General features: G+C 39.3%; 2 protein-coding genes and 1 long non-coding RNA gene across 3 annotated transcripts; all 3 read right to left on the bottom strand.

The window, feature by feature from the left end:
* Positions 1 to 11,794: 11,794 nt before the first annotated feature.
* On the bottom strand, positions 11,795 to 13,426 carry LOC117694455 (signal peptidase complex subunit 3). Its single transcript, XM_034485370.2, has one exon. The coding sequence runs from the start codon at positions 13,409 to 13,411 to the stop codon at positions 12,716 to 12,718; it is 696 nt and encodes a 231-aa protein (XP_034341261.1). The 5' UTR covers positions 13,412 to 13,426; the 3' UTR covers positions 11,795 to 12,715.
* Positions 13,427 to 39,123: 25,697 nt separating this feature from the next.
* LOC117694491 (signal peptidase complex subunit 3-like) lies at positions 39,124 to 40,708 on the bottom strand. The gene has a single exon (XM_034485422.2). The coding sequence runs from the start codon at positions 40,681 to 40,683 to the stop codon at positions 39,988 to 39,990; it is 696 nt and encodes a 231-aa protein (XP_034341313.1). The 5' UTR covers positions 40,684 to 40,708; the 3' UTR covers positions 39,124 to 39,987.
* Positions 40,709 to 50,436: 9,728 nt separating this feature from the next.
* On the bottom strand, positions 50,437 to 67,129 carry LOC143435473 (uncharacterized). The gene is made up of 4 exons (XR_013105810.1): positions 66,793 to 67,129; positions 62,577 to 62,668; positions 53,501 to 53,644; positions 50,437 to 51,680 (listed from the first exon to the last, which is right to left on the bottom strand). It is a non-coding gene; the product is annotated as an uncharacterized LOC143435473 (long non-coding RNA).
* Positions 67,130 to 72,089: the final 4,960 nt, after the last annotated feature.

Here is a 72,089-nt window from a genome sequence, read left to right as displayed (position 1 = left end):
AAATTAATCTGAGGTTTTAACAGAACAGTGATGATGTACAGAGATAGGTTGCAATAGTAAATTCTATTGGCAACATTGCATGTCTGTAAGGAGGGTATGGTTAAATTGTGGCATCCGTGAATTAAAATTTTATATTTTGGGTCAGGTGGAAGCTTCCTTGTGCTAACAATGCACCTTTTTTGTTCACATAGAACAAAAAAAGAAGAGTTTAGGTAAAATTCATCCATTCTCTTGCATTTGAGTCTGAAGTATAAAAGCAGTAGTTGCTCATTTCACGCCAGAAGCTATAGGCATGACTGTCCATGCCTCATGGCAGCTTTCAGACAGTCCCAGCTCAGCTCCTGCGTTTGTTTCTCTTCCCCATGCTCAGCACTATAAACAAACAGACAGCAAAAGCATGGGATTCCTGGTACTCCGCTAAGTTTGACAAAAATCAAATTATAGAATGTCACCCGATTCAGAAGCATAGTGTCTGAGACTGTCACAGGCTGAACTGTGGCCATCTGTGGATCCAAGTGGCCCCCACACAACACCAGATTATCAGAATCACAAAGAACACCAGCCTGCATTATTTTCTGGTTCGTGGGACAGGACAAGAATCCCCTGTGGAAAACTGTTCTTCCCTATTTGATCCTTATCTGTCTTTCCTCAGGTAAAATGGCACATTCTTCTTGATTATTATCTGGCAGTTGCCAGTGCCAGCATTTTCAGTCGTTCCTATGTTCTATTCCTGTCCAGAATGTCTTTCCAGTATATTGTTTTGAAGCACGAAATGTAAAGACTTCAGGGATAGAATGTTAAATATCGGTAGGTAAGAAATCAATCTTCTCGGGACTTTAGTGGGTGTAAGAGTCTTCTTTGTAGTTTTATTTTGGTTTTGCATGTTTGTACACTACATAGCAATTAAGTGTTGAGGAGTGTTGAAAAACAGGTACTGTAGTGTAGTGTAGCAATGGCTCATGGGAGTCTTCAATTCTTCAACTTTGCTGGAGTGAACATCACTTCTATGCAGTTTGGTGGGTGTGATGTCAATAGTTTCTGAAATTTCTTTATCAACACAAAATTCCCAGTGTTCCTCAACACAAGCAGCACTAGAATTTTGAAAACTCAACTCTTTACTGTGACATAAGAATGTATTAATTTCTGAGTCTTTAAAAAAAGTCACTTGATCCCCATCATCTTTTAGTACAATGAACACATTGGAATATGTACTTGTTAAAATAAATAAGAAGCTTCTATATGTGTATTATCTTTCTGCAAGTCTGAGAGAGGGACATATAATCTTCTGCATTGCGATTAAGATTTAGGATGACTATTATAATCACAGTTTTGTCTGATTCTTTTAGAAGAAAAATACTTTCTGATATATCAATGTCAAAGTGTTTCATAGGGGTAGGAAAAATGTTTAAGAGAATCACACTGACTTTTGAATTGGAAAAGTCACATCAAAGTAAAAAGTCCACATCAAGTATTACATATTTTAAAGCAGTGATAATTTTCACTGTTTTAGGACTTGTGTTGCCCTGTGGGAAATGTTTCAAATGGATATAATGACACAAAAATATAATGGCTATGAAAATAGCAATAAAAAAGTTTCAACATTAACAACATTCCTATCTGTTGATAGTAATTAGGTTCCTGAACAATAGTTGCTTATACAAAGAATATTTTGCCCTCATTTAAAGTGAGAATAAAAGCCATTTAAACCATGTGTTTTATGAAAACAAGTAAGATTTCACAATATGTGTGCTTGTCATTCACACACAAAATAAATTATTCTATTTTCCTTTCTATAATAAACAATGTTTATATTTGAAATTTTATTAATTAACAATTTTAATAATTAATAGATAAAATACAGAAAAAGTGTGTGCAGTAACCTGAGAAAAATATCTATTAACACATCAGCAAGTGATAATTTTAGACCTATCCTAAGTTAGCTTCTCTGAGTTAATTAATTTTTAGTGAGATAGGGTGTCACTATTTTTCTCAAGCTGATGTGAAATTTCTAGACTCAAATAATCCTCTTGCCTCAACCTCCTGAGTAGCTGAGACTGCAGACATATTCCACTGCCCTTGGCTAAATTGTGTTGTTTCCTTTCTACCTTTCTCTATGCTGGGTGTCGGACCCACAATCTCAGCTTTATTAAGCACATGTTCTACCTACTACTGGATTACATATTCTTTAACTGATTCTAACATTAACTGAAATGACTTAAGAATTCCAGCTTTGGATCTGGGTCTGTCCTTAAAGCTGTTGTTCCCCTAACTGGGCCAGCTTGTCTGACCTCTGTGGGAGAAGATGCTCCTAGTTCTGCAGTGACCTGATGTGCCAGGATGGGGTAATACCCAGGGGGCCTCTCCCTTCTCAGAGGAGAAAGAGAGGGGGATGAGGGAAGGGCTGTGTGAGGGGAGACCAGGAGGCGGCGGCAATTAGATGGTAACATGAATAATTAATAATAAATTAATGAAAAATTGTGTTCATCCTTCGATGATAATTTACAGGCAGCTAATGGCTGATAGATCCTTTCTTTAGTTGTGTATCAACTGATGAACTGCCCATGTTCATGTAAGCAAAATAAGACCCATGGTGCTGTACATAACCCCAATAAAATGTTCATAAAATAAAAAGCAAAGAGGTAACTAGTTTGGGAGAGGAAGGAGACACGAGAGAGTTACAGAGGGCAAATATGATCAAAGCATATATGTATGAAAATGTTATGAAACATGACTATGATTAATTTAAGTATGCTTTAAAAATAAGAATTCTGGTTAGGGACTGGAGAGCTTGCTTAGTGTGTGTGAATCGGGCTCTGGCTCCAAACGTCACCATTTTCAAAAAACTAAAAATAAAAACAATGCTGGTTTCTATGCTGTGCTCCAAACTTACTATATTAGTAAATCTAGAATAAAACCCAGTTTTCATCCAGTCGTTTAGATCAGATTACTAATGCTCCACTACTACTAATACCTCTGAGAGCCCCACTGAATCTCTCAGAGTACAAAGTCATGTTTTTCATTTTCAAGGCTGGTGTTAATACCACTTACCCACTGTTCAGGCCTCTGATCATGAGAGCCAATTCAGTACTTTGAGGGTAGACTAGCAATCAGATACACCAAATGCCACAGTTATGAAAAGCAGAGAAATGTAATAATTTCTCCAGGATATATATAAAATGACCTTGGGGACTGGAAAAGAGCGCCACCTTGTGGCAATAAAGCAAGGCTAGTTACATATGTATACCCATGGATCTTCACAGCTCCAGAGTCATAAGAAAACTGTTTGTTTGGATTGGTACTGTCGTGAAGAAAACTGTTTGTTTGTATTAGTATTTGGTTAGTTGTTTGTCTGGATAGTGTGTGAGTGTGTGCACGCGCACGTGCATGCACGCGTGTGCTTGTGTTCTCTTTCCAACATGAGATATAAAAGTTTGTAACTATTTTTGATGAAAACTCTGCTGTCATTAATCAATTAATATAATAAGATGTGTTACTTTTTCATTGCAGTAGCATACAGTAGAGTACCAATTTAAAGGAGGGTTACTTTGGCCTCACAGTTTGAAAGTGTCAGTCTATGTTGGTAGTTTTTGTGTAGTGGAATAACACAGGTCATAGGAAGGTGTCCAGGAGAAGGGTAGAGAAAGAATGTATGCCCATGCTAGCATTCCTCTTCTTTTTCTCTTTTCTTCTGTTTGATCCCAACCATATAAGAATATATATACTGCCTATATTCAGGGCAGGTTTTTCCTCTTAGTTAATCCTCTCAGGGAACACCCTCATGGACACACTTGAAATTATGCCTAGCTAAAATTTAGGTGCTTCTCCAAATAACCAGGATGGCTGAAGGGAAGATGCTTGAAATTTTCTTAGAAGGAGAAACAAAATAGACATTAGAGGTGGATGAAGGGAGGAAACTGGGTGGGAGAGGGGGTGGGAGGAAAATAGAATAGGAGGATGAGGTGTAGGGAGAGAAGGGGAGAGAGAATGGAAATCTGCAGCAGGCATTGGAATCATCTCTGGGATGTGACAGAGACCTGGGACAGGGGTGGCAGTGGCAGGGAGTCTATGGGGTGACTAGCAGTGGAGGATATGGAGCCTGAAGTAGCCACCTCCTGTAGCCAGGCAGCATTTCCAGTGGAGGCATAAGGACACCAACCCACCCACAAAAACTTTGACTCAAAATGTGTCCTGCCTACAAGATGTGCTGGGACAAACATGGAGCAAAGATGGAGGGACTGGCCAACCAATAACTGGCCCAACTTAAGACCCATCCCATGGGCAAGCACCAATCCCTGACACTATTAATTATACTCTGTTATGCTTACAGATAGGATCCTACCATAAATATCCTCTGAGAGGCTCCACCCAGCAGCCAATGGAAACTGATGCAGAGACCTACAGTCAAACATTAGGTGGAGCTAGGGGAGTCTTATGGAAGAGTTGGAGGAAGGATTGAGGCAATCCGCAGGGGATAGAGACTCCACAAGAGTCAACTAACCTAGACCCTTAGGGGCTTCCAGAGGCTGAACCACCAACCAAAGAGTATACATGGGCTGGATCTAGCACCAACTCCCCTCATATGTAGGAGATGTGCAGCTTAGTCTTTATGTGGTTCTCCTAACAGCTGGAGCAGGGGCTGTCCCTGACTCTGTGGCCTCCCTGTGGATCCTGTTCCCCTAACTGAGCCACCTTGTCTGGACTCAGTAGGAGAGGATGTGCCTAGTCCTGCAGTGACTTGATGTACCAGAGTTGGGTGATACTCAGGCCTTCCGCTTCTCAGAGGAAAAGGGGAGAGGGTGGTGGAGGGGCTGGAATGCAAAGTGAATAAATAAATTAACAAAACTTATAGGCTCTTCTCAATCCATTCAAGTTGACAGTCAAGATAACTAATTAATAAAAGAAATTATTTGAGACCACATAGGTAGCCTTGAATGTATAATGCATGGAAGCATAACACATAACTTTTTAGACATCATTCAGATAGTAGTTTTAGGTTGAGTAGTGTAGTAGTTTGAATAAGAATGGTTCCCATCAGCTCATAGTTTTGAATAATTGGTCATCAGGGAGTGACATGATTTGAAAGGCTTGGGAAGTGTGGCCTTGTTAGAGAAAGTGTGTCACTAAGGATGGGCTTTGAGGTTTCAAGGGCTCAACCCAGGCTCAGAGTTTTTCTCTTTTCCTGCTGCCTGGGAATCTGGATGTAGAACTCTCAGCTACTTTTCCAGCAACATGTCTGCCTGTGTGACATACTTCCTGCCATGATAAGAATAGACTAAACTTGTAAAACTGTATGTCCAAATTAAATAATTTCTTTTCCTCTTTTCTTTAATTCTTTTTCCTCTCTCTCTCTCTCTCTCTCTCTCTCTCTCTCTCTCTCTCTCTCTCTCATTAAGGCATGCAGCACCACTAAATGCTTTCTTTTTTATGATTTTTTATGAGCTATGGTAGTCCTGGTGTATCTTCACAGCTATAGAACACTGACTAAGATAAGTAGTGATTGGATTATTAATTGAAAACTTAATTGTTTCTATAATTATAGGAAAACAAGTAGCAGTAAAGTCTAACATCAAGGATAACTGTTATCTCTTCCTAGCATCCACACTGCAACTCAAAACCCTATGTAACTCTAGTCCTGGGAGACCGGAAACACTCTTTTGGCTTTTGTAGATACAAAGAAAACTCATGATGCACATATAAATATGCAGAAACTCATATATATATATATATATATATATATATATTCTTTTAAAGTCAAAATTAATACATTTGATCAAGACAACACAGTAGATTCAATTAACTAAGCGCCAATTTCTGGTTTAAAATGTCATTTGTGTTTTAATATTTCCAAGGAGCAAGAATACTAGGAATACTGGTAATGTAATTTTCTAGTAACATTCATTCAACTGCATTATAACTGGTCTCTACAATCATCACTGCAGATTTTTCCACAAAATATACATGCTTTCAGGGCTGGAGAGGTGGTTCAGCAGTTAAGAGCTCAGACTATTCTTCCAGAGGACCCGAGTTCAGTTCTTAGCACCCATGTCAAGCAGTTTACAACTGTCTACAACTCTAGCTCTGGGGAATCTGATGTCTATTTGATCTGCTGCTGACCATTGCTGATCAATTGAATTTGAATTTGATATTCAACAGAACCAGTGGACTCAAGGCTAGTGCTGTTTCAGAGTAGCAGTATGTGAAGACTTTATTCCAGATAGCTCAAAATTCAAAACAAAGCAGGGACAGAGAAACATTGAAAAACATACAGGAAATATTTCATCACTATCACCAGATGTGCTCAGGATATAAAAGGTCTTATTGATGAATGAAGAATGTTTTCACAATGCCCTTTAGCATGCTAAGTTGCATTACTGAAGGAGCATTTTGCCTATAGCATCCCATGAGAAGGAGAATTCATTCTCCCCAGTGGAATAAGCAAAGTTCTGTGGGAACAGAATTCACACAGCAGGCTAGTGTAAGAAAGTCTATCTTATCCAGGCTGCAAGTGGCCTTTCCTGGTCTTTGTGGATACTGCAATTAAAAATGCAACACATAATTAAAAAAAATAATTGCAAAAAAATTTTCTAATAATCTGTTGGAATTATCTTTCCTACATAAGAATACATCTACACAAGCATAAAACACACATCCTATTGTTAGGACATACTGATGCTTCATTGATGGTGTCAATTGAGGGAAGTCTATTTGTAAATATCCAAATGGTTCATCATATAGTAGATATACATCACCCATCTTCTATGAGCTTTATAATCACTGGTTATAAGTTATTCAACAATATGAGACATTTACCCTATCAATACTTTTGTAATAATTGGACTTATTTTTATCTGCTTCATCAATTGTGGAGTACAGAACTTTTAGACATGGGAGCCTAAAAAAAATGAGTAAGATAGATAATCCATCTTGGCTCTCTGTGAGTAGTTACCTAATGTTGTATTCATATACTTTCAGACCTGTTTTACTCACATCATTTCATATATCAATTTTGTTTTTCCAGTTAAGGTGTATTGTACTGTTTATTAAATAAGTCATTGTAGAAGAGTTCATTTGGATCATCTTTATAGAGTTCATTAGCACAAAATTACTTAGCACAAAAATATGCCAGGACACTTGCTGGATATTCAGTTTAAATAACATTTTCAGTATTAATAATACCAATTTTTGATGGTAACATCATAGAAAAAGGAATTCAACATGGAGCCAGATTTTGATAATAATCCTATTAAAAGAGAGACACCTTCATTTTGTCCTATAGTATGCCAAAATCATGGGCTACACCAAAAAACATGTGACCTTTATATTCTGTGAGGAACCTAAAGCAAGAAAAACATAAAACAGAGCTTACAAGATGTTGTCTTTTCAATTAAAGCAATTACAAAAAAAAAGGACAAGGAGATACAAAGAAACGAATGTTAAGAGAATCAGGTTATCTTGTGTAATTATTGTGGCCTTCAGAGCCACCATGAACCATAAATTCTACTTTAATTCTCTAACAAGTCCCTCCATACTTTTTTCCTATATGATAATTCTTCTGTAAACATGTTAAAAGTACTTTTCAGAGCATTTAAGATTCTCTTAGGAGGGAACTGAGACAGGTGGCTCAGTGGTTACAAGTATTTACTGCAGAGGACCTGAGTTTGGTTCCCTGCATCCATGCTAAGTGGCTCATAACTGCCTGTAACTCCAGCTCCAGAGGACTTGATGTTCCTAAACTCTGAGCGCTCGCTCTCTCTCTCTCTCTCTCTCTCTCTCTCTCTCTCTCTCTCTCTCTCTCTCTCTGTGTGTGTGCATTTAGTGTCACATTCTGTTTTAGATTCTACTGGTTTGTAGTATATTTTTGAAATCAGGTTGTTCTAGTTTTGTTCTTTTTGCAGGTTACTGTGGTGGTTAGCCTTGGTTGCCAAGTTGGCTGCATGTAGGAACAACTAAAACGTAACAAGTTAGGCACATCTCTGAAGGATTTTCTTAACTGGATCATTTGAGGTGGGAAGACCCACACAAATCTGGGCTACACCTTCTGATGGCCACCCACATAAAAGAACATGCAAGTATCAGTTGGGTCTGGGCCCCATAACAATTCATTTTGCTTGGTTCTAGTTTTCTGTGGTGCTCTCCTTCTGTTGCAAAGGCAAGTTTCTTTGAAGAGGGGTGAGGACTATACTTATCTGTATAAAGACAAATTTTTATATATTGTTTTTATGGATTGTGTTTGCTTAGCATAGTATATCTATGTGTGTGTATGTGTGTGTATATGTGTGTATATGTATGTGTATATACGCCTCCATCATTCTCCAATGGTTGTATCTCCAGAACAATCCTGCACCTAAGAGTCAGGGAACATTTCAGGAGAGGCTGAGGAAAGAGTATGAGAGACAGAGAAAAGGAGAATTTGCTGTGAGATTGTGTCTCTTAGTACCATCAATATGACTGCCCTAACATAAGCTAAACAAGGATGACACTGATGGACATGCCAAAGTGGATGGGAAAAGCCCATGAGGCCTCATACAAACCAATTCGTTTATCAACCAATTATTTTTTATTTTTATAAAAAATGCTGGGTATTTATTGTAATTATGAAAATTCTCAAATGTATATTCACTATATTAATATAAATATATATTTATCAAATGATATCTAAATTTGTGTTAAAACTTGTAACAACTATTTTAAACTGTGTGTGAGACTTCTGCATGCACATAAGTACACATGTGTGCACATATATGGGACTGGAGCATCATGTGGAGAACAGAGGTTGGTATTCTGTGTCTTCATTTATTGCTTTTCCACCAAGCATCTCCCAGTGACCACAGATTGGTCACAGATTGGGCCAAACTGGCCCCAGGGAATCTCCTGTTGCCTTTGTCTACACTGTAAGAGTACTTCCTTTCCTCACTAATCTCTAAAAACTTGGAGCAGCCAAATAAAGTATAACTAAAGTAAATTTCAACGTTCATTTCTACCTAACTAACAGATCCACTTATTGCTGCAGTACAATGAGCCATGAAACTGGTACCAGGGTCTGGTTAAGATTACAGATTTCTTGTACATGTTTTTCTCAAGGGAAAAACCCAAAGTTTAAGATTAGGTAAGTGCAGATTTTAACATTTGCATGTCTAGTACCTGTACAGAGGTATTGGGGTTAAACATTCCTATTGGTACACATACTACAAATAAATTCAAGTTTTTATGAATTATGTGTTGTCCTTGCAGGTCTTCCTATTTGCACATTACGAAGGTGCACTTCTGTTTCAACTTCTGTAAATATGCTAAACAAAAGAACCACCATTTTTGTTAACTTGTCCAACATAATTTAAATTATTTAGCATATTTAATTGTGTATTTAATAAAAATATACAATTTAAATATATTGTATATGTTCATACAAATATAAACAAGTGAAGGCCCTGAAATGTATAATGTATAATGAGAAAACCAGAAGCCAAAGCCAGCTTGGTATATATGATGCTACACATTTGACCTTTATAAGCCAGTTGGAAAATTCAATGCCACATGCTTCTCCATGAACTGTACAGCTGTATCCATATTTGTTGGAACAAATGTAATTAAATAGTGATATATTCATGTGAGATAATGTAAAATTATTGTTTTATTTTTAATGTCTTACAAAAATGTTGTGTTTATTAAAAAAAAAAGAAAGATCCAGGATATGTTTGGTAGAGTGTGGTATGGTGAAGGGGAAGGGGGCCTCCCCTCTGCGGACCCATGCTGAGGCATCCCTTCCCGCTGAGGTACCAGCCATACGACAGATATAGTATGGAATGGAGTTTATTTAGGGCATGGGGAGAGGAGTTGAGGATGGAGTAGAGACAGAGAAAGTCAGAGAGAGAGAGAGAGAGAGAGAGAGAGAGAGACAGAGAGAGACAGAGAGAGACAGAGAGAGAGGGGAAGAAGAAGGAGGAGGGGGGGAGGGGGAGGAGAGGAAGGAGAGGGAGGAGGAAAGGGAGAGTAGAGGAGAAGCTGGGTGGCCAGGAACATGTGGAAAGAGAAGGGGAGGGAAATGGTGAGAGAAGTGACAGAGAAGGTAAGAGAGTGAGAGAGAGAGAGAGAGAGAGAGAGAGAGAGAGAGAGAGAGAGAGAGAGAGAAGCAAGCAGGACCTTTTATAGTGACTCAGGCATACCTGGCTACTGCCAAGTAACTGTGGGGTGGAGCTTAGAAGGAATGCTAACAGAAAAGTTTTCCTTATGCCATTTTTATGCATAGTTTGGGTTGACTATCCTCCCCACTTTCATCTCTCCTATTTCCGTGTCCCCTTACCTCTGTCTAACCCTTACCCACTTCATTATTCCTCATTCTACTTTCACATCATATGTGTTTTGTTATCACATCTATAGTTCTCCTTTAAAGCCTCTGTTTACTCCTCTCCTGGGTCCCATTCTGTTCACTTGGCATCCACATACACATCCTACACTCATCCCTCCCCCACCCTCAAGTACACACATGTGAAACTTAGAAGCCAGGAGCTCCTTTGGGCATATAGACATTGTATATACCCACATATGCAATCTAGCTTATTCAGCCATAAAGATAAAATATGTGTAGTATTTGTTTTGTTTTGCCTATGATGGTCCACTTAATGTATTTCAGTTCCATCCATTTCCTGGCAAATCTCCTTTTTCGTTTCCTTTATGGCTGAATGGACTGTGTCTATATACCACATTTTCATATCTACTGATGGACATCTAGGTTGATCCCAGTTCCTGCTATTGTGGTAGGATATAAAGTTCTTTAGGGGTATACTCAGGAATAGCATAGCTAGGTCACAGAACAGTTAGATTCCCGTGTTTTGAGAAGCCTCCACACTCATTTCCATAGTGGTTGCAACAGTGTGCACTATTCTTTTCTTTTTAAAAATTTTTTATTTAATCTTTTTTGAAATTAGTCTTTATTGGATATTTTATTTACATTTCAGATGTGATCCCCTTTCCCCATTTCACACCCCCACCCAGAAACCTCCTATCTCATCCCCCTCCTCCTACTTCTATGAAGATGTAGCCCTACTCACAAACCGCTCCCACCTCTCTGCCCTCGAATTCCCCCACACTCGGTGTCCAGCCTTCACAGCACCAAGGACTTTCTCTCCAACCTTTGCCCCACAAGGCCATCCTCCCCTACATATACAGCTGGAGTCATGGGTCCATCCCTATGTGCTCCCAGGCTGGTGTTTTAGACCCTGGGAGCTCTGGTCCCCCTCCAGGTCCACCATCTGACCGTTCCACATCCCATACCTCTTCTCCGCTGCCCCTGGTCTCTACAAGGATATCCTCACCCCCACCCTCACCCCACCAGCCCTCTAAACTCCCTAAGGCCCGAAATCTCTTGAGGCTTAGGTGCATCATCTCTGACAGAACCCAGACCTGGCAGGGGACTGCCGTATATGTGTTGGGGCCCTCATATCAGCTGGTGTATGCTGCCTGGTTGGTGGCTCAGTGTCTGAGAGATCTCTGGGTTCCAGGTTAGTTGAGACTGCTGGTTCTCCTACAGGGCCGCCCTCCTCCTCAGCTTCTTCCAGCTCTTCTCTAATTCAACCACAAGGGTCAGCAGCTTCTGTCCATTGGTTGGGTCTAAATATCTGCATCTGACTCTTTCAGCTGCTTGTTAGTCCTTTCAGAGGGCAGTCGTGCTACGCTCCTGTCTGTAAGCACACTATAGCCTCAGTACTAGTGTCAGGCCTTGGGACCTCCCCTTAAGCTGGATCTTACTTTGGGCCTGTCACTATAATTCCACTATAAAGGAAGCAAACACACAGAGCGTGAAAGGAGATATATTTCTATAGAAGGTTTTTTTTTTTTTTAACAAGTTGAACACAAGCTACTTTTACATAAGATCAGAAACATCAAGACAAAGGGATTCAGGGCTACAAAAATACGACGTAAGTTACAAACAAAATTGTACTATGATGTCATCTCAGGTATGAGAGATGGAATAAACTTAGGGAATGAGAATAGCCAAGATCAAAATTTGACTCCATTTTTTTGCTAGCTATTTAAGCTTGAAATGATTCTCCAAGCTTCAGGGTTTTAGAGTCTTCATCCGTAAAGAGCCCATGTTTCTATTATATACAACCTGGGATTGTTGGCAATAGAGTACAGTGACATATAAGAGAGTTTGCAAATGAAAAATTACACTATGAGTGTTTATATTACTCCAATCCCTATTAAAATAAAGTCTTGCAGAGAATTGTACAGAATTAGCATCTAGTGGTAGTAAGCATACAGACTGAAATAAGCTTCACTCAATGGGGAAATCATGCAAATGTTTTCAACTTTCACTGACAATATTAAAACATTATTTTTTTTCAAAAAATGTAAAACACAAAAACCTTTGTAGGGAAAACCTGGAATGATCCATATTTCCCAGACATTCAGCCATTAACTGTATTACAGTGATTTACAGAATAAACATGTATTCACTCTTCAGGAAAACTTGTTAGTCACCTTATTTCCACCACGTATGGCATCTAACAAATGATTATATTAACTGGTTTTTTCCCCCTCCAGGAATCAAGCATGCTTTACAAGAGATGAACAAACGTTTGCTTCTAAATCACATTCAGTGTAAACATGCACGGAGGCAACACATTGTTACAGCACGAGTTTCTTCAGATTCTTGACAGTTTTAAACTACGATTCTTTAGGTACACAGATGTCCCCTTTCCGCTGCAGAGAGAATTCTTCAAAAAGTCGTGGCTATTTCATAGGAATCTGGAAATGGGACAGACACGCGTCCAGATCCAGTCACAAGAGGCAGGATCCCAGCAATCGGTATAACTTGCCAGGAGAGGGTCAAAGTGACATTCCGGTTTCCCTTGAGACCATGTCCATCATCAAAGAAAAAATACTTGCTTTTGACGTCTTTCAGGTTCAGCTTGGGGTTCTCGCCTCGCAGAAGGATCTTGTCCCAGAGGACCACCTGGTTCACAGCGTTGCTTTTGGTGGAATATTCTGCCGACAGATAGAGGAAGAGCTGCTTGACGTTCCAGTCGAAGGTCTTCTCCAGGTCCGCAGAGATGTGGAATGTGATGAAGCCCAGGTCGCTCTTTTTTCTGGGTCCAGTGAAGTCTTCCACTTTTTTGAGCAGGATCCTGGAGACGTGCAGGCGCACGGGCGCGCTCCTGTCTTTGAAGGCGGTGGTGAGGATGCAGCCCAAGGTGAGCGCCGCCATGACGCTCAGCGTGAAGGCGAACAGCGAGTTGGCCCGGGACAGCAGGGTGTTCATCTTGTAGATCAATCGGCGGAGGCGGCTCCCTTCACGCGGGCTCCACGGGAGCTCGCTCGCTCGCTGGCTTGGCACGGGCGTGCTGTGTGCTCCGCGGTCCCTCTGCCTTCCTCTGGCTCGCGCGGAATGCTGGGCGCGTGCGCGCGCGTCCATGGAGAGCGCACTGCCCACGATGTCTCCCCCTTCCCCCGCCCACCCTAAGTCACTAGTTAACCCTACAGCCACTGTCTGCTGATAGCCTAAGGCACTTGGAGCATCTGACAGAAAGCGGTAGTGGGCTGAATTAGCCCAGGGGTGCCTTGGACTGTCTCACTGTCCTACCCTCACACCCAGGCACAGTCACTGAAGGTCCCTGCTTCCACAGCCCCCACGCCCGCACACAAAGCCCTGTCTAGGGAACCCTCTCCCTCTGCACACTGCTGCATCATGGCTTCCACACATCCTAGCCCCTCCCCTGGCCTTCTGCAACAGGCTGCTGCTGATGGCTGTACTCGCCCCCACACTAGCTAATCCTGCCTCTCTGCAGACCATTCTCTGCACAGAGACCAGCCATCCCCTACAGGTCATGTCACCCCCCTTGCTGGGATCTTCCACCCTCAGCATACAGTCTTAGTGTCAGAGGTGGCCCAGACTGTGTGCTGCATCTGCCCTTTCCACCTCACCCCCTACCAGCCTGCTGGTTGTCTGCCAGGCTCCAGCCACTGGGCTGCCTGTCCTCTGCTCCTGGATTAACTGGAGCACACACAGTACAAGCACACACACCAAGACATGGCCTGTATGTGCATGGCTTCTTATCACTCAGGACTCAGTTCTAAAGCCACTTCCAGGAAACACTTTCAGTGACAACTCGGTGTAATCCCCTGTTCAAGCTGTTTTCTCTTTATTTTCTTCACATGGAAATCCCCACATAACTTGCCTGGTTAGTCGTTTTCTTATCCGGGTTTTGCCAATCTACAGTGGCAGATCCAAGGCCCCTTCCTGTCTTGTTTTTCCTGCTACTTTCCCAGTGCCTAGGCCAGTGTTCTGTATATTCATTCCTGAACGATTATTAATAAACTGAAAGAGTTACTGACACTCTAGAGAAGACAGAAAATTCACAATGGAGGACTATGACAAATATACTAAATTATTTAAGATATTAAAAGGTTATCAGAATAAGCTGAAATTAACTCACTTCAATTCCATGGGTTTTTTTTTTTTTTTTAATTAAAAAATTTTGGCCTGGACCCAAATGTGTTCGAGTTTAATAAGCACCAGCAGATTTGGGGGGAAGTGTTCCACACTTGGAAAAATCCTGACTTCTTTTGTCAACATTTTAATCCAACTAATTTAATGGCACCATGCAGAGTTCTGGGACAAGTGGGAGGTCTTTATTGATGAAATTGATCCAAGTGCCCTGAGAACCCTGTGTCTTTTTTTCTTTTTAATCCTCACTCCTGTGCTGGAGAACCTGTTGACTGACTGAGCTGGCTTGGTCAACGGTTCTTCCCCACCTGGGGTCACTAAACTCTAGAGAGTAGTCCTGTTCATTAGAAGGATTAGTTTTCTTTCCTTTGTTATTTTCTTTCTTTCCTTTCTTTCTTTCTTTCTTTCTTTCTTTCTTTCTTTCTTTCTTTCTTTCTTTCATGTATGTGAGTACACTGTCGCTGTCTTCAGATACAGTTGAAGAGGACATCAGATCCCATTACAGATGGTTGTGAGCCACCATGTGGTTACTGGGAATTGAACTCAGGACCTCTGGAAGAGCAGTCAGTGCTCTTAACCACTGAGCCATCTCTCCAGCCTAAGGCTCAGTAATTTTATCTTTTTGTTTAGATGGGACTGGTTCCAGGTAGTGCCCTAAAGACAGAACTCTGATGTCTTTGCTCTAAACTACTTTACCATGTCTCATAGAGTTGACACTTCCCTGGCTTCTGTAAAAGCCTCTGATTCTAGTTAGCAGAATCTTCACCCTTGCCTGTGGTAAACAGCACAGGTTTACGTACCATTAATTTAATGCAGAGTTCTAGAAATTCTGAACCACCTAATGACAGTTACTTTAAAGAACTCCTTCCTTCCACATGAGACAACAGGATCTCAACTTCAGACTGTCTCTTGTGGTTGATATATGTTAGGAATTGTTACTTGCTAGTATGGAGGAGACTGGTGGAAGGGTAGTGTTTTACTAAGTGTCCCCATAATGGGGACCGAATCTCTCCAGGAACCTAGCCTACCAACTCTACATCAGACTTCTTTCTTCACTCTGAGCCTCAGATTCTGCAGTGCACAATAAACATCTTTCTGTGGTGTTATAGTAAAAAGGGAGAAAGCATGTGGAACAGAGATAATAGCAAGCAGATGGGAAAGACAGACTCAATTCACTGGAAGCTGTACAATGATGCTTTTTCTCTTCCCAGCTTTATCCTACAACTCCTCCTACACACCAAACCAGGGAACTGAGACTCCCCTACCAGATAAGTGGGCTTATCCCTGTTTACTATGTAGCCAGTCCATGATGTTCTTAAAGATATTGCTTTGACTGAATAAAGAAGGCAAAGTGCATGGAAATCACATATGCTGAGGGGGCTACATACCACACACTGTCAGCTGCTATTTTTAGAGAGTTTTAAAAGCTATCTTCTGAGGTAGGTAGCATTACTTCCTTTGTACAAACAAGGAGATAGTATTAGAAAGCAAAGTATATGCTCAAGGAATTCTGAGAAGGTATCAACTTAACACTAAGGCTATCTTGAAGGGGCATTTCTTAGCTAAATTGTGTGTGGGGGGAATTAGCATATATGCATATATATATATATATATATATATATATATATATATATACCAATAACAAAAGGTAGTAACTTCTGAGAAAAATGTGACTCTGAGTCAGGTTGATTCAAGCATATTATAAATGAGTAAATGGGCAGGAAAAATCTCTACCACATCTCAAATGTCAAGCATTAATTTTAGAAGGAAAATCAGAATTAGAAAAACAACACATGACAACACCATAGTGATAAGTGATTCAGGCAAAAATCATAAGTGGAAGCAGAGTTGGCATCAGTTTCCACAGCAGGCACTGAGTTGTCATGGTAACCACACTGTCCAAGGAAAGCTAGCAAAATAACAGGGATGTTAATCTAATTTCTAATACGTGCTAGAATCTGAGTAAGAATGGCATGACTTGGTTAATTAATTTCAAGTATTCCTCATGATAAACATTTTTAGCAGCTCCAGTATCATAAATATACATACATTCATATGGTCACAAATTCATATATACATATACATATACATATACATATACATATACATATACATATACATATACATATACATATACATATACATATATCTTTCTTTCCTTCTTTCTCACCACCCAAGATCCCAGGAATGCATTATCGAAAATTTACTGAGAGGTGAAAAAGTAAAACCACACCTTTCAACAAATTCATTTTGAACCATATATGTGAATTAAAGCTGACTTTTCTATGTTCTCTCAACAAACTGATTTTTCTATAGATTATCAACAAATAAGAATTGGTATTTTGATCCCTAGTTCCTGTATATTTTTGATGACTTCTTAAAACATATATGGATGTACAAGAAAATGCATGTTAAACAGGAAAGTACTTTTTACAAGCTAGAATTGTGCGTCTATCCACTTTTTTGTCTCAACAATTACTAAGACATATTCGGACACTGACATTTTGGGGAATATAGGATAGCCTGTATTTGTATTTTTGAAATACTGTCATTTAAAAATCACCACAAAATATGAAGCACTTGTGTGGATTATCTACGCACAAGAAGTTATGTCTGTATATTAAATACTACAAGATGTTGCTACAATAATTAAAGACACAGTGAACTGGGAGGCACATCTTGTTCATGGGTCAGAAGACTTGGATTATTTATATGTTAATTTTTCCCAATCTAATCTAAAGACTCATTATAATCCCAATAAAAATTGCTATCCTCCATTCTTGATGTGCTCGTCCATGTAAAGATGCTTAACTCAGGAACCAATTCCTGCCTTTCTATATATCCTGCCTTCCCTGTCATGGCAATCACTTACCTGATAAATGTATTTGCAATGAAAGCAAGGAGTTGCTCAGCTCAAGTCCTCTCCTTTCAAAACCCTTGAAAATGGTCTGTTCTGAGCAAACATGCTTTCTGTTCTGCATCTCAAGGATGGGTCTTGCAGTAGACTCCCAGCTCTCTTTACTCAGCACCTAGGCAGATTCCATGCTAAAAAGCATGCATACATAAATGCCTGGTTCACTTCTTCTTCCCACAGTCTTGCTCTATATTGCTTGTATCACTAAATGATGTCAAAATATAATTTGACACTTGAGCTCTGAGCCAATTAAGGCATACAACAAATATCTATGGAAGAGAACACATCCATCCACTCTGAGATGGTGATATTAGAGGAAGGCTGAGAGATGGTACAGCACTTAACAGCATTCGCTTCTCTTACACAGAATTTGGTTTGGTTTCTAGCACCCACAGGAAAGCTCACAACCACCCACAAACTCACTTCTAAGGGATCCTATGCCTTATTGTGCATTCTTCAGGCACACATGGTGCACATATATGCATGAAGGCATTCACATATTCACATAAAGTAGAATAAATCATTGACAAAAAGGTGATATTGGAGAGAGCCGGTGACTGGGCCACAAGAAAAGATGTTTTTCAGTAATTAAAACCTGCAACTGGAAAATGTATTGAGCCTATGATGCTGCACTTCAACAGTCAAAGTGAATCTCCTATCTGAAGGAGTTCTGTCTATATGTGCCAAAACAAAGCAGTTTCCTTGCAAGGTTGTCCTTAAAGATGATGGACAGTATTTCAGAACATGCATCTTTCAAAAAAAAAGCACTTCTTAATACAAACTTAAAAATACATATTTGGAATGAGTATTAGCCATGTTAACTCCTCTAGTTATAGCTTTCAAAGAACCTTATGGAGCCACCAAGGGTAGAAAACTGACCACTGTTCCATATCAGATGAGGGGAGATGATCTGCAGATAAGCCATACACCTTAGAATCCAGCAATGAGATGGAATCTTCCATTCAAATAGGTGAGTATATGGAGAAAGATCAAAAAGCCTAAAAGAACCAAGGCAGCTAGGGAAGTTGTCAGGAACCCTCAGTGAGTGGAGATGAATGAGTGATGATGATAGGAATCTATAATGACTGAATCTAGTGGTGGTTGTGGGGGAGAGTCCATAAAGTCTTCTTTGTCATAGGTCATGAATATTAAATTTAGTGTATTTGAACCCAATAATAATGGTCCAAATTCATGATTCATATCACTGGAAAGAATTCTAGATTTTGAAAAGAAAACCTAGTCAGACTTTGTGCGCATGCTTCATTTTCCTCAAGTGAAAAACATGAACCATAAATGCATAGTCCTGAGGGATAGCACACTAATACAATCTTCATGGAAGCATCTGGCAACACCTCCAAGTGAAACAAGCAAGTTATCTGATAGTTTCTCCATCTTAAATGCAGACCCCAAAGACTCGCTCTGAATTGACTCTATATCACTATCAGTTTTTAAAACTAAAAGCGTGCAAACAGATAGAATTGCAGTTTTCTCACAGTGAAATCCTAGCTTTTTGATACTCTCATGCCCATTGCTTAAACAGAGAAAAAAATTGGTAAAGTAGTCTTACTTTGGAAAGGTAATCACTTCATCTTGCGGAAACCCCCCAGGTGCCACCACCAGGAACTTTCTTGAGAAATAAAACAACTATGCAATTTTGCACAAATATTCCACTGTACTGGCTCGGCAGGTAGCTGCTTCATAAACCAGACTTGGTTCAATAGAGTGCCTTTTACATAACTGCTCCACTCCCTGAGAGCAGTGTACCATAGGAGCAGGGTATATTGTGATTGTGTGTGTGCATGTGTGTGTGTGTGTGTGTGTGTGTGTGTGTGTGTGTGTGGTGCTGCAGTCAAGAACTGAAGAGTGGAGACAGTGCGCTCTGATATGATGGAAACATGGAAGCAGCCAGGCAGTCTTGGTTTCAAGGTATTAGGACTTAAGGCTCTTGTCAGTGTGCTTTCTACCATCCTGGTCGGTCCTAGCGCTGTTCATGAGCACCCATGGATAACAAAGCAGAAAGAGAATCATGTGGTTTCACTATTACTGTGCCCACAGAGACATTTAATAACCCCAACAAAGACATTTTATTGTTGTATTTTATTATATTTGAAAACTTGGTTAGAAGTTGGTAGGACTGTTTGGGAAGTATTAGGAGGTGTTGGAGGAGCTATGTCACTGGGGAAGAACTTTGATTTTCTCTCTCTCTCTCTCTCTCTCTCTCTCTCTCTCTCTCTCTCTCTCTCTCTCTCTCTCTGCCTCATGATTGCACATCAGATGTAAATGCTTGCTTGGCTACTGCTACAGGGCTATGCCTGCCTCTCTGTTATACTCTCCAGCAGTCTTGTCATGAATTCTACCCTCTGGAACTGTGAGCCCCAATTATTAAATGCTTTCTTCCTTGAGTTACCTGGTCATGATGCTTTGTCACAGCACCATAAAGGTAACTAAGCATAGGAGGAAAGGGGTTATTTGGCTTATATTTCCAGATCATGATCCATCATTGAGGGAAGTCAGGGTAAAAACTCAAGAGGAACCATGGAAGGACACTGCTTACTGGCTCACCCTCTAGCCCATGTTTAGCTTGCTGTCTTATATAGCTCAGTACCACCTGCCTAGAGATGGTATTGCTCACAGACGTCTGGTGCTCTTATTAGGAGAGAAGCAATGATAAATGAGTTTTTTGATATATGTCCTAGCCCTGACACTCAGACTCCCGTGACATTTGAAAGGTTATGGTAGTCTCACTCCAGGCCTCGCACGCTGGGCAGTTCTCTCAAATACTGTTAAACAGCTGTGTAAGAACAAGACCAGTCCTGTTTCTTGTAGTAACAAACTCAGACTCATTCTTACACATGTCACTATTTTGTTGAGCATTGTTTTTGCACTATGTTCATAGTGATATTGGCCTGTTGTCTTTCCACTGTTACTGTATCCTTTTCAGGTTTGTGTGATGTGGTGATGCTGGCCTCACAGAATGTGTCTGAAGCAGGGAGGGACGGGACGTTCCTTCTCTGTGAATTCTGTGGAATATTTTAAGAAGCATTGGCATTAGCCTTTAAAACTTTGGTTAAATTCAGCAGTGAAGTCATACATTCCTGAAGTTTCCTTTTCTGTCATTAGTGTTTTTGTCAAACTTAGAAAGACCAGCTGTCTCTTGATGGCCCAAGAGTGAGAACACTCCAGCAATTCACATAGATGTGGTAGAGGACAGTGTATGGGCCATATCCTGTAGTAAGCCCCATGAGAATGGTGGCATGATGTGGGTTTCCTCTGGTTCTGTTGATAACCGACTCTGTTATGGGAAGGGTGACTGATACTAGATGCTCCAGTAATGGGAAGGGATCTGAAGCGCTTGCCCTCTGAGTATATTCTAGTATGTGTTCTGGAGTTTCATAGCGAGAAGCAACAGTGAGTGATAGGAAACTGTATAGCAATGACATAACACACATAGGGGATCCTTCAGAGTGGAGATATAGGAAGAGTTAGGTTATTCTTTTCTGATGTCACTGTGGTCATCTCCACTCACAAGTGCAGTATCAGATCCCTGACTTCACACACACATTACCTACAGATATATATATTCCTGTAGAGAGAACCATGGCCAGGGTATTACATGGAGTTGTTGTGATGTAGTGCTCAATTAGGAATTAGATTAAGCAGTAATAAGTTGCATTTGGAACCAGGCATACATAATTCCTCTCAGCTAAGATGATCACAGAAATGAAACTAGGCCAGAACCAGGAAGTAATTCCTCTCAGCTAAGATGATCACAGAAATGAAACTAGGCCAGAACCAGGAAGTGTTTTTCTAGGCCTTCTCAGGCTGTGTGCCTTAGAAGTACAGTTGTCCTGATTAGTTTTTTTTTTAATTAAAAAATTAATTCTTTAATCTTTTTTTATAGTCCAGTCTTTATCCCCCTCCCAGTCTACCCTATGACTGTTCCTCATCCCATACCTCCTCCCCCTCACCTCCCTACACCCATCCTGTCCCCTAGAGGATGGCCCCTACCCCCAGCCTCACCCCACCAGGCCTTCTCACTCTCTGAGGTCTCAAGTCTCTTGAGGGTTAGGTGCATCTTCTCTCACTAAGGCCAGACCAGGTAGTCCTCTGTTGTATATGTGTTGAGGCCTGTGTATGCTGCCTGGTTGGTGGCTCAGTGTCTGAGAGATCTCTGGGGTTCAGGTTAGTTGAGACTGCTGGTTTTTCTATAGGGTTGCCCTCTTCCTCAGCTTCTTCTAGCCTTTCCTAATTCAATCACAGGGGTCACCAACTAACAGTCAAATGGTTGGGTATCTGCTTCTGTCTCAGTCAGCTGCTGGTATGGCCACTCAGAGGGCAGTCATGCTAGGCTCCTGTCTGTAAGCACACCATAGCATCAGTAATAGTGTGATGACTTGGAGCTCCCCTTGAGCTAGATCCCAATTTGGACCTGTCACTGGACCTCCTTTCCCTCAGTCTCTTCTCCATTTCCACTCCTGTAGTTTTTTTTTGTTTTTTTTTTTTTTTTTTTTTTTTTTTTTTTTTTTTTTTTTTTTTTTTTTTTTTTTTTTTTGACAGGGACAATTCTCAGTCAGAGTTTTTGACTGTGGGATGGCAACCTCATCCCTCCAATTGATGTTCTGTCTTTCTGCTGGAGGTGGACTCTACAAGTTTCCTCTTCCCACTGTAGGGCATTTCATCTAAGGTCCCTTCTTTTGAGTCCTGAGAGTCTCTCGCCTCCCAGGTCTTTGGTACATTCAAGAGGGTCCCCTCACCTTCTACCTTTTGAGGTTGCCTGTTTCCATTCTTTCTGCTGGCCCTCAGGGCTTCTCTCCTGTTCCCCCCAATACCTGATCATGTTTCCCTTTCCCCCTCCCTGTCCTCTTTCCCACTCAGGTCCCTGCCTCCCTCTCCCCCCACATGATTGCTTTTTTTCTCCATCTCATGTGGGATTGAGCATGTTCACTTGGCACTTTAGCTTGTTAATCTTCTTGAGTTCTGTGGATTGTGTCTGTACTTTTGGGCTAATATCCACTAATCAGTGAGTACATACCATGCATGTGCTTTTGGGTATGAGTTACCTCACTCAGGACGATATTTTCTAGTTCCATCCATTTGCCTGCAAACTCACCATGTCCTTGTTCTTAATAGCTGAGTAGTATTCCATTGTGCAAATGAACCACATTTTCTGTATCCATTCTTCTGTTGTGGGATAAATGGAAATTGGGTTATTTCCAGCTTCTGGCTATCACATCTTTATCATGTTGATTTTTGAATTTTTAAATTATTATCTTATTGATTTTGAATTTTTAAATTATTTATGTGTATGAATGTTTTGCCTGCATGTATATCTGTGTACCTCATGCATGTCTGGTGCCTACAAAGGCCAGAAGAGGGCATAATATCATTCAATAAGGTAAACTATTATACGATACTGAGGACTGAACTTGAGTTCTTTGGAAATGTAGTCTCTTAACTTCTGCTCCATGGTTTGTTTTTTACTGTCAACTTGACACAAGTTTGAGTGTCTTGGATTCATAACTTCAAAGGCAAAAGGCCATATTTACTCTTTGGTTTTTCAAAAATCTATTCTACAGCACGGCTCAAAGAGAATAAATTGTGATTTCTTGGGAACTCACTGGCTATATGGGCCAGGGAAGCAGGTAGGCTATCTTCAGAACTTCACTCTCCCTGCTCTGAGCCATATCCAACCTTGTCTCATTCCCAAATCTGTAGCAGACCACCTGCCGTGTGGCCTCCCCATCCTCTCTGCCCCCATCTCCAGTGGATAGCACAGATCTTCTCCTACAGCCTTCCTCATTATTTCAGTTCTTTATTTCAGCAGCCAACTCTCCACAGGCGTTTCCTAGGAATTCACCAGCAACACCAGCCAGAGAAGCAGATAGTCCAGTGAAGCAGGAAGGGGAGCTTCACTCTTCCTCCTCTCCTCCATGTCCAATCCCCCAGTCTCATTGCCAGGTCTGTAACAAATGGTCTGCTGAGGACTTTTCTCACTCTCTGCGCCTATTTCCAGGGGACTAAGCAGATTCTTGACACATACCCTGCTCTCTTCCCTCCTGGTGACCTCCCTCAGCTCCCCAACTTCTAACCCATCTCTATCTCTGTTAGCTCCCAATACTAGAAAACATGTTCTATCCATAACCCCTAGTGGCTACCTTGCAGGATCTCAGAAGCACTCCCTATCTGGCAACCCACAGCCACCACACTCTTCCAAGAACCAGAGGGCAACAGACACCAAGGGACAAAAGCACCCATCCAACAAAGACAAGATATCAGCACCTAGAATTACAACCATCCCAAACTTGTATGCTGAGATACCAGCATAAAAACATAATTAATAACAGCCAGAACAGTATGTCTCCACTAAAGCCCAGCAATGCTACTACAGCAGACTTTGAGAAATGCCCGAAGCTGGAAAGAACCCAGATGCCCTTCAACAGAGGAATGGATACAAAAAATGTGGTACATTTACACAATGGAGTATTACTCAGCTATTAAAAACAATGAATTCAAGAAATTCTTAGGTAAATGGATGGAACTAGAAAATATCATCCTGAGTGAGGTAACCCAATCACAAAAGAACACACATGGTATGCACTCACTAATAAGTGGACATTAACCCAAAGCTCAGAAGATCTAAGATACAACTCACAGACCACATGAAGCTCATGAAGAAGGAAGACCAAAGTGTGGATGCTTAGGTCCTTCTTAGAAGGAGTAACAAAATACTCATGGGAGCAAATATGGAGACAAAGTGTGGAACAGAAACTGAAGGAGGGGCCGTCCAGACACTGCTCCATCTGGGGATCCATCCTATGTGCAGTCACCAAAAGTAGATGCTAATGTGGATGCCAGGAAATATATGCTGACAGGAGCCTGATACAACTGTCTCCTTAGAGAAATGCAACTTAGCTGAAGCACAAAACAAAGACTTCAAAATAGCTATTATGAATATGTTAGGGGTCCTTAAGGAGAAAGTAAATAAATCCACTAAAGAAATCTATGAAAACAGAAATGGTGAAAGTGGACATATGACCACCAAAGAAAATAAAAACTGAGGGAAAACTGGATATGAAACTTTAGGAACTCACCCAGGAACCTCAAAGGCAAGCCTCACCACAGAATACAAGAGATGGAAGGGAGAATCTCAGTCACTGGAGACATGATAGAGGAAATAGATACCCTAGTCAAAGAAAATGTTAAATCTTAAAAAATAAAAGTACATTGTTACCTGTTGTTCTGGTTAGCTGGTTAGTTTTTCTTTTCCTTTTCTTTTTTCTTTTTTTCTTTTTTAACTTGACCAAAGTTAGTTGTCTGAGAAGAGGACACTTGACTGAGAAAATGACTCCATCAGATTGACTGAGAAAATGACTCCACAGGCAAGTCTGTGTGGCATTTTCTTGATTATATCAACTTGGTAGAGCCCAGTCCACTGAAGGTGATACTGACCCTGGGTGAGTGGTCATGGCTTGTATGAGAAGCATGCAAGTCTGCACCAGATGGGGTATTAGAGCTGGAAGGAGTGGACCCATGTCCCCATTCCTAATGTAGAATCAATCTCTAATTGATAGCCACTTGCAAATGAAAATGGAGTTTCTACCAAGGGATTCTCACTAGGGATACAAACTACTCTTAAGGGCAGGCAGTGTGCCTAGATGGCCAACAAAATACCAACAAAACAACTTCTTTGGAGATTTCTTGTCTCATAATACTGTTTCAGGGCCTTTTCTTTTTAAAATATTTTCATTTTTGTAATTTTAAAAAAATACCTTATTTTCTACTTTTGTTTTCTATTATTTATGTATTTTTTTCTTCTCTCTCTTTACATGAAAGATCCTTTGGGTATATATTATGGGTTCCAGTTTCCTGTTTTTATGGGATTCCTGAGTGTGTGAACACATGAGGCTCTGGATCTTGGGCCTTCTTTTTGGCTCTTTTTTTTCTGTTGGTTTGTTTTTATTCAAGTCCAGTGTGTTCATTTTTGTTTTATCTTTTTATATTTTATTGTATGATTTCTTAGAAGCCTGCTTGTTTTCCAATGAGAGGATCCTCCAAAAGGAGGATCTGGATGGGAGAGGATGTGAGGAAGAACTGTGAGCACAAGGAGGGGAAACTGTCATCAGGATATATCATGTGAGAACAAAATCTATTTTCAATAAAAGATGAAAGGTAGCTGAGTAAGCCATGACTGAGCAAGCCAGTAAGCAGCGCTTCTCCATGGTCTGTGCATCAGTTCTTCTGATAGTTCCTGCTCTGACTTCTACAGATAATGGACATCAAGCTGTGGGCTGAAATGAACCCCTCCTCCCCAGGTTGCTTTTGGTCAGTGGTCTATCACAGCAATAGAAACATACCTAGGACATTACCTGGCTGAAAAATGTGTGTGTGTGTGTGTGTGTGTGTGTGTGAGAGAGAGAGAGAGAGAGAGAGAGAGAGAGAGAGAGAGAGAGAGAGAGGATCTCCCTAGAGTACTCAGCAACAGATCATAGGAGGAAGGTTAGGTGTAGTGGTTGGCCAATGTTCAGTGTGTTAAAATCTTTACAGGAAAATACACAACTCACCCCACAAGCCCCAGTGCAGGGAACTTTACTTCCTCTGATATCAACCAGATCCAATGAATGTACATCTCAATAAACTTCACATTGGGTTTTACACATTTACTATCAAATACATTTTATGGACTTTTCCACCACCCCAAATTGAAAGATCCTTGATAGAATTAGAAGTAGAAAAGCAATTAACTTTAAATTCTCTTTCCTAAGTCATGTCTATTACCTGCACTCAGTCCTTCTACATCATCTAACATTAGACCATTCTTCTTCCATTGTTTACATGTTATACTATGCTCTCCTGTGCATTGGCTCACATCTATACAGATATCATTGGCTATGTTCTCATATGAAGAATTTGTGTGGTTTCTTTTCTGAAGCTGTATGACTGATGTTAATATTATACATTCTAAATTCATCCATCAACACACACACACACACACACACACACACACACACGCACCCGTATAATTTCTATTAACCATTCATTTGTTGATTGACAACTAGGTTGATTCCAATTCTTTGCTATAGAACATAAAGTATCAATAAACAAGGGGATGCAAATACCTCTATGGTAGGGTATGGAGTTTTTAGAGCATATAACTGGTAGTGAAACAGCTAGGTTATATGGTAGTTCTACTTTTATTTTTATGATAAATCTCCAAACTGATTTCCACAATGGCTTGCACCCCCATCAGTGGGGGGGGGCAACATTTATTGTCAGAATGCCTAATGATAGTCATTCTCACTGGGGTGAGGTGGTATCTCATCCTAATTTGTATTTTCCTGGTGGCTAGGGATATTTAACATTTTAAAATATAATTATTGGCCACTTGTACTTTCTTTTTAGAAAACTTTTCATTCCATTCACTTACCCATTTATGGATTGGCAATTTTAGTTTCTTGGCATTTAATTCCTTCAATTCTTTGTAGAAAAAGGAAAGGTATTGGGGTTCTGATTTGTGAGGTTCCAGTGGTCGCTGCAGGACCTAGAATGTATACTGCTGTCATTACAGAGGTTACTTTGGAATGTGGTTCTTCAGTGGATTTGAAGTTTGTATCCTGCCTCCAGTAGGTTCATAGAATCTAAGATGTGACTAAAACTTTGACTCCATCTGCTCATCTAGGTGCTGAATATCCAGATCCATCCTTCATCCTGTAGACACAAAGCCAAGATGAAACTGTTTAAACAACTCCTTCAGTGATGAACACCCAGTTTCACCAGTCTCCACAGTTGAAATCCATGCAGCTATTCCCCTCACAACACTCACAGAAAACACAATATTCTAACTGGATTGGAAGAAGAGAAAGTCAAAACAAATAAATTCTAAAACATGCTAAAGCAACACAAAATATAAGGAATGAAGAATTACAGAGGCAGGTTAAATGTCAGAGGAAGAATTTAGAGTTTCATTTAAAATAGTGATCATAGAGATGAATCAAACAACACAGTTCAAGAATTAAGAAAATATATCAAGGCTCTTGACAAGACAGTCTCTAAGGTGAACAATTAATAAACAAGAGGAGAAATTTACAGAAAAAGGTAGGTGTTTGGGTAAGTTTCCAAACACAAGACGCATGTAGAACTCCAAATAGACATGGCCAGGAAAGAAACTCTCTATGGCATATTAGCTAAAATGTCAAACATACAAAATAAAAATCCTACTTGCAGCATGAGAATAATGACAACTCACAGATAAAGGCAGAAATATCAGGATTATGCATATTTTTCATTAGCAATCATAAAAGCCAGAAGACCATGGAATGAAATAGTTCAATCTCTGAAAGTAAAGTGAACGGCTCTCAACCAAGACTGCTGTGCCCTGCAAAGCTATTCTCCAAAACTGGTAAAAACCAACCAATCCACCAAAAAAACATAGGCATTTAAAGACAAACACAAATTAAGGCAATTTATGACAACCAAGCTGGAACTGCTAAAAGTTCTTTTTAAATTTTTTTTTATTTATTTACATTTCAGATGTCATCCCCTTTCCCCATTTCCCCTCCCTAGAAACCCCCTCTGCTGTCACTCTTCCTCCTTTTTGCTTTTATACCATTTTGATTATATGCATGTATTAAGTCAGTTCTAGGATGAGGGTCTAGCAATACAATAGATGCAAATAGTCAAGGACAATAAACAAGCAAGACAATAAACACAAATAGTCAAAGAACAAGCAAGGCATTAAACACAATTACATGACAACCCTGTGATCACTATTTCTAAGGGCTTATCAGGATGACCAAAATATCTGAGCCTATTTCCCTGTCCTAGCCCAAAGTTATTTTCATGTCTGAAGCCTACTTCCTTGCTCTTGCCTAAAATTTAGATTCGTGCTTTAAATTACTTCTTTGATCTAGCCTAAGATTTAGATTCCTACCTGAAATTACTTCTTTGTTCTAGCCTAATGTCAGATTCCTGCCTGAAGCCCATTTCCTTGTTCTTGGCCAATGTTAGATTCCTGCCAAGCAGTCAATGGAAATGGAATACTTTACAGAGAGGAAGATTTAAAAAATAACCTTCTTCATGGGAAAACATGTAAAATATGATTATTCATATTCTGTATATATTAATTAATGCTGGAAATTAATATGGTGGTAGTTATTCTTTAGCCAGATAGTTCCTCCAAATAATCACACAGAGACCTTTGAATATTTCGAAGCTTAGTCCTTAGCTGGGCAGATTCACATCTAGCTCCTCTTAGTTAGTCCAACTACCCAGCCCCATCCAGCCACATGGCTATCTAGTCCTTTCAGGCTTGTAGTCATGTCTCTCTACTGCCCAATCACAGGCTTTAGCCTTTTATTCACACACACACACACACACACACGTAAAAATATTAGCAGCAAAAGAGATTTTCTTTGGGTGTTAGTTACAATCTGGAATATTATTCTTTCTTTTTCGATGTCAGCTCTTTTTCCTATAACATGCACCTACTCTTGTAAATATACTAATTATTAAAATGGCTGGGAAGTAATTACTCAGTGTTTCTAAAAAGAGGAAAAACATTAACAACAAAACAGTAAGAGAGACAACTTTAAGTGGTGCTCAGGGGATACTGAGAGGAAAAATACTTTCATAGTATTTCTAGAAATGCTTCTGCTAAGTTCCAAATACTACTACCAAATTGTTCTTAGGGGAGGACAGGAAGTCAATGGAAAGCAATACTAGACAATTGTGTTTCCTTTTCTCCTGAATGTTCCAATGGGTTCCCAAGACTCCGATGATGAGAGCCTAGGTATCTGCTGGTCCTGAGAATCTGTGAAGGGTAGGGATTTTCTTATCTTTCTTCTAGGCATTTCCTTCCTCTATGTTGAGATGAGAAGGAGCCTGTTTGGAGGTCCTGTTAAACTTTTCTCAGCTCCACTTAAACACCATCATTTGGAATGCTCTTTAAAGGGATACCACTGTTTGTCATACAAGTAGTATCATAGTGTATTTCTCAGAAAAGTATGTTAGTGCAGTTGTGAGAGCATTTGGTGCAGATTCTGTCAAGCTGGAGTGCTGATGCCTCTTTCTCAGCTGTGACCCTTCTTTTTATTGTGATTTTAAACCTTACTATTTCTGAAGCACTGGGCTGTAAGATCCATACAGCATCATGTGTGCCAAGCAGCATTCCACTGAATATCTACATAACATCAGCCTTTTGGGTTTCTGAGGACTGGGCCGCTCTCACTTCTGCACCCAGATATAAATTACAATAGGCATTGCCCCCCACTTTCTTCCTACTTCTGCTTTTTCAGTACTGGGATCAAGGGTGGGTACTTCCAAGTTAGGCACACAGGGGTTTAAGAGAGAGAGAGAGAGAGAGAGAGAGAGAGAGAGAGAGAGAGAGAGAGAGAGAGAGAAAGAGAGATATTCCCAGACCTCATCATAGGAAAAGGCTTAGTGTCTGTTATGTGTTAGGAGAGGTGGGCAAATTCAACTCACTGCAGAAAGCACATGAAAGACTGAAACAAAGAGTAATTACAATAAACTGTAGCCTGGACAACCAGTGAGTTCTATTACAGGAGCTTGGGTTACAAATTACTTACAGGAACTTTGGCAGCTTTTGAGTGGCCATTTCTTTCTCTGGAGGAAATCTTTTTCTTCCAGTAACTTGGAAGCTCTCCTTTCCAACAACAGTCGGTTAATAGTTCTGATCTTGTGCAGGTCTCCTTTGGATAATTACAACTACTAACAGTTTAAAAGGGTAACACAGCACAGTGTGTTGATCCACAGTGACAGCGTGGAGAACATCCTTAGGCCAAGGAAACTAAAGCAATAGCGTCCCAGAACTAATGTATGCATTTATTCACAGGAGTTTAGTTAGCAATTGGGAGACTTCAGCTGTGGATTGAAATTCTAGCTCTCCAGAGGATGGGTAGACATTTCTTGTAGGTAAGCTTTCTATTCAACAAGCAGTTTAAATCATGTCTTCACTTCCCCAGATGTCAGCAAAGGCTACAAAATAAAGTGTTGTTTCTCAGCCTGCTTCTCCTGGCACTCTCCCAGCTGCCTCCTCACTTCACCCACCTAGACAGCCCAGCAATGAATGACTCCATGGGGGGTGGGGAGAGGGGAGCTATTAAAAACAATGAACTTGAGAAATTCTTAGGCAAATGAATGGAACTAAAAAATACCATCCTGAGTGAGGTAACCCAATCACAGAAGAACACACATGATATGCACTCACTGATAAGTAGATAGTAGCCCAGAAGCTCAAAATACCCAAGACATAACTCACAGACCACATGAAGCCCAAGAAAAAGAAAGACTAAAGTGTGGATGTTTCGGACTTTCTTAGAAGGAGTAACAAAATATTCATGGGAGGAAATACAGGGACAAAGAGTGGAGCAGAGACTGAAGGAAATGCCATCTGGAGACTTCCCCACCTGGGGATACAATATACAAACACTAAACCCAGACTCTATTATGGTTGCCAAGAAGTGCTTGCTGACAGGAACCTGATAGAGCTATCTCCTGAGAGGCTCTGCCAGAACCTGACAAATACAGATGTGGATGCTCGCAGCCAACCATTGGACTGAGAATGGGGTCCCCAATGGAGGAGTTAGAGAAAGGACTGAAGGAGCTGAAGGCGTTTGCAACCTCATAGGAAGAGCAACAATATCAGCCAACCAGACCCCCCCCCCCCCCCCCCCCCCCCCGAGCTCCCAGGGACTAAACCACCAACCAAGGAGTACACATGGAGGGACCCATGGCTCCATCTGGATATGTAGCAGAGGATGGCCTTGTTGGGCATCAATGAGAGGAGGGGCCCTTGATTTTGTGAAGGCTCTATGCCCCTGTGTAGGGGAATGCCAGGGCAGTGAGGTAGGAGTGGGTGGGTGGGTGCGGGAACACCCTCATAGAAGCAAGGGGAGGGGGGATGAGATAGGAAGGTTCTTGAGGGGAAAACCAGGAAAGGTGATAACATTTAAAATGTACAAAAATAAAATATTCAATAATGAAAGAGAAAAAAACATTGTAGAAATATAAATAAAAGAAACATGTGAAACCTTATTATGTCTTATTCTACTATGCAAATGTATTCACATTCATCTCATCAATAAATATTCTTCAAAGTTAAAAAAACAAAATAAAGCAAAATCCTCAAAAGTGTATCCAATTATAGCACTTAAGAAAATAAATGTGTGTCTTAGACCATCATGATGTCACTAAAAGGAAATTTAGTAAATTGTTATATAACCTTCATAAGATACCACTACTAGTGTTAAATAATTATTTTCAAAATATCTATACACTAAGTAAAATCCCAGGAAAAATACAATGGATATTATTGATTAACAGGCTTATTTTTAAATTTATATCAAAATGTAAAAATACTAGACTATTAATGTATGTTGAAAACCATAAAAGTTGGAGAAACTCTCCCTCTTTTGGAAAAATGTATTAACTTACAACATTGAAAGATAGTCCATCAGTATGAAGGTAGAAAGGTAGACCAGAGGAAAAGAATAACAAAGCCAGAAATAGGCCCACATATATATGGACAACTGAATTTTGACAAATACAGAAATATAATTCATTTAAAAAAGAACACTAGTTCCAATAAGTTGTGTAAGAACTAGTGGATATCCATATTGAGAAATGTGAACTATGACTCATATATGGCTCATATACAAAAGTCAAGTAAAATGAGTCATAGTGATTTTGTTTCTTTCATCCTTGCTTTATGAGAAAGGTTTGTCTTATGTAGCTTAGGATGTCCTTGAAACCTACCATAATCTTGCCTCAGGCTTCCAATTGCTGAAATTATAAACGTGTGTGCCATTTCTGGTATTGATCATAGATTTATTTAATCATAAAACTTAAATATATAAGAATTCTAGTAGAAACCATGGGAGTCAGTATCAAGAGACAGACACAGCTAGGCATAGTGGTTCCTGTCTATAATCCCAGCATTTGAAAGGCTGGAGCAAAAAGATTAAGAGTTCAAGGGTAGCCTAAGAAAGATTTTGTTTCAAACAAATAAAATAGGAAGTGGACAAACAGGCCTTGCACAAAGCTATAATCTTTGATTCCTTCAAATGCATGCTTGAGAAAATAAAAACCAGCTCTTGACTAGAAAACAGGACTCTGAAAACACATATTTTATACAATATCCAGAATATAGAAAGCCACATAAAAGTCAACAGGAAAACAGACAATCCAGTAAAGAAATGGGCAACAACATAAATAGGTAAAGAGTGGAGAAATGGCTCAGCATTCAAGAACATGCAGTGCTTTAGCAGGGGACCCAAGTTCCGTTCCCAATGCCCAATTTCTAGTGGCTCATAACCATCTGTAACTCTAGCTACAGGGCACCCAACACATCTGGCTTCCATGAGCACCTGCACTCAACACACACCCACCCCCACATAATTAAAGATAAAATACATTAATTAAACCTTTACAAGTAAAAAATAAATATTTTAATAGCTATGCCATTAAAGCAAATTTTTTTTAAATATCAAGCAATCACAGAAAAAGGTATTTAACATCATCAGCCATTTGAAAAGAGTAATAAAAGTTATGATCAATAAGGTACTCTTAGGACAATGATGCAAATTAAAAAGAATGAGTATAGCAAATACTTGCAATATTGTGAACGATGAAACAATGCACAAAGGGGCCTTGGAGAGCTTGATAGTGTCTCACAATACTAATCTTCCATTTATATGACAATCATATTGTCATCAAAGGTATAACTGCAGATAGTCTTTATATCTACTTTGTGTATGCATGGCCCCAATTAAAAACAACCAGAGAATATAATACAGATACTAAGTTTTTGCATAAGCTGAGTAGAAAGATATACATACCAATGTAGCCATACATAAAATATCCAGAATATAGACATTTAAAGGTGAATTTTAAAAGCCAGATCTGAGCCTACAGATGTAGCCTAGTCGTACTGTGCTTGTTTACCACAAAGAAGATCCTGCCCACCTCATCCCCACCCCCCAAACCAGAGAATAAAAAGCAGGAAAAGGCTCCACTTTTTAAAGCCTGCATGATTCCATTTAGATGGCCATGAAACCTAATCTAGAGTGACGGAAATATCATGCATTGCTGGCATAAGGCAGTGAGGGTTGTGGCACGTCTGACACTACAGAATTGAACACATTGCATCCTGGAAAAAAATAATTATGAATTTAAACCCATCTGGTAATATTTAAGGAATGTATCTCATTGTAACTGTAATATAGGGTATGATATTGTTTCTGAAATAACTGAACTCTGTATCTGGGAATGTGAATCAGTAAACAGCATACTTTCAAGGTCTCTGCTTCAGTTCTTGTCTCAGCTTCCCTTGATGGCAAGTTACTTGGAAGTGATGAGTAAAATAAACTCTTTCTTCCCTGTGTTTGTTTCCTATTGCTGTGATATAGGCCATGACCAAAAACAACTTGGGGAGGAAACAGTTAATCACCAAGGGGAATCAGGGCATGAACTCAAGCAGAGAAGGAACCTGGAGTCAGAAATGAAAGCAGAAGCCATGAAGAGATGCTGCTCAGTTTCCTTTGCTATACACCTTAGGAACAACAGTCATGGCCCACAGTGAACTAGACCAGACACTTCCACATTGGTTATTCATCAACAAAATGACCCACAATCTCATCAAAGGCCAATGTGATGAATGCATTTTCTAAATTGAGATTTCCTCTTCCTGGATGACACTAGCTCATGATAAGTTGGCAGAAAGGAAGGAAGGAAGGGAGGGAGGGAGGGAGGGAGGGAGGGAGGGAGGGAGGGAAGGAGAGAGGAAGGGAAAGAAGGAGGGAAGGACAGAGGGAAAGGAAGGGAAAGGAAAAAGAAAAGAACAAAGGAAACTGGCTGGCACAACCCCTCAGGTTGCTTTTGTTCATTGTTTTATCACCAAAACAGAAAGCAAACTAGTACAGAATGCCTTTGAATCCACTGCATATTTTAGCATCCACAGGGATGTACAAGATAATTAGTTACTAATTACTATTTAAACTGTCATTTTCACAGAGGAGAAAATTGGTCTCAGAGAGAGAGCTATCCCTGTCATTTCCTCCCATGAATGCCTGGCTTCTATACAGAAAGTTGTTCAAAGAAAGTCCTAGGGGAAAGGAAGATCTCAAGAGTCTCATAAACAAGATGTTTCCCCAAAGAGCTCTCTAGAAGGAAGGAGCAGGCTAGGGTCTGGGATTCCCTGAATCTGTCTCCTCACTGTGCAGAGAAGTTCAGCATCCCCCCACCCCCCCACCCCCCACCCCCCACCCCACACCCCACACCCCACACCCCACACCCCCACTAGCTATCCATACCCTTAGCTGAGTGCAGACACCTGGCTGGGACCTTTCTGTTATCACCATACAATGCCAGTTTTTGTTATTAAGTTGTCAGGGCCATCATAATTACACCAGGTTCCCATGGCAACTATAATGTACAGGATTGCTCTCCACACTGGAATTATTTCTTCACATCCATGTAGGTCCTTAGGCTGAGTTTTGACTGAGAAACAGTGATTACACATCCTGGACCCTCATCTTTCAAACCTTTTAGGCAGTTCTGCTCCCAGTGGTAGATCTTTTAGTATGCTTGCTGCTGTTCTTTATCTGTGTCTTACTGTCTCAGGAAGTGTTCCTATCTCTTCCTTAAAAATTTTGGTAGATGCCCCCCCCCCCCGACTCCACTCATGCTCTACCAGCCTAAGAGTGAAATATAAGCCAATTAAAAGATGAGGTTTCATTTCAAATGCCAATTTTAATTGTAGAAGATCATTAACTTTGGGTCTGGCTAGTTTTGGTGTGTGATTTTTTTTTAAGATTTATTTATTTAATGTATATGAATACAGTGTAGCTGTCTTCAGACACACTAGAAGAGGGCACCAGATCCCATTACAGATGGTTGTGAGCCACCATGTGGTTGCTGGGAGTTGAACTCAGAACCTCTAAAAGAGCAGTCAGTGTTCTTAACTCTGAGCCATCTGTCCAGCCCATGATGTTTTTATTGACAATTTTTATAACGAAAAAGTATTTTAAAATATGAGAAAAGGAGAAGGACATATTGAGTGATTCCTAATAAGGTGATACTGCTGAATGTGACTTAGATTTTCTGGGAAATAGATTCTTAATAATAAACTCCAAAATCTGACTGACTTACCATTTCAGCAGTGCTTGGACAGCTACAACAGCCTAAGATTGTGACATGTGTCTATTAAGAGAAAGTTATTTTCTTGCCGTAAATTATCTTGGTAATACAAGGGAATGCTTCAGGATCCTTTCTTTGAGACACTTCTCAAAGTGCTAAAAAGACTTCTCTTTTAGATGTAGATTCACCAAGTAAATTGCTGCTGGTGGAGTTTTTGCTGCTAAGATGGCAGTTTGCAGTGACAGCTTCTCGTTTGCCGAGTAGGAATGACTGCAGCGGAGTCTCCTTTTATGAATGGATGGAAGAGTGGGGTAGAAAGCATGTACAGTGAATATTCCACTTAGAAATCCCCTCATGGAGGAATTGAGGAATTTTTCAGAAATTGATGCAAAAATATCATTCACAGATTATAGCTAAAATCATAACAGTACTACCAAGTCTCCGTGTACAGCTTTCTGTCTTTTGTTTAGATTTAAGTGTTAGAGGGGGGAAAGTCACGAGAGCACTGTAATTTTTTTGTATTTTTTTAAAACGAAGTAATTTAAAATGTGAACTAGTACAAACAACTATGTGTCAATTACTTTTGAGAATAAGTTCTGGGTTCTGACATTTCCAGTCATACTTTTGGTTTCCAAAAATCCTCATGTCTTTGTGAAGACTGAAAATTTTGATGAGTAACGGATTGGAATTTGCTCCATCTACAGCATCTACATGAAGGAAAACAGCTTTTTAAACCGAAAAGGTGGGGGGGGGGGGTAGGACTGAAGACATGGCTCAGAAGTTAAGAGCACTGGTTGCTCTTCCAGAGGACCTGGGTTCAAGTCCCAGCACCTATATGGAAGCTCACAACTGTCTGTATCTCCAGTTCCAGAGGATCTGACACCCTCACACAGATATACATATAGAAAAAACACCAGTGCACATAAAAAATAAAAATAAACCATTAAAAATAACACCAAAATAGGATATATTTATCAAAGTGAACCGAAGTTCCAGATAAAGAGATAGATAATTATACTCAAGGCCTTGAGTTTGTCTAGTAAGGTTGTCTACCATTTAACTACATGCCCAGGCCTCAAGTTATTTTTTTCTTCAGTTCTGGGGTTTGAAACTATAACCTCTATCCACAGTATACTTCTTGGATCTTCATACTTCTATTTCATAGCAAATTTCCAAAATGTATACTCGTCAGATAATTCCAACTCAAGAAAACTACAGCACTCATCTCTATGAAACTAACAGATCCACTCACCAGTATGTGTGGTGAGCTGGGAAAGCGGCCTCCAGGCCTAGGTAAGGCTTTGCTCTGAATGTCTTCCTTAATGACAATGTGGCCAGTTTTTTTTTTTTTTTTTTTTTTTTTTTTTTTTTTTTTTTGGTTTGGACATTTGTAGTTTTTACGCTCAGCATCTTTAGAAATTATATGAAGTTAGAGTTTCTCACTATAAAACAAGCTCAGATCAATATGAACTATGTGCTCAAGCATTCTACCTATCTTTCTGTCTTCACATAACTATTGTATATTTCCGTTCTGATATGCTGAAAAGATAAAAAATTATAGATGTATATGATGGAAAAATTATCACCATGCAAGTAGTTATTTCATCTCTTGCCATTTCCCAGATGGAGAAATGGAGATCCCACACAAACTAAGGGGAAACTCTGGAGCTAACATTGAAATGCATGACTTTCCACCTTTGAAGTTTGATCTGCTGGGAAATCCTGGTTCTCAAATGCATATCCATGAACTGTGTAACTAACTACATGCACTGCTGTGTAAGTGAACAGACTGTTATATTTACATGACATGACTACAAGAAATGTTACACATTAGTTTAAACTGTTCTTAGGGGACAAAATAGCCCTTTCTGTTATCAGTGTAGTGTAACTGGATTGTTTGGTCTTAAGAGCAATTGAATAGCAGTTACTGTCTTGACTGTTTATTTTCCCACATTGGAAAAGGTCATTTTAAATGTTATTGTGTATATTTAGTCAATAAGGTATTTTATAAACATTCCAATTTCTTTATATTATGAATCAATTAAGTGGATATTTTATGGAGAGAATGAAGTGCACTCATTTTGTTAGCATAATCAAAATTAGTCTTATCACACAAGGTAGGGACCTCTTTTCATAAATGATAGGAGAATTCTCAAAGAAGGGGAAAAAGAAATCTTTAGGTGAAATTCGACTACCATACTGTCTGAGACACAAAAGAAACAGAAGTTGAATTTGGTCATGGTATTTTATCGGAGCAATACAAATCCTAACTAAGAAAAGGGGTGAAGATTGTACTTATTTGTGGGTATAAAGAAAAATATTTAGAGTGCTGGTTTAGTATGTTGAGTATGTCTTTGTACAAGTGGCTTGGTACTGCTAAGGTATGTGTGGCATTACTGCACCCTTGAGGTTATTGTAGCATACTGGCTATTGTGATTCATGGATGTTATAGCTCAGTAGGACTGTTGGTCACTTCCCTCCTTTCGAAGCTTTAATATTGCCTTCATCTACCATGAAGCTCGTTCCCAAGGAGGAAGCTTTCAGGTTTGATCCAAATTGTGCTCTTTGGGTCCTGTGTCTGAAATGCATAGTGATTTCAGCAATAGAGAGTTACCTTCTATCACTTGGGGGCGGGGGCAACCAAAGGCAACAGCAATAACCTATAATGGTTTTTCGGGGGGACTTTTGGACAATCCTGATTAATAACTCAAAAGAAGAATTTTCATGCCTGATTTGAGAGTTAGGTAGTCTATGACTCCTGGGCTGGGGTAGTGGGGAATATTTGCCAGCCCAGATGTGAAATTTTCATTTAAACTATATGTGTATATTCCTACACAGACCTGGTTGTATTGTGTGTATTTTAGGTAGATAGTTCACAGTATGATTCCTTATAATTTTTTCAAACATCCTGTTATTTTACCCCTTTCTCTCCTTCTATTATTTATCCTCCTCCCACCTCCCTGATTAGATCCAGTTTTCCACTTCCTCCTTCAGATCACTTACATTCTGGTAATCCCCCATCTATTCCTCCTCCATTCCCCATACTGGCAATGGTCTCCTTTTACTTTTCTGGTTTCTGCAGTTACACCAGGTTATATATTCACATCTGAAGATTTGGAGGTAGGAACGTCAGATGAGAGAAACACTAAATATAATCTTTTCTAGTTTCATCCATTGACCCTGCAAATTTATTATTTCAGGGTTTTTTTTACACCTTAATAGCAGCTGATGAAAAAGCAGAGTTGTGATTACATACTCACATATACATATAACATACACACACACACATACCATGAATTTTAAAGAACAATGAGTTTATATGAGAGGATTTGGAGGAAGGTAAAGGAAGAGGAAAATAATGAAATTATACTATAATCTCATACAATAAAAACGTTTAACGAAAAAGAATCAAATTGTATTTCCAGTTTAAACTCTCTTGTTTGCTTGATGTAACAAAACTTCTGAATTTCTGTTTCTTTATTTGAAGGGTGCTAACGCATGCACTGCTTACTTTTTAGGTTATAGAGGAAAACACCTACGAATGTTTGTAAGTGAAAAATCATACCACAAGTGCTCTTATCAACATCCCAATAATGATTAAATAATGGGCCTGAAAGAGGTTTAAGCAGTTAGCATTTATTTAAAGGCATTAAACATAGTAGAGCATATGCATCTCATGTTAAGCATGCAAACATTTTCAAACTTCAGTAACAGTGCTAAAACATTTAACAAAGATACACTTGCAGCAATCTTTGTAGAGAAACCACTGTAAGACACACATTTGATTTACTTTAAGAGACTTGAAGTGAGGTATAATCATTTACAGCCTCAAGAGACATTCACTATTTAAATGGTCACATTTGCTGACAAGAAAGGCAAGCAGTAAGATTTCCGAAATGGGAGTAAATTCTCACTCAGACTCCTGTTTAACTATTTTGCATGTCAGATTTTAAAGAAACAAAACACAATTTTTCTAGTAATCAAACACACCCTAGAAGATATAAGAAAATGGCATTCTGTAAACTTACAAGGAATGTCAGGATTAAAATACAGTTATGACAATACCAACACATCTAATTTTTAAATTCTCCCCAAACAAACTTTATGTATCACATGGAATAACATAGTGAATATGACAAAACGGTGTGTTATTTTCAATCCTCATTATCCAACTGCCTAATAACCTACTCTGCTGAACTTCTTTTGCTGTTTCGTTTGTAGAATAAAGTTCCAGAACTTTATCAGACTTTCCCTCCAACTACACAATTTGATGTTAATTCTTAAACATAGGAAGAGTAATAGCCAATGTCACACTAAGATCAATGAATGCAGTCTCTATGTTAGGCACATGAAGCATGAGGATGAGGGGTTCAGCCAGTCCCAGAACAAAACAAAAGTCAGCAAGACTTGAGAGAAAAGATGAAAGAAAGATGATTCTTTAGGTACACAGATGTCCCCTTTCCGCTGCAGAGAGAATTCTTCAAAAAGTCGTGGCTATTTCATAGGAATCTGGAAATGGGACAGACACGCGTCCAGATCCAGTCACAAGAGGCAGGATCCCAGCAATCGGTATAACTTGCCAGGAGAGGGTCAAAGTGACATTCCGGTTTCCCTTGAGACCATGTCCATCATCAAAGAAAAAATACTTGCTTTTGACGTCTTTCAGGTTCAGCTTGGGGTTCTCGCCTCGCAGAAGGATCTTGTCCCAGAGGACCACCTGGTTCACAGCGTTGCTTTTGGTGGAATATTCTGCCGACAGATAGAGGAAGAGCTGCTTGACGTTCCAGTCGAAGGTCTTCTCCAGGTCCGCAGAGATGTGGAATGTGATGAAGCCCAGGTCGCTCTTTTTTCTGGGTCCAGTGAAGTCTTCCACTTTTTTGAGCAGGATCCTGGAGACGTGCAGGCGCACGGGCGCGCTCCTGTCTTTGAAGGCGGTGGTGAGGATGCAGCCCAAGGTGAGCGCCGCCATGACGCTCAGCGTGAAGGCGAACAGCGAGTTGGCCCGGGACAGCAGGGTGTTCATCTTGCAGATCAATCGGCGGAGGCGGCTCCCTCCACGCGGGCTCCACGGGAGCTCGCTCGCTCGCTGGCTTGGCACGGGCGTGCTGTGTGCTCCGCGGTCCCTCTGCCTTCCTCTGGCTCGCGCGGAATGCTGGGCGCGTGCGCGCGCGTCCATGGAGAGCGCACTGCCCACGATGTCTCCCCCTTCCCCCGCCCACCCTAAGTCACTAGTTAACCCTACAGCCACTGTCTGCTGATAGCCTAAGGCACTTGGAGCATCTGACAGAAAGCGGTAGTGGGCTGAATTAGCCCAGGGGTGCCTTGGACTGTCTCACTGTCCTACCCTCACACCCAGGCACAGTCACTGAAGGTCCCTGCTTCCACAGCCCCCACGCCCGCACACAAAGCCCTGTCTAGGGAACCCTCTCCCTCTGCACACTGCTGCATCATGGCTTCCACACATCCTAGCCCCTCCCCTGGCCTTCTGCAACAGGCTGCTGCTGATGGCTGTACTCGCCCCCACACTAGCTAATCCTGCCTCTCTGCAGACCATTCTCTGCACAGAGACCAGCCATCCCCTACAGGTCATGTCACCCCCCTTGCTGGGATCTTCCACCCTCAGCATACAGTCTTAGTGTCAGAGGTGGCCCAGACTGTGTGCTGCATCTGCCCTTTCCACCTCACCCCCTACCAGCCTGCTGGTTGTCTGCCAGGCTCCAGCCACTGGGCTGCCTGTCCTCTGCTCCTGGATTAACTGGAGCACACACAGTACAAGCACACACACCAAGACATGGCCTGTATGTGCATGGCTTCTTATCACTCAGGACTCAGTTCTAAAGCCACTTCCAGGAAACACTTTCAGGACAATTTTCTGTGTAATGAAATGATGTGTGACCCTTGATTCTTTCTATCTACCCTAATTATTCTCTTAATCGTAAATGACTACCAAATTGCCTTTCCAATTGATTTGTCTTCTTAGTCTCAGTTTCTCAATCTTTAATGATAGGTTAGTCACCCTCTCTTTCCTGTCCTGTATGTTTTTCCCCAGTTCTTAAATCAGAGGCTTGTATACAAATCTGCATAAATATTACTTAATTAAGGAAGTAGTATTTGACACATCAGAATAGACAAAAGAAGCAGATACTTACAAGCAAGTAGCCATAAAAATCACTTGGGCAACCATTCAAAATATCTGAAAACCTTGTAGAAACCTCACATTGCTTTTCAAACCTAGATAGGTATCAGGATTAATTGGAAAAACTATTGAAAACATAGAGCCTTCCTACCTTATGTCCCTGGTTTTGATTTAGTAATGGGGCGGGGGGAGGCACAAATATCTTCCAGTTTAATTCATTCCCTCTGATAATTTCGATGAAAGCTTCTTACTCAGAAAATCCCAGCCCTAAACAGGTAAACATTTGAGTACCACTAATTTAATGTCACCCACGAAGAGTTTTTAGATAACTCAAAGTAGCCCAGTCCCTCACTCCACTTGAGATCACAGGGTACTAAGAAGCTGAGTGCACAACTGAATGAGCAGGATTTCTGGGGAAGACTCTTTTCCCACTGAATTATCTTTGGATCTTTTTTTTTTTAAAAAGTCATTAATATAGCTCTGGATCTATTTTATTATTTAGTTCCTTTGATTTAGCTTCTCAGCTTGATATCAATAGAACACTTTCTTGATTGTCATAGGTTTATCAGAAATATTGAAATCAGGTGTTGCTTATACTCCAGTTACATTGTTTTCAAAAATCTGTCTGTGTTCACTGTATGTGAGAATCAGTGTGTTATTTTCTTTGTAAAAATTTTTTGGATTTTTACTGGAACTGCAGTGACTCTTTTTTGTTGTTATTAAAATATCCGAAGATAATTTAAGGGAAAAGACAGTCTTCTCAAGATATAGTGCTCAGTCAAATGTATTAATATTAGCAAATATAAACTGTGATGTATCAGACTACATTCAAAGGGTGAATTCAAAGGGGATATATATCTAAATGGAGACCTTGAGCTATAACATTTTTATCAGAAAATATGCAAGACTAACCTTTTGCTCTTTTGGTTAAACACTAAAACCACAATTTTCAAGCGAGAAATCACTAAATTGTACTTTTTTTTTTATAAACTAAAAAAAGGAGCTATTTCAAAACTCTACTAAGATAATATAAAGACAAGTTTCTGAGAGAAAATATTTCAAAAACTATAGTGTCTAAGAGGACTAATAATTAGAATATAAATTGTCACAAAACTAAATATGAAAACCCAGACATTTCACTAAATAGTTAAGAATTAAATATATAGCCAGGCAGTGGTGGAATATGCCTTCAATCCCAGCATTCAGGAGGCAGAGGCAGGCAGATTTCTGAGTTCGAGGCCAGCCTGGTCTACAGAATGAGTTCCAGGACAGCCAGGACTATACAGAGAAACCCTGTCTTAAAAACAATGGTGATGATGATGATGACAACGACAACAAAGATGATGACAATAATAAATAAAAAAACTGTTCAAGGTCAAGCTAGTCAATGTTGCAGTATGGGTGGGGAGGGGTTCACAAAGCCTCACTCCTAGTTGAGAAGCTACAGGAAGCTTGCTGACTGCCATAGAGGGAGAGAAATCAATTTTCTTCATGGGTGGTGCCCCTAGCAGTTTCCCCATGCTACAGTGGACAGCCCTACATATACAGTGTGTTTAACACTAATTAGACCCATATATAATACATATATAATATATATTAATATATAATATATTAATATATATATATATATATATGTGTGTGTGTGTGTGTGTGTGTGTGTGTGTGTGTGTGTGTGTGAAGTTTGGAAAAGGATGTGATGAGAGGGACCTGGCAAGAGATAAAGGAGGAGGAAATGAGGGATAAATTTGATCAAAATGAAATATATTCATCTATAAAGGGAGAACAGAATGAAAATAATTAAATAGACAAGTAATGACAGTAGATTAAAGTCAAATCGATGAAAAGATACTCGACATTGGTGTTAGAAAAAGGTCTGGGATTCCCAAGAAAATGGCTACACATTCCAAAGTATTTGGTATGGCAGTAGTTTCACTTCTGCAGAAGCATAATAGCCATGGCAAATTCAGCTGGTAAGCACACCCAGCAGGGTCCCCCTGGGCTTTTATTTCTAATGCAAAGGGTTCCTGTGCCTCTCTCTGAGTGATCAGCTCTCCAGCCTTACACTCCTACACCACTGGCTCAGTGCAGCTGATAAGCAAAATGCAACTTTTGAAAACACCATGCAACCTTGAGCACATATTTTGATTTCAAGAAGTGCTGACCCTGTGGGAATCTAAATTTCTGCCAAGTGGCTTTTTTAAAATCATTTTTTTAAGTGAAATTTTGTCTTACTTAACCCTAGAGTAGAAAAGACAACATATTTTGTTTATATTTCACACATAATTAATCATTAAAGAAAGAAAAATTAAAAAAATAATTATCAATTAAATAATATTGTATTCTGAGAGAATAGCCAATAGTTTGAAACACTGGCAAAATTGTTACTTCTGAAACTATTATACCCTGCTAACAGGGGTGAAAACAATTGTACAAACACTTGAGAACACTTCTGTAGTCTTCTTACAATGTTAATTTCCTGTCTACTGAATGAGCTGGCCATCAAGCTCTTAAATATTATAACAGAGGAATAAAACATCTTTGTGAACTCAATTAAATAAAATTTATTAACACAAAATCTACATTGACTGTATGAGTCAAATTTTGTTGCACTGATGATTGCCTGAAACACTTAAAAGGAAGAAAGATTTATTTTGGTTCATAGTGTTAGTAATTTCCTTCTGCCATTTCTGGGCCTTGGATTAAGCAAAGAAAGTATAGTGGTAGGTGGTCTGTTGAGAGATGAGGGATGACAGAAAGAGAAGAAAAGGGGAAGGAAGGAAGACTAAAAGGAAAAGATATAAGCTCCCAAACATGCCCCAGAGTTTTACTCCCTTGAAAAGTTTCCATCACTTCCCAATAATATCATCAGTTTATGAATCCATCCAGTGCACAAACCTGCTTATTAGGTTAGAGATCTCTTGAACCCTCTTGATCCAATATACCTGCCCATCAATTGAGAAGAAAGCCTTTAATATATGTGTATGTGGTGTGAGATCCTCATATGTAAACCATAACATTGACTAAAGTGCTATGTTTACTTGGGGACAGTCAGGGTGTTTGATTGTCAGGAAGATCAAGAGTTGCAGTATTTAGTAGAAAATAATAAAAATAAAAGCAATAACAATAAATGCCAATTTGTTTATGTATATACATACATATATGTATAGTATAATTGGGAAACTGAATTTTAATTATTATTTGCATTATTTCTCATAATACAAAATTCTTGCAGCTGATATGACATTTTCAAAGAAGTAATAAATTCATGTTGTCTTCATAAATTCATTACAGACTAGATTTCAAAATTGGAACTAGGTAAGAACACATTATTATGTTAAATGGCTAGAAGGGATTTATACCTAACACTTATCATAGAGATACTGCTTAAATAATAATCTGTGTATTTCTATGATACTTATGATACTTATCATAGAAGTACACAGATTATTATTTAAGTAGTATGATAAGTATCATAGAAATACACAGATTATTATTTAAGCAGTCAGAAATATATAGATCAATGTGTTGTATACATGATAAACACAATTTCCTTCCCCATGTGAGCAATTCATCATGGTTTAATAATGTGAGGCATCACATTATCTCTGGAGGCCTCTCTGATGGTCCTCTAAGAGCATTATGAAACTGAGGGAAATCATTGCCTTTGAAAAAATTAAATTTTTAACAGGTAATTTTTTCAGACTTAATTCATTTTATTTTTCTTGTATAAACCCCTTATGTGGTAGCCAGAGCTAGAGCCTGGGTCTTCTAAATAGAGACTCTAGTATGGGTTTTCACAAGATGGCCAATAATTCCTGATAAGGAGATTTTGGGAACACAGTCTCTTTTCAGAGATCAGGGGTCAGGTAGCTATAGGTCTTAGAGATGGCATGAAAGGTGGTAGACCCTGGCTGATGGGTAGCAATCATCAATACCGGCCATTATCAGTTGCATTTTGGTCAAGAATCAGAGACTATGCAAGTGCCTCTAAGGGACAGGGATGAGACATACCAACACGGAGCCACACTGGCCTGTCACCTTGCACTGAACAGTGTGGGACTTCACAGTCTTATTCCTCAAGTGGTCTCTCTGCATGATGGCCTCATGGAGGCTCCAAGGCTACCTCCTTGAAGCACTTAACACCAAGACCAACATGACCATTGTAGTCCGCAATAGTGACAAAAGCGTTGAACCTGGTCCCCTGGCCAGTCAGAGTCTGCTATTGCACTGTCATGACACTTTATAGATGCTCCAAGGAAAATGTCAATAATCTTGGATTCTTTGATGGACAAATAGAACAGGTAGATCTCCTTTAGAGACTTGACCTTCATGTACTTGCCCAGACAACCCCATTTGATTGACAGGGATCCACTCCTTGTTTTTGGATACTGCTACAAACTGTGGCCCCTAAGACCTTTGCTGAATCCTCTATGGAAGCAGCTGTTCCCTCCTAATCCTGGGCCCCTGGGTCCTCAGTGCCTTCCTGCTGCACTGATGGTAATAGTCATTTGGTGTTTTTGAGAAGATGGAGGAGGAGGAGGTGGATGATGAGGAGGAGGTGGAGGAATGTGAGGAAGAAGAGGAGGGGGGAAGAGGAGGAAGCAGAAGCAGCAACAGAGGAGGAAGAAAAGAGGAAGAGGAAAAAGAAGAAAGAAGAGGAGGAGGAGAGGAGGAAGAACAAAGGAAAGAAGAGGAGGAGAAAGGAGAAAGGGAAGAGGAGGAGAAAGGAGAAGAAGGAGAGTGAGGAGTGGGAAAAGGAGGAGAAGAACAAAAAGCAGTATAACTTTTTAAATAACACCAGAAAATACAAAATCTACAAATTTTTAATATAGGATCAATGAAAATATGGCTACTGGAATGAATTCAAATTAAGATACCATAGCACTTTCAAATCATCTATATATTTAAACATCTATCTGATAAGAGTCACTGATTTTTATTTATTGCCAGAAAAATACATGCAAATACATTGCAAATTCACATAAAACATCCTGCTCTTCCAATAAGTATATATGGATATTAATATAATGCTTAATAGTGTACAATAGTAAGCATTTGATATATATTTCAGATAAAGGAGATCTGAGGTAGTTATTAAGAGCTGCTACTAAGCATATCAAGCAGATGGAATCATCCAAATCTAAATCATGAGATCAAAACAGCTTTTCTCCTTCTGAACTTCTGTATTCTCATAGATGCTATTTCACCACATGCTTTTGTTCAGTTCCATGAAATTGCAGGAGAAAAACATAATATTCCACTAAAGATGAAGGTAGGGTCCTGTACTGAGCACTCCTGCCCTTCTGATCTGGAAATACTTCAACAGATGTCACTATCTACATCCTTAGAACTCACCTCCTTCAGCACACACTATGATCACCCAAATAAAGAAATGTCCACAGAGATATAAAGAACCCAGCAACTGCCGTAATTCATAAAATTAATCATTGCCAGGCATCATGGTAGTTACTGGCCAATGATGAACAGCACTGAAACTGTTAGTGACTAAACAAGTACCATTGTGGGTAGGCTCCTGTCTTAATGTACTTCAAAGTGTACTTTTATTTACTTTCCATTAAAATTCTATGGTGCAATTTGAGCACACCCAGAAGGATTTCTATCCATCACCTTAATATTTTACATATGTGCTATTTTGAGCTAGGTATGTAACAAAATGCATCTACTATCATTTCTTTTTAAATTATTAGCTTATCTGCCTGTGCTCAAGCATATATTCCTTAGCTGAGCATGTATGGGGATGGACCATTGGGCCCATTCATTCATATGTATAGATGTAGATGTAGAAGCAGATGCAAATGCAGCTGTGCACACATGTATGTGTGTGTGCGTGTGCGTGTGTGTACATATCCCTGAATAAAAGAACCATACTTCCTTTACTCTGGGCAAATGTTTTGGAAATGATTTTATTGTTTTCCTGACCTGTTTGAGACAATACATATGTTGATTGGTTTATATCTTAGCTTTGCTCATTTTCACACTCACCAAAGCATGAAAATATTACATTTGGTTACAAACAGCCAAGTCCTGATGAAAAGTAGGTCAGTTAAAAGCATTAAAGATAACCTCAGAGGCACCAAAATGTATTGGTGTCTCATAAAAAACAAAGCAAAACAAACAAAAAAAGCCCCATAACCCCCCCCCCCAAAAAAAAAAAAACCTCCTCACTTTCCCTGGGTTCAATTTGGAAGTGAATTTGAATTCTACAGTTCTCCCTCTGTCTTCCTTCTGCCTGCAATTTGTGGTATCTGGTTTGTCTGTGGTCTGGCTGTTGTGTGTATCAAATCCATCCCTATTGCTTATCTCTCACGAGCTGTGTCCCTAACAAAGGACTTTGCTCTGTAATTCCTGAACAGCACCAAAAACATCACATGAGGAAGGAATGAGGTTTAGTTTACAGAAATCTTTAACAGAGTTTTACAAGGGGGGATTAAATTATTTACTCCAACTGACCCCAAAGCACTCAGCAAGACAAACACACTGTTATCATGCAACATCCATATGTTGTTTCCAACTTTCATGGTGCATGTTTGTTATATAAGGACACTTTTGACCTGTTTTCTGTATTCGGCAAATAATAATCATCACACGTGCACACGCGTGTGCACACACACACTCAAGCACACTGTTCTCTGGGTTGGGGGCATAGAAGCAGATATCATTTAAGATTACAGCTTTGCATCAGCTTAGGTTGTAAACACTGATTACATGGACTTCAAGGTAAGTGGGGTTGGTTGTTGCATTGTTCTCTTAAAGGGAGGTTAAAAAACCAGGCAGAGTACAGCAGGATATCAGACTGACCTCAAGCTGGATTATTAACCTGGCAGTGAGTTCCGGCAAAAGTTGCAGTCTCTTAGAATATAAGAGATATTTTTCCTAAATTGTATCACCATATAGAAGGTACAGGGAGCATCTCCCCTAGTCTTTCCTCTATCTACTTCATCTTTCAAGCTCTAACAACAAATCTGAAAAGGAATAAGGAGTGGCCTGGATTCATAAGAACAGGGCTATGTGCTTGCTCGTATTAACTAAAGGTCTGGACCATTCTGTGAGCATTCAAAAAGAGCTTTTCCTTGTCTCATCCTCCCATGGACACCCGGCTTGTACATGGAAAGTAGTTCCAGGACACCAAGGAACAGGATAGCATGTTCCCCAGGGCTGTGACATTTCCATACTTCTCTCCCTTAGGAAACATTCTAGCATCAAGGCTGGAAACAGAAATTATGAGACTTGGGTCTGGGGTCTCTCCGTTTCCCCATTCCTCAGGGATATTCAGTCCCCACAGAAGGGCTCTCATACCCTCAGCTGAGTCTAAAACACTGGGATTTATCAGGAGGGCTATTTGCTTTTTGAACCAAGCCCTGGAAATTTCTGTTACAATATTGTAACTGAAGTCGCCAGCAAGACAGCAGGTTTCTATGGCAACCGTGCTGCACAAGCTAGTCCTTCACATTAGAAATCCTTCCACACAGCTGTCTGTCTCTTGCATTTCACTGAGAGAAAAACACTTCACTCTTCAGGCTACCACTTGAAAAATCACATTGGTTAAGTGGAACTAGACTAGAATCAGGCAGTATTCTCTAACTCTGCTTATTATGATAAAGGAAAGGATGTCCACACTGTCCACCATTTTGTTTGTATAAAATTGTCAAGAATAAAAATATAATTAAAAAAAATGGCCTTGGCAGTGTATTACCAGTATGCTGAGATTCAAGGATGCCATCTCCTTTAGTAAACAATGGAGAAATCTGTGTGTATGCTGCTGGTGGTAGTGCAAATCTGTAAGCATCCAATACCAGCAATGAAGAAGCTGAGACCAACAGAAAACAATTTGGAGGCCAGCCTGGGTTAGTCTCTTAAAAAGAAAAGAATCTGTCTATGACCTTGTGGCTAAACAATCTAAGAATACATAAAAATGTCATTTAGATAATGCCAGGTCTAGTTGAAAGAATTAGGCCTAGAACAACTGGTCATTTATTAGGGCCATGCCTGGTCATTTTAAACATGTATCAGTTTATACTGAGGAGTATTTATCCGACACTCCTAATGTTTTCTTTAACATAGAAAGGTATCTGTGGACAATGTACATATTGTCTCTCCACATATTCCTTCATGATGGGGAAGACTCACTTGATTGGAGAGTTTGGAAAGAGAAATGCATTATTCAGGAGAGGCCCTCTTCTTTCACAAAACTCTTTCACTCGACTATCAGGAATGGATCTTCCCTTACTCCCACAGCTCCACTCTTCCGTGTCTTTCTAGCTCTCAATTCTTCCAGTCTTACTTCAAATAGCCAACAAACAAATGAACAACAACAAAAAGGCTAGACACACAGGAGCAAGAGGCTCTGGGGTACTTACTGCACTATAGATAACTATTCCATTCCAAGTACATAATTCACTGAGCGGTGTGGTTTAGGTCTGCCTGCAGACAGGAAGGGTTCCTGTTGCTCAGGGAAAGTACACTGGGACACTCAAAGTGCAAGGGCTGCAATGTATATTTCTGTTGATGTCTGGTGGAGGACTTCTGTCTGTGTGTGCCTCAGGAATGTGACTTCCTCAGTGTCTTAATTCATGGGACTCCAGTGGCCCACTCAGCTTACTGAATTAGGTTCCAAATGTTTTAAAAGTAGCTAGACATTGGTATATTGTGAAAATTAACGTTATAAACCCCTTCAAAAAAGAATTGACAAAGTGTTCAGGAATATTTATATTCCCAAAAACATACAGCAAAGATTTTAGTTAAAATTATAAGAAAGTTTTATTGAGCCTCACAGGATAAAATAATTCAATTCTCATTTAATAACAACAAATCACATGGGGAAGGAACGTTCAACAAAAGCATAATATTTTTGCTATTTATGTCTGTCAGTATCCCAAATCATTAGCCATCATGCTTTTAGTATTCTATCTGTTGACGTCACTCAGGAGACTGTTTTTCTGTTCTCTGTGGTGTCTGTTATTTGAAGATATGGGAACCTAGAGGTTCTAAACACCTAGGTGTGGGACATAAAGCCATGCCAGGAAGTTTGATAAGGTGGAGCAGGTCGAAACCTGGAGACCCCATGGCCACACACCTGAGACCTGGATGACTCCCAGCTCCCTGCCAGACTCCTGGCCTGGAACATGTGCCACATTCCTCACATAAAGAAATGTGTTCTAAGATCATGTACGCCCAAAACAGAGTTCTCCATGCTAATGAGGTTCCTAGAGGCCCAGAGGGCTTAGCCAATAAGCTTTCCTTCCCAGACATTCTTCCCTGTAAAAGGTATTTAATCTCAGGCCCACCCTGAGAAGGGTGGGGTATGGTTTTACTCATCCATTTTCTGCTATGACAACAAACTGTTTAAAGCCGTGGACTGTCTTTTCACCAAGGTCCACCAAGGGGAGCCATGAAGAAGACATTCAGGTACAGAGCTGCAGCTTAATTCTCCTGTAGAAGGCCTCTATGAGCTCCCAGCCACAACCTCCATCAAGCCTGCCTCTGCCAAGCTAAGGACAATCACCCATGGGACAAGCCAGAGTTCCTCCTCCCAACCCCTCACACCCGCTTCCTCTGGCCCTGGGCTAGACGCTGTCCCCAGTCTGCCCTCCCCCCACTTCGTTCTCTGCTCTTCCATGACTCCCAAGGCACCTGGTTGTCCAAGAGTCTAAGAACCCCACTGCCCCAGTCTCATCGCAGGTCCGGGGACCCCCGAACCATCTCCAGCACTCCCACACCTCAGACTGTGCTTTTCCACCCCCAGAGCCTCGGTGTTTCCCCACAGCCCGGCACCCACCCAGGTGGCGCAGGCAAACTTCTCTGCGTTCTGCCCTGAGGCAGAAGACACTGGAGCGTTCAGAGAACCTCTTATGGATAATGTATTGTTACTTTTCTACTGCTGTGATTAAAACACTGTGACCAAAGCCACCTGTAAAAGGAGGGGCTTCTTTAGAGCTTACAGATCCAGAGAACCAGGGTCCATGATGGTGGAAAAAAGAGACGGTGGCTGGAGCAGAACTGATAGCTCACACCTTGAACTGTGAACAGAAGGCAGAGAGAACACACTAGAAATGGAACATGGGTTTTGGACCCTAAAGCCCGCTTCCAGTGGCACACTCCCTCCAGCATGGCCACACCTCCTAAGCCTCCCCCAAAGTAGCAACAGCTGGTGACCAAGTATTCAAAGGTCTGAGACTAACGTCTAAGTACAGGTGCTGACGGCTGTGGACATTGGCTGGAAGTTCAGCTGTGGCTCTTGCCTAGAATTCAATGGTCATGCATACAGCCCTCTGCATTTGGGTTGCCAGATTAAAACAGATGATAATCAATCAATGATCTTCTGATGGCTCATCAATTTTTCCTGGATGTTTCTTTTTGTAGAAGAGGTTCTTTTAGTACAAGGTTGAGATGTAATTGCATGGTGGCACACACCTTTATCCCCTGTTCTTTAGAAGCAGAGGCAGGCAGACTTCTGTGAGTTGGAGCCTAGCCTGGTCTACAAAGTGAATATGTATAATTTTTTTTTGCCAAGAAGATTGTTCTGTATAATGAGATTGAACCTCATCAAATCAGAGACTTGAAATAAGAAGATGCTTAACCTTCCCAAATAAGAACGAATTTGAACTAGAACCTTATATTTATTTTTCTTCTCTTTATTTCTTCTCTCCAACCCCTCCCATTGCTCACTCGAATTGATAGCTTTTTCTTTATTATTTCACATATATGCATAAATTTTCATGTATATGCATACATATATAAATGTAACCTGCTCAGTCCATTTAGTCTGACACACACACACACACACACACACACACACACACACACACACATATTTGGGTTGACTATTTGGTATTGGATAACTGATTGGTGTGCTTTTCCATGGAGAAGACTATTCTCCTATATTCCTTAGTTGCCTGTAGTTCTTTGTTCCTTGGTGGGGTCTTTTGAGGATCCTTCTATGTCAGCATGTCTATTCAGCTCTTGTTTTACTAGAATTTTAGGTCTTCTCTGGTCCCTACTGTGCAGATTTTGGACTTTTAGCATCTATCATTGAGTAAAAATATCCCTGAGAATAAATAAATTAACCTCTTATTTAATATAGACAAGTATGTGTGTGTGTGTGTGTGTGTGTGTGTGTGAACAAAAGAATACATTATTGATTCTGTTTCTGTGAATATAGTATTACTTCATTTAAATTAACGTAAGCTGTCTATATTTTGATTTGCTAAATTGTGTAACCTAAGATGAGAGTCTCTGAATATGTGAATTTAAGGATTTTCTGAGATGACACTTAACACTGAGGCACATCTGGGTAAAATGAAATTATATTTTCAAAAAGATAAAACCTAGTAATGCTTAGTTTGAATTTCATAAAGCAGAAAGACTTCTAATCCACAGTTGTTGCCAAATGTGTGTATACATTTACTGAGGCCCATAATATAACAGTTTAATACTTTAATGACCTTTGGTACAAAGGCTCTACTTCTATCACAAAGAGTTTCTGGTGAGGGTTTAAAGAAAAGTTCTTCAAGGTGATTCTGATGGGAAACTTCGATACTGGGGAGGATCCAAGTTCCACTTGAGTTCTCACCTCAAGGATCAGTGACTACCTATTATATTTTTGGTTGTGAGCCTAGCCTTTAACAGCTGAGCCATCTCTCCAGCCCAGTTACTACCTTTTAAGTAGGTTGTTCAAATCTGAATCCTGTTTTGGATACACTGTATTAGAAGTTGGAGTTAATCTCCTAGCTCAGTGGCACAGATATGGCATCAGCTTCTCTGTTGTAGATGATGGTGCCAACTTTGATATCTTGATTGGCAGGAAGCATATCAATAGTAAATATATCAGGATACTCACCCGTGTGAGATTTGATCTGCATCTTTGCTGTGTATACTTGTCCTGCATCTCCGGCGTGTAACATGATTTGATACCCTTCTCTTTACCTTTGGGGAAGTTTGTGACAAGTGCTGAAGCAGAAGCTGTCTGAAGCCAGTATTTTATCTGTGATAGGAAAATATTAAAGTTATAGAAAGAATGACGTAGTATTTGCCATAACTGTAGAGCACAGAACAATATTTTAGGCATAATGTGGGTCTGTAGGTTTGTTTTCCTTTCTGCTATCTAGAAAGAAGCTCTACAGGACTCCTTGAGGTCACTGTAATTTAAAGTCATATCAGAAGCAGAAGCTAGCAAGTCATGGCATGGAAGTTGGATGGAGAAATGCCTTCCATTTCCATAAAATTGGTCTGGATCATTGAATTCTTTGATGCTCTTCTGGAGTGGTAGCTTCACGACTGGCCATTGACTTGGTATCTCAATCTTTATGGTTCCAAGAGGACTAATTTGCACAGAAGTTCAAAGCATGGAGATGAAACTGGCAATCGATATTGCGTAAAAGAAAACTGTTTTCTGTACAAGTGCCTGACAAACTAATCCCTAAGTAAAATGCATACCATCTGCTGTGTAGTGATTCGGGATGTGGGCATAGGAGTTCAGATTATCTTTTAGTACAACAAACTTGAGTATACATTATTTAACTCCCATCTTCTCTGAATATTGTACCACCATTTAAATTTTCATAGTTACTGAAGTATTAGTGAAATCTGAGATACTGTTGAATGGATGGAGAAACTGTACCTGTGGAAACCCTCAACAGCTCTTATCTCTTCTGCTTGGGAGAAACACATTCTGTTTCACCTCATAACTTGGAACATCTAGTCACAAGCCAAGATCTGATGTCTGTGGAGTGTAGCCAATTTGCCTGAGCGAGAATACTGCAACTAACCTATCCATGTGAACCATTTGTGGTGGTTTGCATGAGAAATGTCCTCCATAGGCTCAGCCTTAGTTCCAGGTTTGGCACAAACTATGTAGGAAAGGCTATGGCAGGCAACTGAGTTTCCTGGAGATGGCCCACCATTTTGTATGGCAACAATGGGTGCACTCTGAGAATGCAGGGTCCTCAGAGACTTCATCACAAGATTGCTTCTCACTGCTGATTTGCCTTTCCTGTCACTATGACATCAGTCCACCCTATTGGGCAGTTCTCCTGCAGAATCAATACGAAGGTGTACTCTCATGTAGTGATGCTGTAAAATGAATTGATGATTTCATAATTCCTGATAATTATTTTATAGAATTCCTTAATTGATTGAAGTAATGCTAAGCCCCCTATAGAATATAAAGCTACAAACAGAGTTCTCTATCACAAGCACATAAGTTGTACTAGGAAGAAAAATAGGCTAGGAACAAATTAATGATCAAGGAAAAACATTAATTCTAGGCGAGGTCCAAGGATGAGGCCACAGGCGCGCACTGTAATAAATCAAGGCCATATGAAACTGTTGCGTTGAACTTATAATGAGCTTATATATACATTGAAACACTGCTCTGAATGAATTACCAACTTCCTGCTATAAAATTTATATATTCCTTTTTAAAATAACATTTTATCTGTAATTTTATAAAAAAACTTTTGTCTAAGAAGCTATAAAAAGGCTGAGAGAAAAAATAAAGTATGGCTATTGGGGCTCTGTTCCATCGACCAAATGTGCATATATGTGTATAAGCATATATGTATATATGTGTGTGGGGGTGTCTGTATATATGTGCACTTGTGTATATGTACATGTGTATATGCCTATTATGTATATATGTATGTACATATATACATAATTGAAATTGTAGTACTGTGAAAGCATGTGTATATATGTATATACAAATATACATATGTATGTATGTATGTATGCATGTATGTATGTATGTATGTATATATCTCCTAACTCCACAGAGGAACACAGTGTACCCACACCAAAGAGTATTAACATAGAGTTTGTGAGAGACAGGTAGCAGGCATTGAAATTCATAATATATTATTGTTATATTATTACATATTATACAATATATAAATAGATAATAATTATATGATTTATGAATTATATATTGTATCATATAGTATATATAAACTATATAATAATTTATCATGAATTATTTTATATCAATTCACACTAATTATATAATAATTCATAATAATATTTAAAATTATAGTAATAAATCACAATATAAAATTCAAAACTATAAGCATTGAGGCAGAGTTAAGTTCTGGGACAGACTACCTGTCTGGAGAAGGGAAAATAGCCATGGTACCTTTTCTTAACTGCTCTTTCTTGTTGCCTTAGTTTGACTGTTGACCCTGGAGGAGCAGGTTCCCACTGATTCTATAGCATAAGGCAAAATACAGAGCAGTGAAATGTGGAGACTGAAACAAAAACTGGAGTGAGGAGACCAGGCAGATGCTTAACTTCAGAAGCCATGCTTGCGCAAGTGTCTGAGACTGTTTCAGGCCTGACAGTGCAGTTGCTGATGGAGCTTCATCTGTTTCTCTTATAGCTGTTGCCACAAGTCTCCACAAAGACATTGTACACATTGTCCTTTCTTATCAGTGCACGGAGCTTTCCTGGCACTGCAATTTCAATATGAGAAAAACATAATCCAAACCCAGAGACTAGGTTTTTAATATCAGTTTCTCAGATTATTCTAGGGTATAGTCCAAGGCAGAAAGTTATACCACTGTCTTTGATTTTTGAACTACATATATGAAATTTATATGAAAAATATGACGAGGAAAATAAAATAATTGTGCACAATTCCAACAATAGAATATTTTTAAAAATTGCTCTGCAAAAATGTATGCTATTACCTGGTGGCTGTTTTGAGTAGATTGGTAAAGAGATTCAAATTTCAACTAGACAGTAAGTATTTAAAATGTTAGATATTTTTTTTTCAACAACATGGCCTTAGTTTAAGGGACATATAATCCAGATGCAGCCTGGGTAGGCCCCTGCTATCACTACCATATACTCAAGGCTAGGTAGTGGCCTAGCTTGCTTAGTCCTTTCATACCCCTGCTTTCAGACCACACTCCATTAATCTTTGCATTCACATAAAAAATATGGCTCAGGTAATATTATGGCTTGAACAGTGGTACAACTTCCAAAATAATCATTTGTTAAAGCTTTTTCTTCAATCTTCGGGGAGTAAGGCTTGATTGGATCATGAGTGCTCGGCCCTAATCAATGGGTTACTCTACTAGTAAATTCATATCTGCTGCTGTTACTAGGACATGGTAGATACTAAAAGATAGGGCCTTGTTGAAAGAAGTATCCCTCCAGATGCATCTGCTTCTCCTGACTTTTCTCTCCCCTCCCCTTTTCTGCTTTGAAGCTGTCATAAAGCAAGTAGCTCTCCTCAACTATGCCCTTCTACCATGATGTAATGTCTCATGGCAGGCCTAAAAGCACTTTGGTTTGCTACACATGGCTTGCTCAGCCTCCTTTCTTCCTTCCTTCCTTCCTTCCTTCCTTCCTTCCTTCCTTCCTTCCTTTCTTCCTTCCTTCCTTCCTTCCTTTTTTCCCTCCCTCCCTCCCTTCCCCTCTCTCTTTCTTTCTATTAATTAATTAATTTATTTATTTGCTTTACATCGGGATTGCAGTCCGTCTTTTGTCCTCTTCTCCCAGTCCCACCTTCACAAATCTCTCCTCCCCCCCCCCGTTACCCCCTCCCCTTCTCCCCAGAGAAGGATAAGCCCCACTTGGGTACCATCCTGCTCTGGAACATCAGTTCTCAGCAGGACTAAAACATATCCTCTCCCACTGAGACCCAACCAGAAGTCCAGCTAGGGGAAGGGGAACCCAATGGCAAGCAAAAGCGGCAGAGATAGCCCCTGCTCCAATTGTTAGGGGACTCACTTGAAGACCAAGCCTGCTTTCTTATAGAACCCAGGACCACTTGCCCAGGGGTGGCCTCGCCCACAATGGGCTGAGCCTTCCAGAATCAATTGCTATTTAAGAAAATACCCCACAGGATTGAAGCCTTATATTACAGAGTCATTTTCTCAATTGAGGCTCCCTCCTCTCTGATGAGTATAGTTTGATGTTAAGTTGCCATATAACTATGCAGCACAGTAATATTATTCAGAATGTCTTTTATTAATGTGCAGTACAAATTTCATGGGTTTTAAAATAGTATCTTGAGAAAGTATTACAAAGATATATAAAGAAATATAACTTCATAAATAATGGCAAAGATATTAAACTACAGTTTGTAATGAAAAAACACTAAGACAGCTAAAATTTTTAAAAGAAATAAAATTTGCATTTTTCTTCTCCTTAAAGCAATGATCTGGTTTAATGTGACCTGAGTATTGGTGCAATGGGTTTTTTATATTTTAAATAGTATCATTATTTATTCTAATATTCTTTAATGCCTACATGGATAAAAGGCAGTTGAATTTTTTTTTTATTACTTTGCCCATTTCCCCTTCCTAGAACTCCCTATCCCATCCCCCCTCCTCCTTTATGCTTTTATGCCATTTTGATTACATGTATGTATTAAGGTCAGTTCTAGGTTGAGGGTCTAGCAATACAATAGATGCAAATAGTCAAGAAACAAGCAAGACAATAAACAGTCAAAGAACAAGCAAGGCAATAAACTCAATTACGTGAACACTCCCAAGATCACTGTTTCTAAGGGCTTATCAGGTTGACCAAAGTATCTGAGCCTACTTCCATGTCCTATACCAAGGGCAGTTGGATTTCTATATCATCTTATGCTTAACAGTCTTTTTAAACACTTAGATTAATTTTCATTACAAGAGTACAGGTAAACTTATTGACATTCATATGATAAAACATGGGAAATCTTATTGAACATTTTATAGATGCAATTACATGAAAATACTGCTATAATAAAGGTAGAGTATTAAAAATATCATATGTGACCAGGATTCGGATTTTTTGTTGTTGTTGTTGTTGTTCATATACATATCCACCATTCTATTTAGCAGACTTTTAGCATAAAAATAAACTATAATATCGTCCATCTCATATACTTTTCACTTTATGATAATGGCAATGCTTAACTTTCTGTCTGACCACTCCCAGTACTTCTACCAGAAATGGTTCCTTTTCCAAGCAGTCTTCCAGAACGTTCTGAAAGGTGGTTGGATTGCAAGCAGCTCCCCTAGCGTCTCCTGCTCAGTGGTGTTCAAGCTGTAGTTCAGGAATCTGTCACGAGGTGGCACCAAAGCACACCATTATCAAATGTCTGCAATGACGCTTCTACAATTGTGCAGAAAAATATGACGTCGCTTTAAAATCAGTTTATAAAGAGAATGATTCCAATTCTTTTCGAGGACATAAAAATTATATTATGTGCATGAGAAGCTGTAACATAGAGCCTTTGAAAGAGTGGTGGGAGGATTTCTAGGAAACCCGCATAGAGTAAGCTAATAGAGGGTGGATGTCTGTTCCCAGGGAGGACTCCTGCACAGCGTGGACACTTAGATTTATGCTGAGAGAATAAGAGATAAGTCAGTGAGTGCCCTTGGAGGCTTGTGGTCACCAACAAATGAAATGGCTTTCGTATACAAATGAAATTTTCCGAAAGATCTAGAAACACAATTGCCTCATTTGTTATTCTGTGCAAAAAAAGATTACTCCTCCTTAAAAGAAAAAGAAGGCTCCCTTACCCTTTCACAGACTTCATTCTGGTCTCATGATCTGTAAAGCCCAGCCACACACAGATCTAAGATCCCCATGTAAGAGCAAACATGAGATATTTGTGTCTGATTCTGAATTACTTTGCTTAATATAATAATTTGAAGATCTGTCCATCTTCTGAAAATTTCACAGAGAGGGGGAAATAGCGAGGGTAATGGAATGCACGTCAGATGAAAACGACAAAGGCACTATCTTGTGTGGAGGAAGGACACAAGTGCAGTGTGCGGAGATGAGCAAAGGAACCTTTTCTTTTTTCTTTTAAGGAGGAGTATCTTTTTGTACAGAGTAACAAATGAAACAAAACAATTCATTTACTGTGTTTCTATGCTAGGACCAGGATGGCCTTGGCAGGGACAGGATGACACGGTTCCTGCCCCTGCAACCGAGCCAACAGATGTGGCCTCCACAAGAATGGATGGCTGCTATGGGCTTAAGGCTTGTTTGTATAATAATGTACATATTTTCAAGTTCCTTCAAGGAAAGTCCTTCCTGTTAATGACTCCATGATAAGCAGAGACAGCACCAATCTGGGTGGCAAAGGTGTGGCTAATGTCTCACCAAAATGGTAAATTCTGGGACCTTCAGGACTGCCCTTAAGGATGTGGAAAAGAACTCTAAAACCATGGGTTCAAAAGTATATAATTTCTCAAACATGCAAAAATAATAAGGATAATAATAATATAAATTGTATACGGGGCTTCACAGATCTTAAGGAACAATGAGCCAGCTTGTCAGAAAAATACAGAGGCAGATACAAATGCAGACAGATTCCTGAGTTCAAGGTCAGCCTGGGACAGAGCAAGGTTAGGCCCAGGGGTGGTAGAAATGGTAACTTCAGGACGGAGTCCTACTCAGCTATATTATGTCTGTGTCTAAAAGTGGTAGGCAGATCTCTGGATTCTTTTACAAACTTAAAAGGAAATATGTGCTTTCTGTTTCCTTAAGAATTAAGGGGCTGGGGTTGCCGGATGCTGATTCACAGGATAATCAAAAGGAAACCTGGAGTAAATGACTGGATTGATATGTAAAATAAAAGACTGGGCTTATGATCTGTAAGAGATGAGCTATGCAGAGAACTTTTTTAGAATAGCAAGAGAGAACTGCTTGCAGAACTGTTTTGAGCAAACCGTTGAGAGCTGTCTCAGAGATCTCCAGAGAAAGCAGACTGAGAGAAAGAAAGCAGAACAGAGAGCAGTGTGGAAAGCTGTCTTGAGCAGAACATAGGATGCCAGCTTTGACCCACAATGTGACTTGGAGTCCTTTGTTTCATCTCTCCCAGACAACCTCCCCCCCCCCCCCCCAAGCCTAGGCTAGTCCTTAACATTTCTAGGTCTTTTGGAAAACTTCATTTGTATATTAAAGACTCACCACGGGTACTCACAGATTTATCTCTTACTCTCTCTGTATCAACAAAACCATATGTGATAATGAAACCTGTTACTTCCGGTGCTAGATTAAAATAATACACAACCGAATAAATAAAAGAGGGGGGAAAATGGAGGTGGATGCTGCCTAGACGACAGAGTATGGAACCTGAGGGGAAGGATAGTGGAGCTTGGCACCAAGGTATCAGGCAGACATTCCTGGATTTACTTGGATTGTGGGGAAAACATTTTCGTGCTATCAGTATTTGGACATTTAATGCTGAGATTTATCCCTGCCTCCCACCCAACTAAGATAAAAGTGCAACAGGAAGTGTTCAGGGTCTCTTGGTGGATGAAGAAGAAGGAATAGCTCCCTTCAAATCCTGCCACTTACCTAAAGAAAAGCTGATTTACCATCTGTGCTTAACAGGCAAGCAGATCTCTGAATTCTTTGGCAATGTTAAAAAAAAAAATGTGTGCGTGCTGCTTCAGTCTCTGTGAGTTTATATGAGCTTTGCTCAGTTGATTTAGAGGACCTTGTTGTCCTGGTGACCTCCATCCCCTCTAGTTCCCACATTCCTTCTGCCTCTTCCTTTGTGGGGTTTCCTGAGCTCTGAAGGGAGGGATTTGATGGAGACATTTCACTTAGGACTGAATATTCTAAGGTCATCTCTCTCTTTCTGCATTATTTTTGGTGGCTTCTCTACTTGTTCTCATCCAAAAAACAGGTTTTCTTTTCTAAGTTTTAGATCTAAGGCAGGTATCATGAAAACAATTTAATTTCTCTGTTAAGGAAAAGCAGTCATCTTCACTAATGAAGCAAAAACCTCAGAGTCTTAGAGGCAAAATTTCCTTTTGTATATTTGAACATCTTGTAAGAGCTATTCAGCTATAGTCCTCTGAACCATCAAATTCCACACAAGTTTCATGTTGCTAGGAAGATAGATGTGACTTTGAACTCAGTTAGTGAGCTGCAGGAGAGGTTATACTTAGTGAACAAAGGTGTAGTGTTTGCACAGCATTTGCTCTTGAACATCTAGTTATGTTTCTATATTTATAGGAGTATGTTGGACCCATAACACAAGCACAAGTGCAGAAGTGCCCAGATCCTAAGTTGCCCAGCTACATCATACCATAATTCCAGCTTTCTGCAGCCCCCCCCCCCCCCCCCAGAAGACAAAGCCCTGATCGTACCCAGCACTTCTTTGGACACCAATTGTTCATTCCTTTATCAGCTATTTATTTTTGCTATTTTCTCCTCTTCTTTCCTCTTCTTCCTTCTTTCTTTCCCTTCTATTTTTAACTCTCTTCCTCCTTCAAAGATTCCAATGCACGTGGTCTCTGTCCTTAGGATTGTAATGAACGTCTTCTCCAAGGAAGCCAGCTACTATTTAAATCACTACGTTCACCTAATTTATATAGATATATTAGCACACCACATTCTACCATGCCATGGCGCCCATTTACTTTTCTTTTTATTTACTCTTCTCTCATACATTACATCCCTACTCAGCCTCCCCTTTCTCTGCTCCTCCCAGTCTCTCCCACCATCTTTTCTCTTCCCCAAATCTGCTCTTCCTCCATTTCCCTTCAGAAAAAAGCAGGTCTCCCAGGGATATCAACCTAACATGGCATAACAAGTTACAATAACACTAGGCACAAATCCTCATAGCAAGGCTGGAAAAGGCACCCCTGTAGGAGGAAAAGGGACCCGAGAGTAGTAGCCTGCTTCTTTAACAGCACATCTTTGACAGCTTCCCAGGCTCAGAAGCATAATATACTGAGTCCTGATCCAAGGTGTTTCACTCCCTGACTGTGCAGCCTTGAACAAAAACATCACTTTCTCTGTCTCGATCTCTCATTCATAAATGACAATTCACCACATTCTCTGCTTTGTGAACACACAGTAAGCACTAAATGATTGTACACCTTTTTTTTTATTTATGAAGTACTTTTCAATGTGCTGGAGAAATGGTTTAGTGGTTAAGAACACCTGTTCTTCCAGAGTACCTGGGTTCAATCCTCAGCTTCCAGTGGTTGCCTCAAAATCCTCTGTCACAGCAGTTCCAGATGACCTGGCTCCTCTCCTGGCTCTGTAGGCACTGCATACACATGGAACATACAAATACATGTAGGTAAAGCGCTAGTCCATACAAAATAAAATAAAAATAAGTCTTTAAAAGTACTTTCCACATAGAACATTTTAGCCATTATAATGTCATTTTTCTCCTGATTGGTCATTTGTAACCTAACTATCCCTATGGCATGAATTGGTGCTTGCAGTCAATGGCCTTTGAGGTATGCTATTAAAGACATTATAGGTTACAAAAATGAATGTTTAGTTTTTGCATATACATGCATATCTTTCTATAGAAATACAAAAACTAATGAGAAAACTCATGTAGAACATTATACACATATATTCATTAGAAGAGTCTCTGATAGGTGTCCTATAGTGTAATATTACTTATTTATTCTTCCATGTTGCTTATAAGTATAATAAACATCCACTGTGCTGGCAATTGTACCAAATAGTCAAATGGGGAAACAAGCATTCTCAGATCCAACATCATAAAAGGCATTGTCATTTAGATTGGGAAATATTCTTTAAAAATATATTTGTTTCATTTTACATATGTGAGTGTTTGCCTACAGGTATGTAAGTGCACGGCACGTGTGCCTGGTGCCCATAGAGGTCAGAGGAGGGTGTTGCATTCCCTGGACGTGGAGTTACAAGTAGTTGTGAGCTGCTGTGTAAGTGCTGGGAACCAAAATACGGTCCTCTGCAAGAGCAGCAAGGGTTCTCAACCACTGAACTATATCTGAAATTCTCGAGAACACGGAATATTCTTAAAGCTAACAAAGGCTGTCAGGATAAGGAAACAGCAGAATTTTCCTTTAATTTCAGCCCATTAATAGCCATTATTTTACATTAACTTCCTGTTAACTGGAATAAATGTGAAGCTACTGGTTTTTAGCTGTATGTTCTTCAAAGACATGTTGACATCCCAGTTCTAAGTGCCCATCAGTGTAGTCTCATTATGAATCACAATCTTAGTAGGTGTTATCATATTAGGATGAGGTCAATATGGTGGGATTTTAAGTTCAGTATGCCTTGTGTCCCTGTAAGATGAAATACCATTGACACAGAAACATACAGCTAGAACATTGGATGGTAGAGACATAGATTAGAATGATGTCCCTGCAAAGAAGAAAGATCAACAATTCATGGCCACAAACAGTGCCCAGTGAGAAACAAAGAAGGATTCTTCTCAGTGACTCAAAATGAACAGGACAGTTAATACCTGTGTTTGAGATATTCAATTATGACAACAGTGAAGGATTACATTTCAGTCATTTTAAGATACATATTCATGGTGGTTTCCTTTGTTTTTTTTTTTCTATGAGCTGTAAGACTGTAAGCATTATGTAAAAATCAGAAGTAGCCATGTTGAAGACATATATTTACTTAGGAACCACAGAGCCCATGTTCAAATCTAAGTTTTATCCATTCGCCAGAGTTACCCTCACTGTGACTCAGCTCTTTTTTTTTTTAAATCAGATGCCAGTAGCCACTCTATGTATGTTTTTGTTATGATTAAAAAAGAATGTACAGATTTAACAAGAGCATCAAGAAGTAAGGAAATCATAAGTCTTAACCACTTTCATTTTCATTCCCAAATGAAGTGTCATTTTACATCATATGGATTACTATTTATTGGCATGCTTTAACTTTTATAATATGACATCCATAGTGGCATGAGAATAGTTTATAATAACATCATTATCTTATTGTATTATTCTGTTTCTTAAAGCTATGATTGATTTTTGTCCACTAGTATGTCTAAGTTACTAATGTTAATGCTTCTTCATGTGTAATAGAGTTTAAAGTATATTTTACAATTATATTTCTTTCATGTATTCTCTACTTTTATCTACAAGAGAATCCCTGATTTAGAAATTTAAAAAATAAGACCAAGTAAGTGCCTCCAGTCCTTCATATAGAAAAGCGAGACAGATAGCAGGGGAGCATCTTAAAGCTAGGGGAACTAGGAAACAGTTTAAGAACTAGTTTTTCTATCTACATGACAGTCCAAGAGGTGTACCATCAGCCAGGGGTGTTAAAGATTCTCAAGGGATGAGCAATTACATCTCCCCAATAAACCACATTGTTAGCAGTCAGAGTATATACCCACTTTGCTGGGTTTCATTGATGTATATTAAGTGAAATGAGTTTTCCAATGAATTCTCCTAAAACAAAGGCTATTTAATTGGCATTAAGCCCCTCTGTTTATCAATTCAATTAATCTAGCAATCACTCCAGAGGGGAGGGAAGGTGAAAGACAGTGTAAAAATTGCCCCGCTCTCAGCGCCATAGTTTCCCCTGGGATTTGGTATAAAAGCAGTCACATTTGGTCCAGGGCCCTGAGAACATCCAAAGAATATGCTCTTGCTCATTAAAGCATAGAAAATGAGAAAATGAATATGTGCATTTTAATAGCTCTAATAGAATATATGCATACAAAAAGGCTCATTTTAGTCCTCTAATAGAAAATACATATGGAGGAAGATGTGTTTCGGTTGCTCTAATAGAAAATATACATGTGAGGAAGCACACTTTATTAGTTCTAATGGAAAATATGTAAGGAGGCACATGTCCAAGTCACATGCCAAAATGTTAATGTCTATTTGTTCTTCCTTATCCCTCCAAATAGATTAAACATACAAAAATCCACATTTCACATGATGATTTGTACTTCTGAAATAAAACTGCGATGGCATTTATTAAAAACAAAACTCTAAAATTCTTGTTAATGATTATTACCAGACAGAAGGGGGTTACTATGATTACAAAAAAACCCATTGAATAAATTTCAAATGTATATGTAATTCTTTGAATCTTAATGTGAGAATTTAAAGGTATTACAATATTTATAAGTCTGTAATACTTCATACAGAGCAATATCTATGTGAGTTTTCATTTTGGTTACAAAATTTACAAATGGCACCTGCTACTTTAGAAATAATGGAAAATGTAGTTCATTTCAGGCACGCATAATCAGCAACCATAGTAATCACTAATTTAAGAGTATCATGCTTTCTATTGTTGATATTATGTTCTCTATGCATGTAGTAATATTGGACATTCATTGTATGTGTCTTCTACTTGTCTTGACACTCAATGCTTACCAGATAGCATGAGATAAATTTTGAGTCAATTTAAGTTTACACTGAACTCTATCTTCCTCTCTGTCCTTCATTATTGAGATATGGGAGGGGAGCATCTGTGAGTAGTTATCTCACCCAGGATAAATATTTCACAGGAAAGAATAAAGAAGATGCAATCAGAAAATGATATTTTCTTTAAAACTATTAATTTTATAGTTCTGTATGCATTTATCTGAAATACTAACATAAATAAATCAGTTAAAATAATGAAATTAATGATACTAGTTTGGATTTTAAAGTTTTTTTTTATTTTAACCTTGATTTTTTTTCCAGATAACAAAACATTTATTTGTGACTGATAATCTAGCAATTAATAAAAAAATAAAGATTTGAATTTTCCTCTTATATATTTTTACATAATTTTATCTTATGTATAAATGTATATAAGTGTACCACATGTTTGCCTGGTGTCTATAAAGGTCAAAGGAGGGTATAGAATCCTTTGGACTGAAGTTACCGATGGCTATAAGACACCATGTGGGTACTGGAAACCTGTATAGAGCTCTTGAGGCCGCTTCTAGGAATTTGGCAAGAATATTTGACATAGGGCTAGGACAAGGAAGTAAGATCAAGAAAATATAGCTGAGCAATTTGTTCTTTGTATCTTGAACATCTTGATAAGTCCTTGAATTCAGTAACCACAGGACCTTTGCTTATGCCTTGTTTGTTCCTTGACTACTTTGTTTATGCCTTAGGACTGACCCTATTCTTTTGTATGTACCTAGACTGATATAAAAGCAGACTTAGAGAAATTAAATGTGCTTCAGCTGCAGTATTATCTGGGGTCATACAATAATGTTGTCTAATTGTCTTTTCTTTCTTGAATCCTCCCTCCCTCCCTCATGACCCTGGTGACTGACTGAGCTGGCTTGGGCAGGAACCCAACCTGGTGTTTTTAAATTCTGAGTTGTCTCTCCAACTCCAGACTTTGACTCTGGTTTCTTTTTCACAGTTTCTCTCTTGTCAACAATTTACTGTGATCCTATCTCCCACTTACCTTCTTTTGTCCTTCCCATTCCTACAGAGCTGGTTCTTCTTCCAAACTAGCGCCCCTCCTATTTGTAGGTCTTCTGTTTACACGTTCAGGTCTTATGCTTGTGTTCACAGCAGCTCTGTGTTTCTTAACTCCATATCCAGATGACAGCTTTCTATAGTACTACTCCCCATCCTTCAGCTCTTAAAAATCTTTCGATCCCTTCTTTGGCAAGATTTCCCAGGTCTTTGAGTAGGTCGGCACTCCTTTAATCTTAGCACTCTGGCAAGTTATGAAATAATCTGCTTTCAATGTCACTCACTGATAAACATGCCTCTCTGATAAAGGCTGAGAGCTTCACCATTCTGTGGGTATAAACACAAGTATGTAGAAGACAGTTTAAATACATGTACATTTAGCAAAACATCAATACTAGATTTCCTCCTAGGGCCCATGACCTGCAGCTATAGTCTTTTAGCCAGGCTTACATTGAGTATGTACTCTGTCCTATGGAGCAGGCTTCAGGATGAATCAGAAAGTGCCTAGTTACTCCTAGAATAGTCATGCCAGTATTGCCCCGGTGGTCATAGCTTGCCCAGAATGTTAATATTGTAGCACACAGGGTTCACATGCATTAAACAATTGATACCTTTTCTCTGTCAACCTAAATTTTATTTTTAATGAACTCTTTACTTGTAGAGACACTTCCAAATCTGGAATAGTACACTTAACTGGAAAAGTATCATATAAAGTGATGCTATATGCCTAGGTCTGCTCAAGCGTTTTTCTATAGTCATCTCTTAATCTGCATATTCAACATTCGATTATAAAAGTAAAATTTCATGGTACATCATGTTTTACATAGCAGCGTAATCCTAACATCAACAATTTGCTTTGGATAGATGGTAGAATGATAATAAAAAAACATGTGGCAGAAGAGTTCCTTGTTCTAGAACTTGTAACTATCTGGTAAAAATTTTCAGGATAAACTCCAGTTCTTTCTCATCCCCATGCCCATATTCCTAATCACTCTTTCAGTACTGAGTATTGTTCTCTGTAAGGAGAGAAGCACAATGAAGAATGATGGTTCAGCCAGTTTGGCAGAGAGTTGTCAACAAAATTGTATTTTAGTTGCCAGATACACCAATCACCACATATTCTGGGCTGAGTCTCTTCTATTCATTGGCTTCAGCACTGTTCTCTGTGTATTGAGCCCAGTTACAAATTCCTTCACCTTGTCTCACTAAGAAGAAATCAAGAGTCAAAAAAACTGGTGGAATAAAAGATATATGACACAAACAAACTTTCTTGCTTGCTTATCTCCAAATGTCATCTGTTTCAAAATGAAGGTCATTTGAGATACAGAAATTGTGTTTTAGAAAAAAAATTCTTTTTTATAAGAGTCTTTCTCAAAGAAACAATGCAAAAAAGAAACAGGAGAGGGTTGGCATAAGGACACTGTCTTTTCTGGCAGAACAATTTCTAAAAATAAAAGACTAATAGAATGGTATATGTTCACTAATATGCTATTGATTGCAACAGTACATGAATATCCTGACAAATTATGCAAGTATAAAATCAACAAGAATGTTCCCTCTCTACTTCAATGTAGTAACCTGCAGGATAAATTGAGATATAGAAGAGGGAGGTGTGGAAAAATGTGTTGAGCTATGTGTTCCAACAGAAGTGACAAACACTAAGTACCACGGAGTAGATTTAGATGCAGTTAAATCTTCTTTTCAACATTAGCAGGTGCTTAGTAACTACTTTCTGGACAAGATAGATACAGGAGACTTTCATATCTATAGAAATGTTATCAATATTAACATATATAATGTGATAACTTTCACCCATTAAAAGAGAAAAAGTGGTATTATATTTGTCCATATTTTAAAGTTGGAAGGTTAAAGCAATAACTAATCACTGCTACCAGTAATAAGATGAATGACCCTCTCTGTATGGAAACTAATCACGGGCAATTCTGTCTTAGTTTATTTTCCTTCAGCTGTAATAAAAATATCCTGACCAAAGGAATTTAGGGAACAAAGTGTTTATTTGGCTCACGATTACCAAACTATAATGCATCACTGTGGGGAAGTCAAGGCAGCCAGAACTTGAAGCAGCTAATCACATTACATCCATAGCCAAGAGCAGAGAGCAATGCATTCATATCTGTATGCAAGGATTCATTTCCATTTCTCCACACTTATGTAATCCAGGATTCCTAGCTCAGAGAATGATGCTATCAACAATGGGAGAGGGTTCTAAATAATCAATATAACCCCCAACAGATATACCTGTATGCTAACCTAACCTAGACAACCCCTCACCGATACTCCTGGGTGATTTCAATTGTGCCAAGTTTACCACTAAAACTAACCATCACATTCTTAAAAACATGATTCACATTTAGATACATGTAGTAGAAGGGTAGGTGGGTGAGCTACCAATGCACTAGTAGTAAGCAATTCTAATTTCTAGTTTGACCAAAACATTTTCCACTAAAAGGAAATCGGCTTTTAAGAAGTGGTTGATTGTACTATTTGGATAAAGAACGTGTCAATTTAGCCTAAATTAAGATAAATTTCAATAAGTCCTCAAAAAGAACAGAAGCTATGCTAAAGGAATCCCCATATCACACACACACACACACACACACACACACACACACACACAAAACAAAACAATTTGAATATCAAATGACTGAAATACATTAAAACATCCAATATAGAAATCACAACAACTAATAAAAATAATTAACAAAGTAATAGACCAATTTAGCTTCCTTTGGGGGACTGGAGGAAATAAATTCATTGTTTTAAAATTTGAAAATGTTGCAAAAGATTTTAGCACTCGTGTTATCCTTTCTATGCTAACACACTTGTCTGTTACTAATTACTAGAGTAATTTATAGCAGAAGCTCAGCTAATGACTATAAACTAAATTACAGAATTAGAACATCAACTACAATAAGTTACAAAGATTGATGTTTCTTTATGTAGTTTGTAGCAATCTAGAGACTTAAATAAAATTATCTTTTGGCTGCTTGCACATAGAACTTCCATTTATGCATAATATCATGGTGTAATTCGTGTTTAGAATCTTTGTAGTAGTTCTTTATACTGGAACTTTTCGCTTTGCTACCCAGAATTTTAGAAATCTCTGTAGGATGAGTTTGTATGAACTGACCCCATCCCTACATTTCCACTCACTGATGTTCATAATGTAGTTCAAAATTCTGCCACAAGATGGCACCAATGAACCCCATTTTGGGAAAAAATAGTCCCTTGTTTTTAACTACTTATGACTTGAAAGCAAGAGGACTGTTTGTCAGGGAAGAAAAGAACCAGTAAGAGGTGGGGAGAAGAGGGGGAGAGTAGTAAGTAAACAGTCGATTATATAAGCAAGGTACAATGACACATCAGTATATCAATGAAATTCATTATTTTGTGGTTAAAAAATTAATTGAAATACAGAAATAAAGCACATACATTGTGCTTGTATATCATATAAGGAGAAAAATACCTCAATTATGACTTAGCTTATAGTTCTACAAACAGAATAATTTTAGCACTGTTCAAAAGTACCTTTAACGAATGTAAACTCATTTCAGCACATCAATGGGATGAAATATCAGGTAGCTCCAGCCTTCCTTGGCAGTAGCATGTAGTATTCTGCAGGGCAGTGCAGATGGGAGGTAATGGAGAAAGAATGGGGGTGTCAAAAGTGAGGTTTTGGTAGCTGTGTCCCTGATGTCCCAGAGATGGGTTGAATGGGATGCAGCCTGACAGGCCTCTACAGATAGAAGTGAGTGTTGCACGGTGATTTCTTTTTTCTCTCTGGTCATAAAAAGATGCCATCTTGGACTTTGTCTCTGTAGCCATGGCAACCAAAGAAGAACAATACATTGCTAGCCAGGCCCTTAGTAATGATAATGTACCTATTGTCATTCCCTAGGGAGAGTCTGGAGACCCTGATCTAGGATTCTAGGTATAATCCCTCTTCTAGTTGCAAATTATCTTACAAGATACTAGGGTATTTAAGATAAATAAAAGGCTGATTAAAAGTAAGATTACATAATGCAATTTCCATGAGGTCACCATTCCTGATTGTATTGGATTTTGCTGTGAAAGTAACTCCTTATCTTTGTTTTGTGAGAAAGCCTAAACACATTCATTGATCTCATCAAATTTTACTTTGATGAAATTGTTCTTCAAATCTTCACATCTAGGCTCTCAAATAGACACTGTTACTTCAGGTAAGGGTTCTGCTCAGACAGCACAGCGCATTCTCAATTATTTCTAAGAAAATGTCAAGTAAACACTAAGGTCATCTTGAAGGGGCTTCTACCAGGCAATTCTAAAACAATTTGTGCATCAAAATATATTATAACCGAATAATTCTAATAAAAAAATGGGAGCTTGAGTCATATTAATAAATGTACTAATAAATATGTTTTAAATAAGAGAAAAGTGATTTTTTACACTAATTATTCTAGAAGGGTTAGCAGTGCAGGAAATGACAGATGTTTTAGTAATCAGTGATTCAGGTAAGAACCCTAAAATGGAAGCTCTAGTGTTATCTGCACCAAATCGCGCAGCAGTCACTGTGTTACCATGGTAACCGTGCTAGCAAGAAGAGATGGAAAAAAACAAGAAGTCACCAGCCTAATTTGTTTTCTATATGAGATACAAAACCAAGTAAGCAGACATGATGCACAGTAATTAACCTTATGTGTCCCTGCATCCCCTTACACAGTAAACACTGCTGGAAACCTCAGTAATACATATATTAATGCATACATAAACCCCACATGTTATTTCCCCCTCCCTTCCCTTCCATCTCTTCCTCTCCCTCCCTTTTCTCTTTCTCTCTTCCCTACTCCAAGATTCCCAGAAATCCATAGAGACAAACTGCTGAAGGGTTAAAAAAAAAGAAGAAAAAGAAAAAAGAAAAAAAGGCCACACAATCAATATATTCAATTCTGAAAGCATATATATATATAAATCTTTTAGAAACTATCTTTTACAGGGCTCTACAGATGGCTCCTCAATTAAAAGCAAATATTGCTCCTGCAGAGGACTCAGATTTGATTCCCAGAATCCAAATCAGGTGGCAAATGAGCACCTGCACTCATGTGCACACACATGATTAAACATTAATCATTTAAAAACGTTTTTGGCAGAGATGGTCTATTGGATTGACTCCAGGATACTTTTTTTTTCTTTTTTAGTTACCATACATTGCCAAGAATCAAAAAGGCGAAACAAAAGCACAAGTAACTGCAATTACCTTTTCATTACCTGAGATTTTTAACTCCA

Source organism: Arvicanthis niloticus, chromosome X (assembly GCF_011762505.2).
Source record: "Arvicanthis niloticus isolate mArvNil1 chromosome X, mArvNil1.pat.X, whole genome shotgun sequence".
Classification (NCBI taxonomy): domain Eukaryota; kingdom Metazoa; phylum Chordata; class Mammalia; order Rodentia; family Muridae; genus Arvicanthis; species Arvicanthis niloticus.
This window is presented reverse-complemented; position numbering and strand designations above follow the sequence as displayed.

Bases quoted from the DNA above. Each gene is read 5' to 3' on its own strand.
- LOC117694455 (XM_034485370.2), bottom strand. From the start codon at position 13,411: ATGGACGCGCGCGCACGCGCCCAGCATTCCGCGCGAGCCAGAGGAAGG.
- LOC117694491 (XM_034485422.2), bottom strand. From the start codon at position 40,683: ATGGACGCGCGCGCACGCGCCCAGCATTCCGCGCGAGCCAGAGGAAGG.